This window comes from Microplitis demolitor, chromosome 9, assembly GCF_026212275.2.
Source record: "Microplitis demolitor isolate Queensland-Clemson2020A chromosome 9, iyMicDemo2.1a, whole genome shotgun sequence".
Classification (NCBI taxonomy): domain Eukaryota; kingdom Metazoa; phylum Arthropoda; class Insecta; order Hymenoptera; family Braconidae; genus Microplitis; species Microplitis demolitor.
In genome coordinates, this window is record NC_068553.1 from 2,940,895 (window position 1) to 3,012,983 (window position 72,089).

Genomic DNA, 72,089 nt, shown 5'->3' on the forward strand with positions numbered 1-72,089 from the left:
TTTCTGAGGATTTCTCGTAAAGATAGAACTGGAAATTTTTTCAGAGAAGCTAAAATCGGTTTTTGCTATCATAGAAATATTTAAAACTTTCCGTAAATAAATTCTAAGAATTCTCTTTAAATATGAATGACAAGTACAAGGAACGTTTTAATTTTCGTGAGATAGATTCCGTCCGAAATTTTCCGCGAAAAAATTTTAAGTTTTCTCCTACAGAAGACAAATTCTTCTTGCGGAAAATTAGATAAATTTTCAGATAGAGTCATTTTAAAAAAAATTGAAAAAAATGAGTCATAAAATATAACGTAGAAAAATAGTGCTAAGAATAAGAAAAAAGAATCATAAAAATTCCGTACAAATTGCTCTGAAAAAAATTTATTGAGCGTCACTTCAACTTCTTTCTATTCAGTGACATCTTGCTCATTGAACGAAAAAAAAGTTTAATCTTGTCAGCAAATTTAAATTCAATAAACCTACCAAGTGTTACAAGACAGATAAAAAGATTAATAGTTAGACTTTCAAGGTATCGAGACTTTTATCTTTTTATTATTATTCTCTATTCATTCGTCATTTTTATTTTATTTTTTTTCTCTATACACACGCTATTCAACTGGTCTTTCGACGAGATCCACCCCAGGGATTTGTTCAGCAATTGTATTGATTTAAGCGAATCTATATTTTAAAAAAAAAAAATGTTAAAAAAAATCTCGACTAAAATAAATAAAACCCGTATCGCATTTGAGAAATCTACGGATAAATTGTGAATAAATTTTTTATTTATTTTTCGGATCAAAAGGTGTTAACATATCATAATTTTCATCGTACGATAAACGACCATGTTGACATTTTACGGGTTTGATTTTTTTTATTTGAGACATAGTACGCGGTAAACCATCAATGCTTGTTCAGCGCAGGAAATTATCGGCTTTAACGTGACGCATAGAAAGGTCGCATATCCGTTTATTGGTTTTGTAACCGATACGACGTAAAGTAAAACGATGTTTCCAAAGAAAAACATAAAAATTTTGAAATTATTGCTTACATCCTTGGCCAGTTATTTGTTTATTCAATAGTTGACATTGAGGTTCCACATGGACTATTTAATACAATCACTACACCAAGACAAAAAAATGTATATTTTTAAGAAAAAAAGCTTGATTTGAGTACTTTAGATACTTAAATAATGCCGGACAGTTATTTTCTTCACTAAACCGATTTGAACGTTTTTGATAGCAAGTAAAAGGGTTCACCAAAACTTAAAATTAATTAAATTTTGGAGTTGATTGATCATGTAATTTACAAGTTATACAAACAATTAAAATTAAAAAAATATTTTTTTTTTGGTTTTTTGCGTATAACTCATAACTTGTCCGATTTGTCTGAAAATGTAATCAGTTTTAAGTCTTGGTGAGCTCAGACAAAACTTCTCTTGCCACCAAGAAAGTTCAAATCGATTGATTCGTTCCAAGGATATCGTCGGACAAAAATTATATTTTTTCAGTAAAATGTGTGTTTTGTTGGTCTAACAGTTTTTTGAACTCGAAGAGCTTAATTATTTGCAAGGTGGTTTTCGAAAATCCCAATTGAAGTCAAATAAAGCTGCAAAAAAAGTTCTACTTTTTTATAATAATTCTGAGAACAAAAGTTATTATCAACTTTTTTAGTACTGATTTTCGCTTACCTACTGTGCCCTTTGTATACAAAAATTGAACTTTTTACAGTTTAATTTTTTCCCTTTCATATTTATGTTGATATTATTGCTTCATTGATATAGCATAATTTTCATGTTTTGTAATAAAAAAAAATAATTTTTTCTTCTACACCTGTTTGGCTATAGGAAAAATTTTTTCGAAGCCAACAGGGCGTATATCTTGAGATACGCCCTTTTAGCATTAGTTATTAAAAAAAATTTTTTTCTATTGCTCTTGACGTTTTAAACAATTTAGAGTTGAATGGCAAAAATAAAAAAAAAATTTTATACGTCCTTTTGGCATAAAACTCTACCTAACTGTTGTAACACGCCCTTTTGACACTTGTCACGCAACATTTTATCTTAATGTAGCCTTGCAAAAATTTCTATATTCAGAAATTTTCCAACACATTTATTATCTGTATAAATTTTCTATAAATAATTTGTTTGGAGCAAAAAAAAATTTATCAAGCAAAAGTAATAAAATATGCTTCTCAAGTCATTAAGACACATTACCTTTTTTGCTGCAATCTATCCAATGGAGAGGATGACGCGCGAGTGTTTTCTAGCTGAAACAGAAAAAAAAATTTTATTACAGAAGTGTGCGCTCGATCATTCGACCTTTTAAAAAACTTAAAGTCAACAATACTGACATTGAAGAAAAACAAAAATAAAACGATAAACCGTAAGAAAAATAAACATCGTAGTAAAAAAAAATTTCACTAATCGGTGATAAAAGAATGAAATATCGAATCAAGATAAAAAAAATTCGTTCTTTTCCTTGCTCATAAATCCTGAAATGATAAGAATGAACTCAATCACGCACGCAGTAAATGTTATAGTAAGGGGCACACAAAATATAATCAACAAGATTGTGAGATCAAATTTTTATAAAATCCAATGCCTCGGGAGTAAATAATTCAAATATATGTTGATCTACTACTGCAAATTTATGTAGATGTCAAATTTCGGATAGATGATCTTAGATGATTTCGGCTGATCGTCAACGATTTTAAACTTACAGTGATCTTAAAAATTCTTAACTGATCTCGAATTTTCATTGATTTTAGATCTATAGTAATCTCAAAAGATCTCAACTAATTTCAGGAGATCTTCAAAGAATCACAATCACTATCACATTAATAGCGAGTTATTTAGATTTATGTAGATCGCCGCAAATGGAAAAATTATGAACATGAAATAGAACAAATTTTTGGAAAAATCAGATCTTTGTAAATTAACATAGATATAGAATTTGGAATAGATCTCAAAAGATCTTTGACGATTCCGGCGGAACGTCAATGATTTTAGACCTACGATGATCTTTGAAGACCTCCGATGATCGTGAGTCTTTGACAATTTTAGATCTATAGTAATCTTAAGAGACCAACTATTTTCACAGATCTTCGAAGATTCTCAATAATATCAAGGTAGACTTATTTAGTTTTATGCAGATCTACGCAGGTTGATAAATTGTAAAGTTTATTTTTTTTATTAGCCTTACAGAAGTCATCGGAGATTTCCGATGGTTTCCGTGAATTTTCACCAATCCCCGGAGATTTTCAAAGAAAAAAAAGCCGTGTAACTGTGAGATCTAAATTGATTTTTGTAGATCTGCTAGAAGTAACACATAACTAATTTTTGGATAAATCAGATCTGTGTAAATCAACGTGGATGTTTAATTTGAAATAAATCTCGAACGATCTTTGATGATTTCCGCAGATTGTCAATGATTTTAGGCCTATGACGATTTCAAAAGATCTCTAATGATCTTGAATCTTCTATAATTTAGATTTTTAGTGATCTCTGAAGACCTCAACTGATCTCAGCAGAGCTTAGAAAATTTCACAAAACTCGGGTAACTATAAGATTTACTTTTATCTCTGAAGATCTACTGTAGATCAACGTAGGTCTAAAGTATTTTTTCATCGACTTTAATTTCTACGCAATGTATTACCATTTACTTTTTACTAAAAAAAAAAGTCTATAGTAAATCATCGCGAAATTTATAAAGTAAAGGTTTACGTTACAATAAACCATTTTAATTTTAAACCTTGAACGGAACAACGTAGAAGACCCTTTACCATCGATTTAAATTTTTTTTTTAATGTTCCCCTTACTTGTAATTGTGTCAACTAGGGTGGCTCAAAAAACTTTTCGAATTTTCTTTTCGATCTCATTCTTTATAGAGTTTAATAACGTATTGATTTTTAAAATAAATTTCATGATAAAATCATTTATAAAAAAAATAATGAAAATTTCTGATCAAGTATTACCTGAGATCACGTGTTTACACAGCGAAAAATAATTGAAATAAAAAATAATGAATTTTTAAAGAAACAATTTATAAATTTTGATTATGACATGAGTGCTCAAGGTGTTCCATTTTCTGAACTTTTTCTTGATTAAATCTTTGCAGTGACTTTATACTATACGTAAGACTATAAGAACCTTAGGTTTCATAAAATTCACAGAAAAAATTTTATTAAATTAAATACCGTAATTGTTTAAGATTAGCTGGGATTCTGTCATTAGTCTAGCTATTTTAAAGTCACAGGGAATTTTTCCCCGTTAGACAAAAAAAAATTTCTTTAGGGTTTGGTAGAAACATTCTATAACTTTTTTTACATCTAAGTTCATCACCTTAAAGACACGAATTCGAAAACTGAACTGATTAGTTTACTTTCAATATATCAGACCCTACTTGAAGTGGAAGAGCCCTAGTAGAATGACCAACTGTACCGGTCGGGTTTTTTAAGGTTTCTGCCTTCCACATTACGATAACACCATCGAAGGCAAACTAGAATACAATCCAGTTACTCAACCCCAGCAGCGTGATTCGGTATGAGGGCTTAAGGAAGGGAAGGGAGCAAGAAATTGTGAGAAGGTATAGAGAACTAGATGAGGGCAAGTTAATGACAAAATTCCTTACGTGAGAGAATCAAGCAATTATTATTCTCATTATTATTATTAAACTTTTAATTAACAGTTCACTAACGGCTCATTAGTGAACAATAGCAATAACACTATGTGCTAATGATACCTGAGCCATTTAACACACTAACAAAACTAATGCTTTCACACATAACCATCCTTGAGCACTATTGCTTCGCAAAATTTCTTCCATTAGAATTCGTTAGAATAGAACAACGATAGGAAAGCAGCAACAGAGTCGCTTCGAGTACAGCTACACGGCCCAATTGGTGATCTTTTCGTACCCTTAGTACTTTGAGCCTGGGTCCAATTTGCTTACAGGCTAACACATTGAACTCGAATATCGTGATTCCCGTGTTAGAAATTCTTATAGGAACCCACATATTTGGAATTCTATGAAAAAATTTTATATGCATAGTAAACTATGTATAAGTCGGCATAGAACTTTAAACTAGAGTCCCATTTGGATTTGTGCATTGTTTGTATTCCTATGAGAAATCATTTTGTAAAAATCCACATAATGATCTATACTAGATTCCCATATGGATTTTGAATGGTGTGATTCCCATCAAAATCCACCAAAGAATCTACATAAAAAATCTATGCTGAATTCCTATAGGAAACCATATAGGAATTCAAACAAAAATGTTATATGGAAATTCTACAAGAAACCATTCGAAAATGCCATGTGTGAATCTAAGCTGGATTCCTATGTAGATTTTTTCATGAAGACACTTCTACGAAATATTTATCTCCTAAAAAAAACAATTAGTTTAGCCAGATCGAAGCCCGCCTCTTTTTCACGGGAAGTCGTTTTCTCACCCTTGTGAGTATTACACGTTGCAAAGTCCCTAGGTCTTCCCTAGACGCCCTTAATCGAAAAATATAATCACGTGACTAAGGGTGGATGTTAACCGGAGGAGAGTTCAAAGAACTCGCTCTATTGACGCGTGATGTCTCACCACAACCACCACGACCCCATACTTCTGTGGGCCTAACACTTCTACCATCTCAGGAAATAATGAGACTCTGGTCAAAGTAGGCTTAGAAAAGTCTTCCCGTGGCACCAGTTTTCTGTACTGGTGGACCGTTTTGAGATAAAATAGCAAAACGTGGCTTCACCTTAACCCTTCAGCACTCCAATGATTTTTAGTCTCGCTTGCACAACAACGATATTCTATAGTTTAAATAATGTCCTGTGAACAAAATGCTCATCACGGAAGTGCTGATGGGTCAACACCCTAAAAAGGGTTCTCTCCATTTTTTGACCTTCAGTTGCGAATAAATTATTATCCACTACTTCAGTCCTTGATGAATTCACTGCTCTTAGAACCTAACCTCATTACTCGCCTTTATCTTATAACAGTAAATAACTCATCAATTTATAGAAAATTGAATCATCTTTTGAATTTTTTTTGTGTTCATTGTAATTAGTGGATAATTAATTTCGCTTATCTAAAGTAAACACTCGACTGGTTGCTTGGTAGTATAGCTTGTATTGGCTGAACGTGAAACTCTAACCACTCGGCTCTCAATAATATACAATATAGATTCAACACTATAACTGTAACTAGTTATTGTATATATATGTATATGTATATATACATTGATAGATACCCGAGGCAACAGTATTTGATTGTTCTTGAGTTTGAACTTCCCTCGAGTCTCTCTAGTAACTAACAAATATAACTTTGCTACAACTCTATCGTTTATATTATTATAAATTGCAATGTTGAATGTTTCCTGAAAGGAAATCCGATTATAAGATTTCAGAATATTTAACGAAGGATCTTTATTTTTCTATTGTAATCTTGAATTTCAAGATAGTTTTCATAGTAATCGTTTTGTCAATTTTCATATCTTATCAAACCATACATAATTTGATTTTTCCCACGTGAATAAAAATAACTAAAAAAAAAAAAAAACCAGAGCAAAAAGCTACTTAATATTTATTTTAAGTCACATCTGTACATCTTGAATATTTTTTAATATAATAAATTACGAGGGTGAATGAAAAATGTAAAAGCTGGACAGAATTTAATGCCGCCGATTAGTTTCTGTGAGGGGAATAGTAAAAATAAAAAATGATTATAAAAAAATTCCTCTTAATTTCCATCCTTTTTGTGGTGAATAGAGTGGGAAGCTGATAATAATGCTCGGTGGTTTAAAATAACTACTTTCTTTACTGCAATACCTTTCTCCACCTCCAACATATATTACAGGACACAGGGGGATGGTAGGATTTCTCTGCTATCGTGGTATACACATTGCCGCGGCATTCGTGGCTTGTTGCCAAAAACCTGTCGCACATCTTTCTAAATAAAAGAGTATAGCATTATATATCTTAGAGCTTTTCTGATTTTAAAATTCTGATGTTCTCTTTGATAAAATCCTGAAAGAAAACACAAATAATCTTTATAGCAAAAATATTGCAATAATGGATAAATGAAGAACATCTTTCATATGCAAATATTTTATCTTGACAGTTCATCGATCTTAGTGTTGGTAAATATAGATATATATAGATATATTTCATAACACATTTTTCAACAGTGAGTTATAAATTATGCATTGAGTAGACTGGATGAATCATAGTGATGTACATATTAAAATTGATCAGGCTACCCTTCCTTAAATTTCAAAACTTCGGCATCTATTGGAACTTTGAATTCCGAATATTTTACAATGTTATTCATCGTATTTTCTACCCCCGATGGTAAGTAGTGGGGGGAAGTGCTATGTACACTTGCTGTAAGAGTTTCTTGTATCTTTTTTTGTCTTTCAAAAGAATTAATTTTGTCAACAGTAGTTAGACATGCGACTGAAAACAACCACTCCTGTCCAGTACAGGAATGGTGACTATGTTGAATGACAATGGAAAGCATTTATCCGGGGGAGTCTTTCGCATCATCACGTAGTGCCTATACCTATTTTATATAATAGCACACTTATTTCAAATATTGGTCTCATAGTGCTCAAGTGCTGCGGCTTGTCTCAATAAATAGTTTCAGTACTACTTCATCGTTAGTAAATTTTGAAAACCTTGCAAAAATATGAAAATTTTATAATTTACTAATTTTTTTTTAATAGATTGAAAAATATCCCTATTTTTATAAGTTACATTTATTTTGTCGATTAAATTAATTTTTATTTGCCGAAGTCATGGTTAAATGGATCTCATTTTTAAAACTGTTCAAGTACTTGGTACTCTACCTTACGTTGAACAACGATGAAACGCATTTGTCTGGGGAGTCTTTCGCATCTCTACACAGCGCCTACACCTATTTTATGTAGTAACATATCGATTACTGAAAGAAACCTGTATTATCTGATAAGTGAACGGTGACTATGAACACGATAACCAATCGTGTTTCTGACAAAATGTGTAACGTAGTAATGGTTACTGTTCTAAATCGTACTTAGTTGTAAGTCTAAACGACCCACTCCTGTTGAAACGAAAACTAGTAATATGCTTAGATCCATTCCTACATACTTTACGATCATTTTTGTATAGCACAGTAACCATTCGTATCCATTTGTTTTCGTGTGGTTAATTGAAAAATTGATTGGTCGAAAATTCAGCGTTCAAACGAAATGTCACTGATTTTTTTTCCATATTTTATCATTTTGGCATAGTATAGGTGGTGCAAAACAAATCTTTACGCGGGTGTTTTCAAAAATCGATGGGTATCATAAATAGAAAAAACTGTTCATAAAGCACCCTTAGCGCTTTCACGCTTGGGGTGTGCAAAACCTAATTAGGGTTGACATCGATACGTACCCGCTTAATATTTTCAATGTACGCTAGACTGATTCATGAAAGTCGACCATTTGTTTTTCAAAAACTATATGGAAGATGTTGTTTAAGATAATAAAAAAATATCGTTTCAGTTTGAGCTCGTAATAATAATATTAGCAATCACCTCATCACAACATACGATTTTCCGTTTAAGTAACATGGGAAAAATTTTTTCTAAAGTTTGGAATTTTATCGCTTATCAGCGAATCAGTGTATCAGAAAAATCAATTGATATTTTTATCGGAAATTAAACGTTCTATAAAAAAAAGCCTCTTATTATTTTTCCATAAATTTAATTTTTTCAGAGTTAACAACGGTCAAAGTTAAATTCATGGTTAATTTCAGTATTATTTGACTTTTTCGGCGAAAGTATCAGACATTTTAAAATGCTATAGGACAATTCTTGTAAATCATTTCATATCCTACAATTTATTTCTAAAAAAGTTTTTAAAATTCGTGAAAGCCCTTTAGTAATTTGCACTTAAATGTCAATTTGTTCCAAGAAATCATATTCTGACCGATTTCAACGAATTACTTATAAATGCAAATAAGTAAAGAATTTTCAAAAATTTCGGCAATTTCGTGATAAATAATTTGTGGGAAGTGAAATGACCTACAAAAAAACCCTATAGCTTTCTACTATAAGCCACATAGTTTCACCGGAAAAGTTAAAAAATACTAAAATTCACTAAGAAATTAACTTTGACTTTGGATAACTTTTAAAATATTAGATTTATTGAAATATAAGAGATCTTTTTTGTGGAGCGTTTAATTTTTAATAAAAATATCTATCGATTTTTCCGATACATGTATTTGCTGATGAGCAATGAAATTTCAAATTAAAAAGAAATTCTTCCTGTTTTATTTTAATAGGAAATCAAAAATCATATTTTACGCGTTCATCTTAAATTATTGTTAAACAAAAATGATTTTTAACTCATTAATTCTCGGCTGCCGGGAGTTTTAAATGAATTATTTCTGCTAATTTGTCATTTTTTTTTATTTTGTTGCTTGAAGTTTTTCGAAATGATGAATCTTTACTACTTTTTATTTTTCTTTCGAATTTTACATACTATTTGATAAAAGATGTCCTAAAAAAAGTTGTTAGACTTAAATTTATAAAATTGCTTTCTGTTTATTTGTTTACGACAATTCCGCTTTTGAAATTTCAGTCAATGAAATTCTACTAATCTAGTGTAAAACTTTACTGGTTCAATTGCTGAATATAACCACCGCTAAAACCAATTACGAAGTCAGTGAAACATATTAAAAACTTGGTAAATTTTAATGGTGATTGTGGTCACGGATTCATCAGCGTTTACACAAAAAATGAGTGTCCAATAAAAAAAATAATTGAGTTGTTATTATTATAGAAATTTATTTGTAACATATAAAATAGAATTGAGTTAAATATACTTTCCGTTTATTCGAATCCAAATATGAACCATAAATATGATTTTATTATGATAAATAGTCTGCGCGAAGAAAAATTCTAATTAAATTTACGATATTAACATAGTAAATTTCTCTATTGATCAATGAAACGGTGGACTCTAGCTTTGAAATCATAATCTTTACCGTGTAGTATTGTAAATATAATTTAAGACATAATACTACTTACAAACAACACAAAGCCCTTAGCTTTTTAGTATTAATGACGATGGTCACATCGTAGAATTTAAGAAAATACAATAAAAATTTCAAATAAATGTACAAAATAATAATCGTTCCGACGAGTGTTGGATTTGAACACGGATCATGAGTTGACCGATACTTTAAACTACTCCTCCTCAGAAAGGTTCAAAAGTATATGGAGACGAATATATACCTCCGTATCACTAGGATGGACACATACTTTCCTGCTTCACAGCATTATTCAATGTAGTTTAAAAATACTACCATAAGATGCATGGTGTGGCTCAGTGAATATAGATAAACTGAAGGGAAAACAGTAAAGGCCCGGATAACTTAATTGATAGAGTACTTGGTGCGCAACTAGACTGTCTGAGTTTGACTTATTGTGACATTATTATCAAGAGGTTTTTGCTTATTTCTCTCTGTATATTGCATAGTTCATTTGAAAACAAAAAAGCTAGAAATCGACGAAATCTATAAGAAAATTATCGTCTTACGGAAAAAACTACTAAATCGTGATTTTCATCGTTTTTTTCTGTTTTTCTAAAATATTTTCAGCTTGACCTCCAATTCCGACTTCAGATTCGTGTCCAGCGGGAAAAAATACGCTAAAATTGATAGCCTGACACCCAGCACACACCATTTTTTTTGTGGACCTGTGTTCTTAATCCAAAAAGCTTTCGATGAAATTACGATGCTAAATAATATAAAATGTAACATACATAGTTAATTTTAAAATAACATTTGAAAATTTACGGCAATGAAAATATAGTCCAGGACTACGATGTTGACATTTTAAATGTCACTGAAATATTTTTTCCGTATATAAAATTATTATTATTGCTCTTTAATCTAGAATATCGCAATACTGAAAATGTCAGAGTAGAAAAATTTAAACTAGAAAAAAAAAAAATCAATAATTGCAATGAAATTTCATTTGAAAGCTAGATTGGAATGTAAATTTCTTAAAATAAATCAAGTATCAAGTAAATTGAAACATCACATTGATTCGATCACTTCCGCCCCTAGACGAACCCCCTAGTCGAAAAAAGCAATAAAGTGACCAATAGTAGATATAACCTGGAAGTGCGTTCAAGGAAGGCTTTACTTAAAATCAAGATTATCTTGATCTTGTCTTGACTATTCGGAAAAAGATCGTGGCAATATTGTTAATATAAATAAAGAAACAAAAATACGAAAAAAAGTAACAGGACTGTTTATAGCTATCATTTCAAGACCAAATTCAAGGCGAGACAACGATTATATAAATTGTCGAGACCAATACAGTGCTAAGGTAAGATCGAGATAAGACAAGAACTGACGTGATTAAGATAAGAATATTCTTATCTTGTCTTGACTTAAGTGATGCCCTAATTAGAATATTTGCTTTGAGTAAAAGTATTTTTTTCGTCGAAAAAAGTATGGCTTGATAAGTATATTAATTTTTTTTTTTTACTAAAATTTACTTTTTATCGTAAAAAATAAAATTTATGCGTTCTTCTAGATCTCTTATTTCTTACTGCGTAAAAGTGGTTTAATTTAAATTAAATGAAAGTCATTAAAATTCTTTTTATCAGATATTTTTAAATATATATTTCTTTTTACATAATAATAATATTGATAAAGTTGTTCAATAATTATGAGATAAAAACAAATTAACCTACAGACCCAGCATGTCGAGGCTTTCAAACAAAAATATACAATATGAAATATTTTTTTTCTCTAGAATGTCGTCATTTCCTATCGTAAAGACAAAATTAACATTATGTACATTTTCATTAAAATATTCTACAAGTTGACGAACGAATATTTTTAACTGATGTTGGTGTATTAAATTTATATTATGATGATTATTATTTATTGATGCCCCGAGAGTATTAGCCCCTCCCAAGAAAAACGTAGATTAATTAATGTACACTGATAGAAGGATTTCTTAGTATTAAAAAAGATTTGTTAATATTTAACAAATTATTTCTTAACGGAGCTTTATTTAAGAAATATTTATTAATATTTAACAAATCATTTCTTAAACATCATTTTTTTGTATTTAATAAATATTTCTTAGCATCTAATAAACGATTTGTTAATATTTAATAAACGATTTCTTTCCATTTAAAAAATGATTTATTAGTATTTAATAAATCACTTTTTAACATTTAATGAATCACTTTTTAATAATTAATAAATGAATATTTTATATTTAATATATTTTTTATTATTTGAACAAATTTTTTTTTTATATTTAAGAAATTATATATTAACTTATTTATTAAAATTTAATTCATAAAATCACACAGTTCAAGAATATATATCTATATATGTTTTTGCATGCAGCTACACACATTCATTAATATTTGTATTTATAAACAAAAATAACTAAAACAACCATCGTATAAAATTTTCTGTTCTTTTAATTTCAAAATACAATTTCATAGTAATTAACACTATAACTAGAATAAACAAATTAAAATTTCTTATATTAAACTACGCTGAGAAATAACATAAAATCCGTTTGATAGTACATGTGTTTTTAATGGTTTTATATTTGATTAAAATTGAACTGAATAAAATTAACAAGGCTTCCATATTTTCATATTTATAATATGGATGACAATTTACAAAACACTTCTGATATAAATATTATTTAAGTATATGAGAGCTTCAGTTGTAGGTTACGTTTAACCAACAATGCAAGCTAGAACGGAGTAAACAATATGACGTCGCAACGACACACACATATAGCTTTTTTAATACTTGTACACCACTACAGGCTCGTGTGTAGCCCTCTACCGATAAATTCGTCTAAGAAATATTTATTAAATATTAACAAGCCTTGTTTGGTGCTAACAAATATTTCTTTTATGTTAATAAGGCTTTGTTAGCATTAAAAATATTTCTTAATAACAAAGAAGTTACTTATTTCATTATAATAAATATTGTTAATAATTACTAAATATTTGTTAAATCCAAAAAAGTCAGTTGAGAAAAATTTAATAAATCAATTTATTACTCCTAAACAAATCCTTCTATCAGTGTAATGAAGCTAAATAGTGACTCATTATTTTTAAATGCTCACGTTTTTTTACGGGTGGCCGTTTCGTCATTCGTTTAGGTATATATATGTTACATACACCACCTCCCCCTCAGATGACACCCTTAATCGAAATATATAATCGACTGACCAAGAGTGAACATCAACCGGAGGTGAGTTAAAGGAACACACTCCAGTAGCATGTGTGGATTAATCATAGCCACTACGAGTCAAAACCCCTGTGGACACAACGCTCTTTCAATCTCAGTAAATAAAAATACTTCGGACTAAGTGAGCTTGGAATAGTTCATCCGTAGCATTAACTCCTTGTACTGATGAACAAGCGGCTTCGAGATAAAATTGTCGGACGTGACTACGCCTAACTGCCTGAAAAAGGGTTATATCGCTTTCAAGTTGTGGACTGGCCATTGTCCACTTGTCCCATTTTTGAGTGATAAACTATATTTCCGGATTTTCAGGAACTTTGATTTTTTATGCCAAAATAAAGACGGTGTCCACTCGGGGAAACAAAATTGACTAAATTTGTTTCGAATCGTAGTTACAATTTCAAAATATGCTAAAATGTACTTGTTCCTCTATCTATCGATTCTTAAATCAGCCGTCAACACTAGAGTAATTTGTACAATGTATCATAATAAAAGATAGTTTCATCCTAAGTACGCCAACGCACTCATCAGTAAGGCTTTGTTGACGTAGTCTCTCCCCTATATCTTTGTTAGTGCGGACAGAGATTAAACTGTGTTGTAGGCTTTGCTACAATTTATACTAACAGAGGGAGGGACATTTCAGAAAGGAATAACAGAAGTATGACAATCTCTACATACTGTAAAGTTTTATATTATATTGTACCTATTAGATTAACTTTTTAAACCTCCGTCGTCCATCTTAAAGCCATAAATTAATTATGATTAGATTATTAAAAAATTCATTTTTGAAAATTGTAATATTTATTTCTATTTTCATCAATTTTTTACACCTAGAGTGCAATCTTCAGTTGACTATTCCGTGTTACGGACAAAACTATGATAAAAATTTTTAATCTACCGTGTGAACAAATACGTGAATAATTTTAAATTATAGATACACTTGAAATTTCGGAAAATGAGGGGACTCTTTTTATACATAATAACGAATTATTATTATTTCTGGATTTAAATCACTTTTTCATGTCTTAATAATAACGATAGTAATGTTATAGTATATTAAATAATTTATTCAAGTAGAGTTGAGTATCTCTGTGATATTTCTTTAGATATAATTTAAACATCTCTTTTCTCATTTCTTTCCTGCTTATATAGATTTTTTATTCACGAGCATCCACGAATCAATGTTGTCTTTGTATTATTTTACCTTGTTTCCGACTGTTTACTTTTTACAAGAACATAAAAAATAAAAAAAAAAGGAAGAAAGAATAAGAGTGGATGCTAAAAACAGTATTATGCATGAAACGAAGAAAGTCTTGAAATTCATAAAGAAAACAACTTTACTACGTAATGTTTAGTGGATACCACTGTTAGGACGTCGATTCTTACTGTCGACCATTTTTGGTATCATTGTGATTTTTTTATTATTTCATTTATTTTTATTTTTCTTTTTCCACTCGGTAAAATCTTGCTCACTTTCAGTAGTCCAGAATAAAGTCTGTGGGCTTTTATATTTAGAGTTTTCTCATTCGTACGTCCTCAATCTCACAGAGCTACAGCACAAGGTAGAGTAAGATAAAAAAAAATGGTTATTTGTGGTCGGGTATATTTGATAAAAAAAAATCCCTGCTCTGAGACCAGTATATACACCGGCTATCTACTCCAATGAGATTCTAAATCCTTAAATGAATACGCGAAAATTTTTTTCATTTTATTAAAATTAATTTTATATTACCATAAACATAAGTAAAGTAGATTGTATATAATTAGATGCATTATTGCATTAATGAGTCCTCACTTTTCATTAACAACAAACAAAGTATGATTTCCACCAAATACTGGATGAAATCATAAAAAGCTTGAGTACCTAAAGCTCAAGACCTCAGTTGTTGAGCATAGTATTTGACTATGTGCCCCTTTGGTCTGTGCCAACAAAGGATTATCTCATGAATTAACGAGTTATGCTGTAGAAAATAGTACAAATCACCAGCTCGACTCACTCAAAGCCAATTGACTAACAGAGAAGGAGCGAAGGATTGAGCTTATAAATGAGAGGCTTACATCAAACGGTCAGCGAGAGATAAATTCATTTCTACTGTATATGTGCATCTCTTTGCTCATATGTGTAAAAATGAAAGAAAAGCTTGTGGAACATCATTTCGAGAGACCCACTATGAGATCTTCAATGAAAGAAAATCAACTTCCAATCAGGATTTCTCATAATTAATTAATGGAACAAAGCCGGAGCTCATCCCTTTTTGGGAGTTGCTTCTCGCGTTGCGGATGTTTCTATCCTTTGCCCAGATGACAGTCCTAGTTTAAAATATAATCAAGTGAACAAGAGTGGATATTTCCCGCATGTGTGTTTAAGAACAGACCCTATTAGCATGTGAGGTTTAATTACAGCTACCACGAATCTAAACATATGCGGGCACATACTCTTTCCATGTCAGGAAATAGAGATTTTGGACGAAGAAATGGGTTTCATCATTCCTGCCTATGGCACCTGTTCTCTGTCCTGGTCAACAGACCACTTCGAAAAAATAGTAAGATGTGATCTCACTTGCATCACCAATACGATTCTATGTAATGGTTCATATACCATTCGGTTCAAATCTCTATATCATTAATCTGATACCTCTATCCGATCGTCTATCTTTTATCACTACCACGGAAGGAAACTTTGCGTAAATCAATATCATATTATTGCTGGACATAGTGTACTCAAGTTTGCCCATTCTTGATTGAAACTTCAAATTTAATAAGAAGTTTGACCTGCAGTAATTGAATTCTATAGAATCAACGACTATCTAAAAACACTTTCTTGACCTTGTAAAGTAAATAAAATAAGCACGCCTGCGCAGCAAGTTGAAATCCTCTCCGGTGCAGTGGGATTGAAGTCGCATTTTTCTATTCTAGAAAAAAAAGGTTTGAAGATGAGTATGTCTCAGTGCTACCTCAAACAATGACAACGATTCAAACTTTCCGTTACTGATGTTGTGAAAAAAAGAACTACAACGAGGGACAAAAGTATAATAGTTCATATTATCTTGCCACCTTTACCTGTGGCCCGAGTAGAGAATTATACACGAGGGCTAAGATGTCCTACTTTCATCCCCATGTTTACAATGAACTCTCGTTTATTGTATACATTAGAATAATCATACAGCACTTTAACTAACTAAGTTTCCAGTTGAATTTGAATATGCGCAGTTGGTCTTAGATTGCCTTGTTTTTACTGGGCCCAGACGTTCAAACTCGAGTCTTCGATCCAGGAAATTATAAAGAACAGTCTGTTGCCAAGAATAAAACATGAATTAAAACTTTAAGTGATGTCAGCTCTTGTCTTTAGTTCGGACAGATAACTTCACCCTCGTCTGATTTTTTTTTTTCTTTTTATTTAACGCGAATTCTACAGAGAGAATTTTTTGTTGAAATATACAGAACTAGTCCGGTAAAGCTTAAGCAACTAATAATACCAACCGGATTTTTTCACATTTCTCTCTATAAAATATCATTTCTAGTGTGCTATAGACAGTCATTTTATAGACAACGCTGAAAAACTCCGGCTGGAGACAGATGTGTCGCGACAGATTTACGGAACTGGAATTATACGTCAACAGAAAAATCTCTTCGAGTTCTCACGATTGAAATAATTTTAAATAATGTTTGCGCATGTTAAATAATTGTTAGCAGACAAAATATAAAAAACCTCCGATATTGTCCTTTCCGCCATTCAGCTTTGGACCAGGAGTCTGAAAGCTCACACTCACGTTATTTGACATTCAAGAAAAGTGCACTGCAGCAAGAATACTCTATTCGGTGCATAGCTGATATATTTACGCTTACTGGAAAATGGTTTTCTCTTTTTCGAAGCTTTGGAAGCTTAATAATATTGTATGTATATGCTTGTTCTTATCAGAATGGAATTTTCCAAAAGAAATATATGAACATCGATTTTGTTATCATTTTGAAAATATCAGTTTTAGTTCATTCATAACTAGCCTAAAAGCATCACCTTATCGAATGTACAATTAGAACGAAAATTATAGGACTCATTCTAAATATAATCATTTATAAAATATAATAATGCTTATATGGCATAAATGTGATCTTCATGTCGTTTTGTGAATATTTTTTTACATTTTTAGATCCAGTAGAATATGTCTGATAATTTTTAAAGTAATTTTTTTTTGCAAGTATGCGTGGGCGCGTAAGAGGATGTTATACAGGGCTTTCATAAATATTTTATGGTACATGGCAGAAAATATATTTCATATACATTAGGAGATATATGGAAATATATGATTCATTTATTTTCGTTATACATATTGCATACAATATAAAATTTATGAAAAATTATATATTCGCTCATATATTTATTTCAGTATCATTCATATTCCAACGTATAATAAATTTAATATTTTATATTTAATACTCATATATATTAACAAATATTCACCTATGTCTATTTACATCAGGGCGGGATTGAATCACATCCATGATTCGATCAAGTAAAATTCATGAACAAAATACATTTCGTTCAATTACCAATACTTAGATAGTTGAAGAGAATCTTTTGCAAATACCAGTCGTCTTATGATACTATGAATATTCGGCTTATTAGGATACTATCTTTTGGTTCCAATCTTGAAAAAATTCATTCTGCTGTTTTAAGTCTGTGAGTAAAAACCTTCGTGTTCAATCAGGTTAACAAAAAGGTGTGAGTGTAAGGCTGTGAATTTTATCCCCACCATATTGTAACTTGAACTGAATAAAATACTTACGTTAGGAGTTACTCAAAACAACCTTTGAATTAAACGTCTGAACGAAACTTCGTGAGTAAAACGTTTAGTTCACAGCGTTTAAATCATTTAACTGCACTAGAACATTCAATAAAATTTGCTTATGAATATTATTGAGTTAGGAGCCGCTAGTAAGATAAGCTACTCGCAAATTAAAAAATACCAATTATTACAAACTGCTCGTAAGAAAATTATTGTATAAAATTTTAGTAAAATATTATTTTACTTCAGAATAAGTAGCTGAGTATAATCTTGAAAAACATATAATAAATTTTTGAATAAAGATATAGTACATAGTGAACGAAGAATCTTTATATGTATGTAAATATATGCATAGAAAAGGGGGGTGAAATGGGATTTTTAAGGAAAAACTAAGTTTTTAAAGACCATGGTAAAAATCGTGTAAGTTTACCAAGTTTACCGGAGACTACCATTTTTGGTTTTTTTCTACGCGTAAATTCCGATATTTTTAATTTACTACAAAAATGTTAACTTTCATATCGATATATTCTGATATATTCAACTAAATATTACGGGAATGACGAAATGCCAAGTTTCTACTTCTCTTTCAAAGAAGTATCGTTTTAACGATGGCTCTAACATAGGGAAAACTACCAAGTCATAGGAATAAAAATTTTTTTTCTTTAAAATGGCCTCAAATAATGCTGTTCGAATAGTGCATGATTTGAATTGAATGTTACTATCCCTTTGAAATTGGAATCGAATAGTTCAACATACCCGTAAATTTTCGAAATGTTCGAATTCACAAATTTTCGAATCATTTATAAGTTTTCGTATTTTTTGATTTGGATTCAAACGTTTGTTCGAATATAAAACTTAACTTTAACATATGATAAATTATTCAAATTTTTTTTCAATAATCTACGAATAATTCGTATTTTTCAAGTGATTTCAAAAATGACTAATAATTAAAACTTCTGATTTATCAAAAAATGTTCATTAGTTAATTGTACATATCAAAATAAAAAAAAAAAAAAAAAAAAAAATTAAGTCTCTCTGGCGGGGAATCGAACCCCGGTCTCCCGCGTGACAGGCGGGGATACTTACCACTATACTACCAGAGATTTGACATGGTAGGTGATACATCGTAGACGTACTTGAACGAATACTGGCTTGAACGCAACAGCGGAGCTCTGTTAGCGAATCGGATAGGTAGTGGGGGCGACCCCCACTACAAAAGTTTGTCTTTATTTTCCATCATGATTATCAGCGTAAGAAAACATTTATCGTCATAACAGGTGATTTCTTATTCATAATTTGAAAAAAAAAAAAAAAAAAATAATCATTCACGTGCATTTTTATGTATTTATATAATGATTTTTTTTTTTTACTATAAATAGAATATTAAAATCATCACGTAGCTCTGACACCGATTCACGTTAATTGTTATTACTTTGCGTATTTTATTGTCAATTTGTGTGTAGCGAGTGTGATGAACGCACACAAATAAACATTTGACGTACGTAATTGATGTGGTAACAGTAGAATACATAAGCAGCTATTTACCGACAAAATAACGAGCGCTAAAATGGTATTTATACCACATAAGTAATAAATTGTTTTTTTCTTCATTATCTGCAACCCAATGCGCTCGAAATTAATCGTAAAAATACCCTTCTCGGGTTAATTAATTTAAAGTATAATTACATTTTTTTCATTAGGAGATTAAAAATCAGATCAAAGGTTCCTACCTTTAAACACAAAAGCCAAATAATTTTGTATCTCTGTTACAAAAAAAAAGTATGCAACATGTTACTAACATTAAAGCGCATTGCGTTGCTCGAAGTAATACCAGAAAAGTAAAAGTAAAAAGTGCTTAACAATTGTTTCATACGAAATTCCTAGATCGTTGAGGCTGAAAAATACATGAGCGCCTGCGGTGGATATTTTACTCATGTATATACTACACATATACCTCGGAATACAAGATATAGAGAGTTATCGGTTGGACTGAGATTATAGAAGTCAATATTCGAGAGGCGAGAAAAATATTGTCTTTACTTAAGCATAATAAAAATAAATCTGAAGAACAGTAGACCTTGCGGGACTGCCCCAAAAATTTCGGCCGTTTTCGATCTCTATGAACTCAAAAATATCAATGTGAACACATTTTCGAGCTAGAGAATATTCTCGAATACATTTGTTTTTGATTTTTTTAAGCTCGAAAAGTTATCTCTCGATTCGATTGACGAAAGTTAAAAAAAATAAAAAATTATTCGAAAAATTACGTTAATTGTTATTTTTCTACTTTTCGTTATCGATATCTTTTGAACTAATTAATAGATCTTAATGCCCAATATAGTATTCAATGCAGTTCTCCGACCTCTACTGTTTAAATATGTAAGAGTAAATTAATTCTTATGATACTCGAATAAAAAACACGGTTTAGAAATTCATTTGTCATCGATTTCTTTCTAATGAACAATCCAATTCTGTAAGTTAAGGCAGCATTCGTTGCGGATTTGAGTTTTCGACCTGAATCAATTTTGAAATTAATTCATAACGTATGATGAAAGTTATTCAAGAACAATGTTTTCTGATTTTATTTGTGGAATAACTCAAAACGAACTTTATTGATCAAACTTAATTTTTCATGGATTTTGAGATTTAAATCATGCTGCATATGTTAAAAGTGGTCTTATGAGTAGTAAATAGCATATTGTTCTGGCTCTGCAGCTAATGTTTCTATTGCAAAATAATCTTGTTAGTGCTTTGTATGCATTTCTTGCTTTTGTTATCTGTATGTCTATATGGCTTGTGCAGCGTGCTAAGTGATCTAGTTGCATTCCTAGATATTTGACTGTTTTTTTTGTTGGTATTGTTGCTGGTTCTTGAGTGTCCGGGTTAAATGTTATTATTTTAAATTCATCTATTTGCTTTCTTATTTTTGGAGCTATGTGTTTGTATGGTTGTCTGAATACTATGGTTTCACATTTGAAAGGGTTTATTCTTAAATTCCAGGTAGCATAAAATTTATTTACTTTATTTACTATTTCTTCGAGTTTATGTTGTATTTCTAGTGGTGTTTTTCCCGCCACGTAGAAGATGGTATCGTCGGCGTATGCCATTGAATATGTATCATTTCCTGTGTTCAGGTTGAACATGTTTAAAATACTGGCAGTGTATATGTTAAACAAGTCTGGTGAGTTTACCAAACCCTGTTGTAATCCTTCTTTGATCAGAAATTTTATCGTTTACATGTTCATTCCATCCCATATGATGTATTTTCTGTCGGTTATCATATTCCATATCATTTCTACCAGCATTGTTGGGAATTTTCTTCGAATCAGTATGAATATCAGGCCGAATATCCATACTGAGTCAAAGGCTTTCTCCAGGTCTATTAGGGTTGCTGCGATTATTTCTTTTTTAAGTAAATGTAGGTTAACGTCTGATAAAAGTTTGTGGATCGCGTGCACGGTGGAGTGTTGATGTCGAAAGCCAAACTGATTGTTGGGTATTATTTTCTCGTTTTTACAGTGTGCCTGTATTGAATTTCTGATGACTGCTTCGTATACCTTGCTGATGTTAGGTGTCAGACTTATCGGTCTGTAGCTTGCTGGATGGTTCAGTGGTTTTCCTTTTTTATATATCGGTATTGTTTTTGCAGTTTTCCATGATTCTGGGAAGTATTTGTTATTTAGTGCATTATTGAAAATTACTGTGTAGTCTTTGATTATTCTTGGCGTTAGATGTTTTAGTACTATAGCTGGTATATTATCCAGTCCTGTTGATGTTTTATTTGGCAGTTTCTTGAGTATCATATGTACTTCTGCTATTGAGCAGAAGTATTTTGGAGTGTCTGGTTCTGTGTTAGGTGTATAGGCTTTATTTATAGTTGAGAAGGTGGTGGTTGTTTTATTTTTCTGACGGTCTTCGTTGTATTTGGTGATGAATTCATTTACTGTTTGGTCAACTATTTCTTTCAGTCGTGTGTTTGTATTCAAGTATCTTGGTGAATTGATGGTTTCGTAGTATGCTCCAATGACGTTTAGTTTATCTTTTGTGTCTTCTATTATGTATTCATCATCCAGTTCTATTGCATGTGCTTTATTACATTGGCTTCTGTTTATTATGGTTGCGTTTGTTGTTTTGATGTGTATATTTGGCATGTCTTGCCAGCTTCTTGGTCTAAACACTTTGTTTATAATTGGGAAAAACTTATCCGAATTTCTGTAGTCTATTTTTTTTGCTATTTTTGTCCAGTGACTTTCTATGTTTTTTTTTATTTCTTCTTTTATTTTATTTTTAATTTCTGCCAGCAACTGTTTAAGATAATTTATAGGCGCTGTATCGTACTGGTGGTTAGCTTTTTTTTGCGCGTGTATTCTGGTCAGTAGAATTGACTTAAATTTGAGTAATTTTTTTATCCTGTTTGTTATGTAGTGGTTTGGGCTGTCTTGCTTTTCTAGTTTTGGTATTTTGTTTTCTATTGCGTTTAAAATGTGTTGGTTGATTTTTTTCAAGTATTCTTCTATTTCTGTTTTTGTTAGGTTTCTGTCATCCGATATTTCCAGTTGGTATTGTTCATTTAGGTGTTTAGTGAATGCTTTCCATTTTGTATTTTTGTAAAGTAATTTTGGTGGCCTCGTGTCTGTTTCGAGCGTTAGTTGTTGATGAATTTCCATGTATATTGCATTGTGATCGCTGTCGTATGTAAGGGTTTCTAGTTTTCCATTATTTAGATTATTTACTTGGATTCTGCTGTCTAATATGGCTATATCTAGTATTGATTGTGCTGGCGTGAATGTTGGTTCTTTTGGTGTATATATTTTAGTTTTGTAGTGGAGTGTATGTTCTTTCTCCCATTTGGTTAAGAATCGGCCTCTTATGTTGTTCTTACTGTCTCCGAAATCAATGTGTCTAGAGTTGTAATCCCCTGCCAGGATGTAGTACGTGTTTTCATCTTGTCGATTTAATTTTGAAAAGAGTGTGTTCAGCTCATTTATGAAATCTTGCTTTACTTCGGATTTATTTGTGGCATATATGCTGGCTATAATAAGCTTTTGCTTTCGGCTGATGCTGATTTTAATTATTGTATATTCTATAATTTTGTTTTTTTTCTGAACTTGGGTATGTTATTTTGTTATATGCTATTTCTTTTTTTATAATTATAGCTGTTCCACCACCTTTTGTTGAGTTTGGCCTGTCTGTTCTTATGATGTTATATCCGTCCATTCTGAGTTTGTGTCTATTGTTCAGTTTGGTTTCTGATACCAGTGTTATGTCCAGTTGGTTGTCTTTGATAAATTGTTCTAGATCTAGTCTTCGTTGGTACGTAATAATTGAGTTTACATTACTTTTCTCCCCATGTTTACAATGAACTCTTGTTTATTGTATACGTTAGAATAATCATACGACCCGGGTCGAAATATTTGGTCTGATTTTAGTTTAACTGCACTGCATTTATACTAATTGGTCTGTATTTGAATTAGTTGATCTGTTTTTGATCTTTTATAAAAATTTTAAGCTGTTTTTGATCTGCTGTTTTAAAAAACAATTGCGATCCAGAAGGACAAAACTAGATTAATCCTGGAACTTAGAAAAATTTTGATTCTGAAATTGTGCAAGGACAAAACTAGATTAAATCGTGGACTTATAATAATTTCATTTATGTCTAGAAAAAATTTATAAAAAGCATTCTAAGATCTAGAATGGATTTTTTTTTGTTTACTATTTACTTGGTGTCTTTTGTTTAAAAATGCCGATAGTTAATGATTATCCAACAGCTATATTTTTTAGTTGTCTTGATAGAATATTAATAATATTTAACGAAAGTAGTAAAATTGCCGTTAAAATCTCAACAAAAATTTCTTCAATTCACTGAATAAAGTCGAAAAATATTCTGACATTAAAAACCGTATCAAAATATTCCTCTGTAACATTGTAATACGAAATAGCAACATCACGTTTTAAATATCAAGAAAATTTGAATAATCCTTTATATCTAGATGTTCGCGAGTCACTTTCTATGAGCAGTAAGTTTAATTGAACTTTATTCATTCTTGTTATTTTTAATAAATCATGTGGTAACTAATTTTGTTCATAAATGGAAACATTAATTTTTTTTTTAAATTATTTTTTTGAATTCAAATTTATTGCTTTTATATAACGCTTTTAATGAAGCAAAGAATTGAAAAAAAATTTTATCACTTAATTTTATTTTTTTAAATTAAGATTACTCAGTGTCGCACAATCTTTGAGTTTCTTAGAATAATTCATTTTTTAATGGTAAGGTTTTTCACCAATTATTCTTTAAATTAAGATTCTCTCTTTCATTTTGAATATAAACTTATAATAATAAATTTCTGTATTTATAAAAATATCTAACAGATGATGATAAGGAACTAAATGAGTTGGAGGTAGAAGAAGCCAGACTAAAATAGTTGATTTTTCTCAGAATGTATGTTTAAAGAAAGTCTCAGTTACTAGGATGCACTATCAAAAGAAAAGAAGGAGGATGAAGTTAAATTTTTTTTAAGTAATGTCTATATGTTAATTGAGGCTAATTTATTTATTAAATAAATATCATTTTATATCAGTGTGTAAAAAAATATCGAACTCTCATTAATTTTTTGTTTTTATTATTTATCATTATCATTATAAAAAAAAATTTTTAATCTGTTTTTGATCGAATATAGATTAAAATCAGACTAAAAATAATAAACAGAAGAAGTCGGATTTTGATTTAGATTACAATAAAAACAGACTAAAAATAATTGACAGAAAAAGTCTGATTTTGATCTAGATAAGAATAAAAACAGACTAAAAATTATTGAAAATAACTCTGAAAATAGTCTAAATCAGGAATAGTAAGGGCAAAACTAGATTAAAATTCACATATTAATTAAATGTAAATAAAAAATAAAATTGAATAAAAATAACTTAAAATTTTTAGTTGATTAAAAACAGATCAAATTTTTCGACCCGGGGACACTTTAACTAACTAAGTTTCCAGTTGAATTTGAATATGCGCAATTGGTCTTAGATTGCCTTGTTTTTACTGGGCCCAGACGTTCAAACTCGAGTCTTCGATCCAGGAAATTATAAAGAACAGTCTGTTGCCAAGAATAAAACATGAATTAAAACTTTAAGTGATGTCAGCTCTTGTCTTTAGTTCGGACAGATAACTTCACCCTCGTCTGATTTTTTTTTCTTCTTATTTAACGCGAATTCTACAGAGAGAATTTTTTGTTGAAATATACAGAACTAGTCCGGTAAAGCTTAAGCAACTAATAATACCAACCGGATTTTTTCACATTTCTCTCTATAAAATATCATTTCTAGTGTGCTATAGACAGTCATTTTATAGACAACGCTGAAAAACTCCGGCTGGAGACAGATGTGTCGCGACAGATTTACAGAACTGGAATTATACGTCAACGGAAAAATCTCTTCGAGTTTTCACGATTAAAATAATTTTAAATAATGTTTGCGCATGTTAAATAATTGTTAGCAGACAAAATATAAAAAACCTCCGGTATTGTCCTTTCCGCCATTCAGCTTTGGACCAGGAGTCTGAAAGCTCACACTCACGTTATTTGACATTCAAGAAAAGTGCACTGCAGCAAGAATACTCTATTCGGTGCATAGCTGATATATTTACGCTTACTAGAAAATGGTTTTCTATTTTTGGAAGCTTTGGAAGCTTAATAATATTGTATGTATATGCTTGTTCTTATCAGAATGGAATTTTCCAAAAGAAATATATGAACATCGATTTTGTTATCATTTTGAAAATATCAGTTTTAGTTCATTCATAACTAGCCTAAAAGCATCACCTTATCGAATGTACAATTAGAACAAAAATTATAGGACTCATTCTAAATATAATCATTTATAAAATATAATAATGCTTATATGGCATAAATGTGATCTTCCTGTCGTTTTGTGAATATTTTTTTACATTTTTAGATCCAGTATAATATTTCTGATAATTTTTAAAGTAATTTTTTTTTGCAAGTATGCGTGGGCGCGTAAGAAGATGTTATACAGGGCTTTCATAAATATTTTATGGTACATGGCAGAAAATATATTTCATATACATTAGGAAAATATATGGAAATATATGATTCATTTATTTTCGTTATACATATTGCATACAATATAAAATTTATGAAAAATTATATATTCGCTCATATATTTATTTCAGTATCATTCATATTCCAACGTATAATAAATTTAATATTTTATATTTAATACTCATATATATTAACAAATATTCACCTATGTCTATTTACATCAGGGCGGGATTGAATCACATCCATGATTCGATCAAGTAAAATTCATGAACAAAATACATTTCGTTCAATTACCAATACTTAGATAGTTGAAGAGAATCTTTTGGAAAGACCAGTCGTCTTATGATACTATGAATATTCGGCTTATTAGGATACTATCTTTTGGTTCCAATCTTGAAAAAATTCATTCTGCTGTTTTAAGTCTGTGAGTAAAAACCTTCGTGTTCAATCAAGTTAACAAAAAGGTGTGAGTGTAAGGCTGTGAATTTTATCCCCACCATATTGTAACTTGAACTGAATAAAATACTTACGTTAGGAGTTACTCAAAACAATCTTTGAATTAAACGTCTGAACGAAACTTCGTGAGTAAAACGTTTAGTTCACAGCGTTTAAATCATTTAACTGCACTAGAACATTCAATAAAATTTGCTTATGAATATTATTGAGTTAGGAGCCGTTAGTAAGATAAGCTACTCGCAAACTTAAAAATACCAATTATTACAAACTGCTCGTAAGAAAATTATTGTATAAAATTTTAGTAAAATATTATTTTACTTCAGAATAAGTAGCTGAGTATAATCTTGAAAAACATATAATAAATTTTTGAATAAAGATATAGTACATAGTGAACTAAGAATCTTTATATGTATGTAAATATATGCATAGAAAAGGGGGGTGAAATGGGATTTTTAAGGAAAAACTAAGTTTTTGAAGACCATGGTAAAAATCGTGTAAGTTTCCCAAGTTTACCGGAGACTACCATTTTTGGTTTTTTTCTACGCGTAAATTCCGATATTTCTAATTTACTACAAAAATGTTAACTTTCATATCGATATATTCTGATATATTCAACTAAATATTACGGGAATGACGAAATGCCAAGTTTCTACTTCTCTTTCAAAGAAGTATCGCTTTAACGATGGCTCTAACATATGGAAAACTACCAAGTCATAGGAATAAAAATTTTTTTTCTTTAAAATGGCCTCAAATAATGCTGTTCGAATAGTGCATGATTTGAATTGAATGTTACTATCCCTTTGAAATTGGAATCGAATAGTTCAACATACCCGTAAATTTTCGAAATGTTCGAATTCACAAATTTTCGAATCATTCATAAGTTTTCGTATTTTTTGATTTGGATTCAAACGTTTGTTCGAATATAAAACTTAACTTTAACATATGATAAATTATTCAAATTTTTTTTCAATAATCTACGAATAATTGGTATTTTTCAAGTGATTTCAAAAATGACTAATAATTAAAACTTTTGATTTATCAAAAAATGTTCATTAGTTTATTGTACATATCAAAATAAAAAAAAAAAAAAAAAAAAAAAATTAAGTCTCTCTGGCGGGGAATCGAACCCCGGTCTCCCGCGTGACAGGCGGGGATACTTACCACTATACTACCAAAGATTTGACATGGTAGATGAACATCGTAGACATACTTAAACGAATACTGGCTTGAACGCAACAGCGGAGCTCTGTTTGGGAATCGGATTGGTAGTGGGGGCGACCCCCACTACAAAAGTTTGTCTGTATTTTCCATCATGATTATCAGCGTAAGAAAACATTTATCGTCATAACAGGTGATTTCTTATTTATAATTTGAAAAAAAAAAAATAATCATTCGCGTGCATTTTTATGTATTTATATAATGATTTTTTTTTTTACTATAAATAGAATATTAAAATCATCACGTAGCTCTGACACCGATTCACGTTAATTGTTATTACTTTGCGTATTTTATTGTCAATTTGTGTGTAGCGAGTGTGATGAACGCACACAAATAAACATTTGACGTACGTAATTGATGTGGTAACAGTAGAATACATAAGCAGCTATTTACCGACAAAATAACGAGCGCTAAAATGGTATTTATACCACATAAGTAATAAATTGTTTTTTTCTTCATTATCTGCAACCCAATGCGCTCGAAATTAATCGTAAAAATACCCTTCTCGGGTTAATTAATTTAAAGTATAATTACATTTTTTTCATTAGGAGATTAAAAATCAGATCAAAGGTTCCTACCTTTAAACACAAAAGCCAAATAATTTTGTATCTCTGTTACAAAAAAAAAGTATGCAACATGTTACTAACATTAAAGCGCATTGCGTTGCTCGAAGTAATACCAGAAAAGTAAAAGTAAAAAGTGCTTAACAATTGTTTCATACGAAATTCCTAGATCGTTGAGGCTGAAAAATACATGAGCGCCTGCGGTGGATATTTTACTCATGTATATACTACACATATACCTCGGAATACAAGATATAGAGAGTTATCGGTTGGACTGAGATTATAGAAGTCAATATTCGAGAGGCGAGAAAAATATTGTCTTTACTTAAGCATAATAAAAATAAATCTGAAGAACAGTAGACCTTGCGGGACTGCCCCAAAAATTTCGGCCGTTTTCGATCTCTATGAACTCAAAAATATCAATGTGAATACATTTTCGAGCTAGAAAATATTCTCGAATACATTTGTTTTTGATTTTTTTAAGCTCGAAAAGTTATCTCTCGATTCGATTGACGAAAGTTAAAAAAAATAAAAAATTATTCGAAAAATTACGTTAATTGTTATTTTTCTACTTTTCTTTATCGATATCTTTTGAACTGATTAATAGATCTTAATGCCCAATATAGTATTCAATGCAGTTCTCCGACCTCTACTGTTTAAATATGTAAGAGTCAATTAATTCTTATGATACTCGAATAAAAAACACGTTTTAGAAATTCATTTGTCATCGATTTCTCTCTAATGAACAATCCAATTCAGTAAGTTAAGGCAGCATTCGTTGCGGATTTGAGTTTTCGACCTGAATCAATTTTGAAATTAATTCATAACATATGATCAAAGTTATTCAAGAACAATGTTTGTTTTCTGATTTTATTTGTGGAATAACTCAAAACGAACTTTATTGATCAAACTTAATTTTTCATGGATTTTGAGATTTAAATCAGTTGATCCGTTCAAAAATTATAGAATATTAACATACACATATGAACACACTCGGACATTATGGTGGTAGTAGTCAAAATTGCTTCGTAGGACTTCAAAACATCGAGATCTGGTCCAAACTTTATTTCTAAAAGTCGGACCAAAACCAATAATTTGCCCTGTCTTTGAAAATTTTCTTAGCTCTTGCTTTTCTTTTTCTTGCTCTTTCAAATTGTCTGAGTTTTTCCATATGTGCTGCTCCCACGTTCCACCAGACTGGGGCTGCATATGTTAAAAGTGGTCTTATGAGTAGTAAATAGCATATTGTTCTGGCTCTGCAGCTAATGTTTCTATTGCAAAATAATCTTGTTAGTGCTTTGTATGCATTTCTTGCTTTTGTTATCTGTATGTCTATATGGCTTGTGCAGCGTGCTAAGTGATCTAGTTGCATTCCTAGATATTTGACTGTTTTTTTTGTTGGTATTGTTGCTGGTTCTTGAGTGTCCGGGTTAAATGTTATTATTTTAAATTCATCTATTTGCTTTCTTATTTTTGGAGCTATGTGTTTGTATGGTTGTCTGAATACTATGGTTTCACATTTGAAAGGGTTTATTCTTAAATTCCAGGTAGCATAAAATTTATTTACTTTATTTACTATTTCTTCGAGTTTATGTTGTATTTCTAGTGGTGTTTTTCCCGCCACGTAGAAGATGGTATCGTCGGCGTATGCCATTGAATATGTATCATTTCCTGTGTTCAGGTTGAACATGTTTAAAATACTGACAGTGTATATGTTAAACAAGTCTGGTGAGTTTACCAAACCCTGTTGTAATCCTTCTTTGATCAGAAATTTTATCGTTGACATGTTCATTCCATCCCATATGATGTATTTTCTGTCGGTTATCATATTCCATATCATTTCTACCAGCATTGTTGGGAATTTTCTTCGAATCAGTATGAATATCAGGCCGAATATCCATACTGAGTCAAAGGCTTTCTCCAGGTCTATTAGGGTTGCTGCGATTATTTCTTTTTTAAGTAAATGTAGGTTAACGTCTGATAAAAGTTTGTGGATCGCGTGCACGGTGGAGTGTTGATGTCGAAAGCCAAACTGATTGTTGGGTATTATTTTCTCGTTTTTACAGTGTGCCTGTATTGAATTTCTGATGACTGCTTCGTATACCTTGCTGATGTTAGGTGTCAGACTTATCGGTCTGTAGCTTGCTGGATGGTTCAGTGGTTTTCCTTTTTTATATATCGGTATTGTTTTTGCAGTTTTCCATGATTCTGGGAAGTATTTGTTATTTAGTGCATTATTGAAAATTACTGTGTAGTCTTTGATTATTCTTGGCGTTAGATGTTTTAGTACTATAGCTGGTATATTATCCAGTCCTGTTGATGTTTTATTTGGCAGTTTCTTGAGTATCATATGTACTTCTGCTATTGAGCAGAAGTATTTTGGAGTGTCTGGTTCTGTGTTAGGTGTATAGGCTTTATTTATAGTTGAGAAGGTGGTGGTTGTTTTATTTTTCTGACGGTCTTCGTTGTATTTGGTGATGAATTCATTTACTGTTTGGTCAACTATTTCTTTCAGTCGTGTGTTTGTATTCAAGTATCTTGGTGAATTGATGGTTTCGTAGTATGCTCCAATGACGTTTAGTTTATCTTTTGTGTCTTCTATTATGTATTCATCATCCAGTTCTATTGCATGTGCTATATTACATTGGCTTCTGTTTATTATGGTTGCGTTTGTTGTTTTGATGTGTATATTTGGCATGTCTTGCCAGCTTCTTGGTCTAAACACTTTGTTTATAATTGGGAAAAACTTATCCGAATTTCTGTAGTCTATTTTTTTTGCTATTTTTGTCCAGTGACTTTCTATGTTTTTTTTTATTTCTTCTTTTATTTTATTTTTAATTTCTGCCAGCAACTGTTTAAGATAATTTATAGGCGCTGTATTGTACTGGTGGTTAGCTTTTTTTGCGCGTGTATTCTGGTCAGTAGAATTGACTTAAATTTGAGTAATTTTTTTATCCTGTTTGTTATGTAGTGGGTTGGGCTGTCTTGCTTTTCTAGTTTTGGTATTTTGTTTTCTATTGCGTTTAAAATGTGTTGGTTGATTTTTTCCAAGTATTCTTCTATTTCTGTTTTTGTTAGGTTTCTGTCATCCGATATTTCCAGTTGGTATTGTTCATTTAGGTGTTTAGTGAATGCTTTCCATTTTGTATTTTTGTAAAGTAATTTTGGTGGCCTCGTGTCTGTTTCGAGCGTTAGTTGTTGATGAATTTCCATGTATATTGCATTGTGATCGCTGTCGTATGTAAGGGTTTCTAGTTTTCCATTATTTAGATTATTTACTTGGATTCTGCTGTCTAATATGGCTATATCTAGTATTGATTGTGCTGGCGTGAATGTTGGTTCTTTTGGTGTATATATTTTAGTTTTGTAGTGGAGTGTATGTTCTTTCTCCCATTTGGTTAAGAATCGGCCTCTTATGTTGTTCTTACTGTCTCCGAAATCAATGTGTCTAAAGTTGTAATCCCTTGCCAGGATGTAGTACGTGTTTTCATCTTGTAAATTTAATTTTGAAAAGAGTGTGTTCAGCTCATTTATGAAATCTTGCTTTACTTCGGATTTATTTGTGGCATATATGCTGGCTATAATAAGCTTTTGCTTTCGGCTGATGCTGATTTTAATTATTGTATATTCTATAATTTTGTTTTTTTCTGAACTTGGGTATGTTATTTTGTTATATGCTATTTCTTTTTTTATAATTATAGCTGTTCCACCACCTTTTGTTGAGTTTGGCCTGTCTGTTCTTATGATGTTATATCCGTCCATTCTGAGTTTGTGTCTATTGTTCAGTTTGGTTTCTGATACCAGTGTTATGTCCAGTTGGTTGTCTTTGATAAATTATTCTAGATCTAGTCTTCGTTGGTACGTAATAATTGAGTTTACATTACTTTTCTCCCCATGTTTACAATGAACTCTCGTTTATTGTATACATTAGAATAATCATACAGCACTTTAACTAACTAAGTTTCCAGTTGAATTTGAATATGCGCAATTGGTCTTAGATTGCCTTGTTTTTACTGGGCCCAGACGTTCAAACTCGAGTCTTCGATCCAGGAAATTATAAAGAACAGTCTGTTGCCAAGAATAAAACATGAATTAAAACTTTAAGTGATGTCAGCTCTTGTCTTTAGTTCGGACAGATAACTTCACCCTCGTCTGATTTTTTTTTCTTCTTATTTAACGCGAATTCTACAGAGAGAATTTTTTGTTGAAATATACAGAACTAGTCCGGTAAAGCTTAAGCAACTAATAATACCAACCGGATTTTTTCACATTTCTCTCTATAAAATATCATTTCTAGTGTGCTATAGACAGTCATTTTATAGACAACGCTGAAAAACTCCGGCTGGAGACAGATGTGTCGCGACAGATTTACGGAACTGGAATTATACGTCAACGGAAAAATCTCTTCGAGTTCTCACGATTGAAATAATTTTAAATAATGTTTGCGCATGTTAAATAATTGTTAGCAGACAAAATATAAAAAACCTCCGGTATTGTCCTTTCCGCCATTCAGCTTTGGACCAGGAGTCTGAAAGCTCACACTCACGTTATTTGACATTCAAGAAAAGTGCACTGCAGCAAGAATACTCTATTCGGTGCATAGCTGATATATTTACGCTTACTAGAAAATGGTTTTCTATTTTTGGAAGCTTTGGAAGCTTAATAATATTGTATGTATATGCTTGTTCTTATCAGAATGGAATTTTCCAAAAGAAATATATGAACATCGATTTTGTTATCATTTTCAAAATATCAGTTTTAGTTTATTCATAACTAGCCTAAAGGCATCACCTTATCGAATGTACAATTAGAACGAAAATTATAGGACTCATTCTAAATATAATCATTTATAAAATATAATAATGCTTATATGGCATAAATGTGATCTTCCTGTCGTTTTGTGAATATTTTTTTACATTTTTAGATCCAGTATAATATTTCTGATAATTTTTAAAGTAATTTTTTTTTGCAAGTATGCGTGGGCGCGTAAGAAGATGTTATACAGGGCTTTCATAAATATTTTATGGTACATGGCAGAAAATATATTTCATATACATTAGGAAAATATATGGAAATATATGATTCATTTATTTTCGTTATACATATTGCATACAATATAAAATTTATGAAAAATTATATATTCGCTCATATATTTATTTCAGTATCATTCATATTCCAACGTATAATAAATTTAATATTTTATATTTAATACTCATATATATTAACAAATATTCACCTATGTCTATTTACATCAGGGCGGGATTGAATCACATCCATGATTCGATCAAGTAAAATTCATGAACAAAATACATTTCGTTCAATTACCAATACTTAGATAGTTGAAGAGAATCTTTTGGAAAGACCAGTCGTCTTATGATACTATGAATATTCGGCTTATTAGGATACTATCTTTTGGTTCCAATCTTGAAAAAATTCATTCTGCTGTTTTAAGTCTGTGAGTAAAAACCTTCGTGTTCAATCAAGTTAACAAAAAGGTGTGAGTGTAAGGCTGTGAATTTTATCCCCACCATATTGTAACTTGAACTGAATAAAATACTTACGTTAGGAGTTACTCAAAACAATCTTTGAATTAAACGTCTGAACGAAACTTCGTGAGTAAAACGTTTAGTTCACAGCGTTTAAATCATTTAACTGCACTAGAACATTCAATAAAATTTGCTTATGAATATTATTGAGTTAGGAGCCGTTAGTAAGATAAGCTACTCGCAAACTTAAAAATACCAATTATTACAAACTGCTCGTAAGAAAATTATTGTATAAAATTTTAGTAAAATATTATTTTACTTCAGAATAAGTAGCTGAGTATAATCTTGAAAAACATATAATAAATTTTTGAATAAAGATATAGTACATAGTGAACTAAGAATCTTTATATGTATGTAAATATATGCATAGAAAAGGGGGGTGAAATGGGATTTTTAAGGAAAAACTAAGTTTTTGAAGACCATGGTAAAAATCGTGTAAGTTTCCCAAGTTTACCGGAGACTACCATTTTTGGTTTTTTTCTACGCGTAAATTCCGATATTTCTAATTTACTACAAAAATGTTAACTTTCATATCGATATATTCTGATATATTCAACTAAATATTACGGGAATGACGAAATGCCAAGTTTCTACTTCTCTTTCAAAGAAGTATCGCTTTAACGATGGCTCTAACATATGGAAAACTACCAAGTCATAGGAATAAAAATTTTTTTTCTTTAAAATGGCCTCAAATAATGCTGTTCGAATAGTGCATGATTTGAATTGAATGTTACTATCCCTTTGAAATTGGAATCGAATAGTTCAACATACCCGTAAATTTTCGAAATGTTCGAATTCACAAATTTTCGAATCATTCATAAGTTTTCGTATTTTTTGATTTGGATTCAAACGTTTGTTCGAATATAAAACTTAACTTTAACATATGATAAATTATTCAAATTTTTTTTCAATAATCTACGAATAATTCGTATTTTTCAAGTGATTTCAAAAATGACTAATAATTAAAACTTTTGATTTATCAAAAAATGTTCATTAGTTTATTGTACATATCAAAATAAAAAAAAAAAAAAAAAAAAAAATTAAGTCTCTCTGGCGGGGAATCGAACCCCGGTCTCCCGCGTGACAGGCGGGGATACTTACCACTATACTACCAAAGATTTGACATGGTAGATGAACATCGTAGACATACTTAAACGAATACTGGCTTGAACGCAACAGCGGAGCTCTGTTTGGGAATCGGATTGGTAGTGGGGGCGACCCCCACTACAAAAGTTTGTCTGTATTTTCCATCATGATTATCAGCGTAAGAAAACATTTATCGTCATAACAGGTGATTTCTTATTTATAATTTGAAAAAAAAAAAATAATCATTCGCGTGCATTTTTATGTATTTATATAATGATTTTTTTTTTTACTATAAATAGAATATTAAAATCATCACGTAGCTCTGACACCGATTCACGTTAATTGTTATTACTTTGCGTATTTTATTGTCAATTTGTGTGTAGCGAGTGTGATGAACGCACACAAATAAACATTTGACGTACGTAATTGATGTGGTAACAGTAGAATACATAAGCAGCTATTTACCGACAAAATAACGAGCGCTAAAATGGTATTTATACCACATAAGTAATAAATTGTTTTTTTCTTCATTATCTGCAACCCAATGCGCTCGAAATTAATCGTAAAAATACCCTTCTCGGGTTAATTAATTTAAAGTATAATTACATTTTTTTCATTAGGAGATTAAAAATCAGATCAAAGGTTCCTACCTTTAAACACAAAAGCCAAATAATTTTGTATCTCTGTTACAAAAAAAAAGTATGCAACATGTTACTAACATTAAAGCGCATTGCGTTGCTCGAAGTAATACCAGAAAAGTAAAAGTAAAAAGTGCTTAACAATTGTTTCATACGAAATTCCTAGATCGTTGAGGCTGAAAAATACATGAGCGCCTGCGGTGGATATTTTACTCATGTATATACTACACATATACCTCGGAATACAAGATATAGAGAGTTATCGGTTGGACTGAGATTATAGAAGTCAATATTCGAGAGGCGAGAAAAATATTGTCTTTACTTAAGCATAATAAAAATAAATCTGAAGAACAGTAGACCTTGCGGGACTGCCCCAAAAATTTCGGCCGTTTTCGATCTCTATGAACTCAAAAATATCAATGTGAATACATTTTCGAGCTAGAAAATATTCTCGAATACATTTGTTTTTGATTTTTTTAAGCTCGAAAAGTTATCTCTCGATTCGATTGACGAAAGTTAAAAAAAATAAAAAATTATTCGAAAAATTACGTTAATTGTTATTTTTCTACTTTTCTTTATCGATATCTTTTGAACTGATTAATAGATCTTAATGCCCAATATAGTATTCAATGCAGTTCTCCGACCTCTACTGTTTAAATATGTAAGAGTCAATTAATTCTTATGATACTCGAATAAAAAACACGTTTTAGAAATTCATTTGTCATCGATTTCTCTCTAATGAACAATCCAATTCAGTAAGTTAAGGCAGCATTCGTTGCGGATTTGAGTTTTCGACCTGAATCAATTTTGAAATTAATTCATAACATATGATCAAAGTTATTCAAGAACAATGTTTGTTTTCTGATTTTATTTGTGGAATAACTCAAAACGAACTTTATTGATCAAACTTAATTTTTCATGGATTTTGAGATTTAAATCAGTTGATCCGTTCAAAAATTATAGAATATTAACATACACATATGAACACACTCGGACATTATGGTGGTAGTAGTCAAAATTGCTTCGTAGGACTTCAAAACATCGAGATCTGGTCCAAACTTTATTTCTAAAAGTCGGACCAAAACCAATAATTTGCCCTGTCTTTGAAAATTTTCTTAGCTCTTGCTTTTCTTTTTCTTGCTCTTTCAAATTGTCTGAGTTTTTCCATATGTGCTGCTCCCACGTTCCACCAGACTGGGGCTGCATATGTTAAAAGTGGTCTTATGAGTAGTAAATAGCATATTGTTCTGGCTCTGCAGCTAATGTTTCTATTGCAAAATAATCTTGTTAGTGCTTTGTATGCATTTCTTGCTTTTGTTATCTGTATGTCTATATGGCTTGTGCAGCGTGCTAAGTGATCTAGTTGCATTCCTAGATATTTGACTGTTTTTTTTGTTGGTATTGTTGCTGGTTCTTGAGTGTCCGGGTTAAATGTTATTATTTTAAATTCATCTATTTGCTTTCTTATTTTTGGAGCTATGTGTTTGTATGGTTGTCTGAATACTATGGTTTCACATTTGAAAGGGTTTATTCTTAAATTCCAGGTAGCATAAAATTTATTTACTTTATTTACTATTTCTTCGAGTTTATGTTGTATTTCTAGTGGTGTTTTTCCCGCCACGTAGAAGATGGTATCGTCGGCGTATGCCATTGAATATGTATCATTTCCTGTGTTCAGGTTGAACATGTTTAAAATACTGACAGTGTATATGTTAAACAAGTCTGGTGAGTTTACCAAACCCTGTTGTAATCCTTCTTTGATCAGAAATTTTATCGTTGACATGTTCATTCCATCCCATATGATGTATTTTCTGTCGGTTATCATATTCCATATCATTTCTACCAGCATTGTTGGGAATTTTCTTCGAATCAGTATGAATATCAGGCCGAATATCCATACTGAGTCAAAGGCTTTCTCCAGGTCTATTAGGGTTGCTGCGATTATTTCTTTTTTAAGTAAATGTAGGTTAACGTCTGATAAAAGTTTGTGGATCGCGTGCACGGTGGAGTGTTGATGTCGAAAGCCAAACTGATTGTTGGGTATTATTTTCTCGTTTTTACAGTGTGCCTGTATTGAATTTCTGATGACTGCTTCGTATACCTTGCTGATGTTAGGTGTCAGACTTATCGGTCTGTAGCTTGCTGGATGGTTCAGTGGTTTTCCTTTTTTATATATCGGTATTGTTTTTGCAGTTTTCCATGATTCTGGGAAGTATTTGTTATTTAGTGCATTATTGAAAATTACTGTGTAGTCTTTGATTATTCTTGGCGTTAGATGTTTTAGTACTATAGCTGGTATATTATCCAGTCCTGTTGATGTTTTATTTGGCAGTTTCTTGAGTATCATATGTACTTCTGCTATTGAGCAGAAGTATTTTGGAGTGTCTGGTTCTGTGTTAGGTGTATTGGCTTTATTTATAGTTGAGAAGGTGGTGGTTGTTTTATTTTTCTGACGGTCTTCGTTGTATTTGGTGATGAATTCATTTACTGTTTGGTCAACTATTTCTTTCAGTCGTGTGTTTGTATTCAAGTATCTTGGTGAATTGATGGTTTCGTAGTATGCTCCAATGACGTTTAGTTTATCTTTTGTGTCTTCTATTATGTATTCATCATCCAGTTCTATTGCATGTGCTATATTACATTGGCTTCTGTTTATTATGGTTGCGTTTGTTGTTTTGATGTGTATATTTGGCATGTCTTGCCAGCTTCTTGGTCTAAACACTTTGTTTATAATTGGGAAAAACTTATCCGAATTTCTGTAGTCTATTTTTTTTGCTATTTTTGTCCAGTGACTTTCTATGTTTTTTTTTATTTCTTCTTTTATTTTATTTTTAATTTCTGCCAGCAACTGTTTAAGATAATTTATAGGCGCTGTATTGTACTGGTGGTTAGCTTTTTTTGCGCGTGTATTCTGGTCAGTAGAATTGACTTAAATTTGAGTAATTTTTTTATCCTGTTTGTTATGTAGTGGTTTGGGCTGTCTTGCTTTTCTAGTTTTGGTATTTTGTTTTCTATTGCGTTTAAAATGTGTTGGTTGATTTTTTCCAAGTATTCTTCTATTTCTGTTTTTGTTAGGTTTCTGTCATCCGATATTTCCAGTTGGTATTGTTCATTTAGGTGTTTAGTGAATGCTTTCCATTTTGTATTTTTGTAAAGTAATTTTGGTGGCCTCGTGTCTGTTTCGAGCGTTAGTTGTTGATGAATTTCCATGTATATTGCATTGTGATCGCTGTCGTATGTAAGGGTTTCTAGTTTTCCATTATTTAGATTATTTACTTGGATTCTGCTGTCTAATATGGCTATATCTAGTATTGATTGTGCTGGCGTGAATGTTGGTTCTTTTGGTGTATATATTTTAGTTTTGTAGTGGAGTGTATGTTCTTTCTCCCATTTGGTTAAGAATCGGCCTCTTATGTTGTTCTTACTGTCTCCGAAATCAATGTGTCTAAAGTTGTAATCCCTTGCCAGGATGTAGTACGTGTTTTCATCTTGTAAATTTAATTTTGAAAAGAGTGTGTTCAGCTCATTTATGAAATCTTGCTTTACTTCGGATTTATTTGTGGCATATATGCTGGCTATAATAAGCTTTTGCTTTCGGCTGATGCTGATTTTAATTATTGTATATTCTATAATTTTGTTTTTTTCTGAACTTGGGTATGTTATTTTGTTATATGCTATTTCTTTTTTTATAATTATAGCTGTTCCACCACCTTTTGTTGAGTTTGGCCTGTCTGTTCTTATGATGTTATATCCGTCCATTCTGAGTTTGTGTCTATTGTTCAGTTTGGTTTCTGATACCAGTGTTATGTCCAGTTGGTTGTCTTTGATAAATTATTCTAGATCTAGTCTTCGTTGGTACGTAATAATTGAGTTTACATTACTTTTCTCCCCATGTTTACAATGAACTCTCGTTTATTGTATACATTAGAATAATCATACAGCACTTTAACTAACTAAGTTTCCAGTTGAATTTGAATATGCGCAATTGGTCTTAGATTGCCTTGTTTTTACTGGGCCCAGACGTTCAAACTCGAGTCTTCGATCCAGGAAATTATAAAGAACAGTCTGTTGCCAAGAATAAAACATGAATTAAAACTTTAAGTGATGTCAGCTCTTGTCTTTAGTTCGGACAGATAACTTCACCCTCGTCTGATTTTTTTTTCTTCTTATTTAACGCGAATTCTACAGAGAGAATTTTTTGTTGAAATATACAGAACTAGTCCGGTAAAGCTTAAGCAACTAATAATACCAACCGGATTTTTTCACATTTCTCTCTATAAAATATCATTTCTAGTGTGCTATAGACAGTCATTTTATAGACAACGCTGAAAAACTCCGGCTGGAGACAGATGTGTCGCGACAGATTTACGGAACTGGAATTATACGTCAACGGAAAAATCTCTTCGAGTTCTCACGATTGAAATAATTTTAAATAATGTTTGCGCATGTTAAATAATTGTTAGCAGACAAAATATAAAAAACCTCCGGTATTGTCCTTTCCGCCATTCAGCTTTGGACCAGGAGTCTGAAAGCTCACACTCACGTTATTTGACATTCAAGAAAAGTGCACTGCAGCAAGAATACTCTATTCGGTGCATAGCTGATATATTTACGCTTACTAGAAAATGGTTTTCTATTTTTGGAAGCTTTGGAAGCTTAATAATATTGTATGTATATGCTTGTTCTTATCAGAATGGAATTTTCCAAAAGAAATATATGAACATCGATTTTGTTATCATTTTCAAAATATCAGTTTTAGTTTATTCATAACTAGCCTAAAGGCATCACCTTATCGAATGTACAATTAGAACGAAAATTATAGGACTCATTCTAAATATAATCATTTATAAAATATAATAATGCTTATATGGCATAAATGTGATCTTCCTGTCGTTTTGTGAATATTTTTTTACATTTTTAGATCCAGTATAATATTTCTGATAATTTTTAAAGTAATTTTTTTTTGCAAGTATGCGTGGGCGCGTAAGAAGATGTTATACAGGGCTTTCATAAATATTTTATGGTACATGGCAGAAAATATATTTCATATACATTAGGAAAATATATGGAAATATATGATTCATTTATTTTCGTTATACATATTGCATACAATATAAAATTTATGAAAAATTATATATTCGCTCATATATTTATTTCAGTATCATTCATATTCCAACGTATAATAAATTTAATATTTTATATTTAATACTCATATATATTAACAAATATTCACCTATGTCTATTTACATCAGGGCGGGATTGAATCACATCCATGATTCGATCAAGTAAAATTCATGAACAAAATACATTTCGTTCAATTACCAATACTTAGATAGTTGAAGAGAATCTTTTGCAAAGACCAGTCGTCTTATGATACTATGAATATTCGGCTTATTAGGATACTATCTTTTGGTTCCAATCTTGAAAAAATTCATTCTGCTGTTTTAAGTCTGTGAGTAAAAACCTTCGTGTTCAATCAAGTTAACAAAAAGGTGTGAGTGTAAGGCTGTGAATTTTATCCCCACCATATTGTAACTTGAACTGAATAAAATACTTACGTTAGGAGTTACTCAAAACAATCTTTGAATTAAACGTCTGAACGAAACTTCGTGAGTAAAACGTTTAGTTCACAGCGTTTAAATCATTCAACTGCACTAGAACATTCAATAAAATTTGCTTATGAATATTATTGAGTTAGGAGCCGTTAGTAAGATAAGCTACTCGCAAACTTAAAAATACCAATTATTACAAACTGCTCGTAAGAAAATTATTGTATAAAATTTTAGTAAAATATTATTTTACTTCAGAATAAGTAGCTGAGTATAATCTTGAAAAACATATAATAAATTTTTGAATAAAGATATAGTACATAGTGAACTAAGAATCTTTATATGTATATAAATATATGCATAGAAAAGGGGGGTGAAATGGGATTTTTAAGGAAAAACTAAGTTTTTGAAGACCATGGTAAAAATCGTGTAAGTTTACCAAGTTTACCGGAGACTACCATTTTTGGTTTTTTTCTACGCGTAAATTCCGATATTTCTAATTTACTACAAAAATGTTAACTTTCATATCGATATATTCTGATATATTCAACTAAATATTACGGGAATGACGAAATGCCAAGTTTCTACTTCTCTTTCAAAGAAGTATCGCTTTAACGATGGCTCTAACATATGGAAAACTACCAAGTCATAGGAATAAAAATTTTTTTTCTTTAAAATGGCCTCAAATAATGCTGTTCGAATAGTGCATGATTTGAATTGAATGTTACTATCCCTTTGAAATTGGAATCGAATAGTTCAACATACCCGTAAATTTTCGAAATGTTCGAATTCACAAATTTTCGAATCATTCATAAGTTTTCGTATTTTTTGATTTGGATTCAAACGTTTGTTCGAATATAAAACTTAACTTTAACATATGATAAATTATTCAAATTTTTTTTCAATAATCTACGAATAATTCGTATTTTTCAAGTGATTTCAAAAATGACTAATAATTAAAACTTTTGATTTATCAAAAAATGTTCATTAGTTTATTGTACATATCAAAATAAAAAAAAAAAAAAAAAAAAAAATTAAGTCTCTCTGGCGGGGAATCGAACCCCGGTCTCCCGCGTGACAGGCGGGGATACTTACCACTATACTACCAAAGATTTGACATGGTAGGTGATACATCGTAGACATACTTAAACGAATACTGGCTTGAACGCAACAGCGGAGCTCTGTTAGGGAATCGGATAGGTAGTGGGGGCGACCCCCACTACAAAAGTTTGTCTTTATTTTCCATCATGATTATCAGCGTAAGAAAACATTTATCGTCATAACAGGTGATTTCTTATTCATAATTTGAAAAAAAAAAAAAAAAAAATAATCATTCACGTGCATTTTTATGTATTTATATAATGATTTTTTTTTTTTACTATAAATAGAATATTAAAATCATCACGTAGCTCTGACACCGATTCACGTTAATTGTTATTACTTTGCGTATTTTATTGTCAATTTGTGTGTAGCGAGTGTGATGAACGCACACAAATAAACATTTGACGTACGTAATTGATGTGGTAACAGTAGAATACATAAGCAGCTATTTACCGACAAAATAACGAGCGCTAAAATGGTATTTATACCACATAAGTAATAAATTGTTTTTTTCTTCATTATCTGCAACCCAATGCGCTCGAAATTAATCGTAAAAATACCCTTCTCGGGTTAATTAATTTAAAGTATAATTACATTTTTTTCATTAGGAGATTAAAAATCAGATCAAAGGTTCCTACCTTTAAACACAAAAGCCAAATAATTTTGTATCTCTGTTACAAAAAAAAAGTATGCAACATGTTACTAACATTAAAGCGCATTGCGTTGCTCGAAGTAATACCAGAAAAGTAAAAGTAAAAAGTGCTTAACAATTGTTTCATACGAAATTCCTAGATCGTTGAGGCTGAAAAATACATGAGCGCCTGCGGTGGATATTTTACTCATGTATATACTACACATATACCTCGGAATACAAGATATAGAGAGTTATCGGTTGGACTGAGATTATAGAAGTCAATATTCGAGAGGCGAGAAAAATATTGTCTTTACTTAAGCATAATAAAAATAAATCTGAAGAACAGTAGACCTTGCGGGACTGCCCCAAAAATTTCGGCCGTTTTCGATCTCTATGAACTCAAAAATATCAATGTGAATACATTTTCGAGCTAGAAAATATTCTCGAATACATTTGTTTTTGATTTTTTTAAGCTCGAAAAGTTATCTCTCGATTCGATTGACGAAAGTTAAAAAAAATAAAAAATTATTCGAAAAATTACGTTAATTGTTATTTTTCTACTTTTCTTTATCGATATCTTTTGAACTGATTAATAGATCTTAATGCCCAATATAGTATTCAATGCAGTTCTCCGACCTCTACTGTTTAAATATGTAAGAGTCAATTAATTCTTATGATACTCGAATAAAAAACACGTTTTAGAAATTCATTTGTCATCGATTTCTCTCTAATGAACAATCCAATTCAGTAAGTTAAGGCAGCATTCGTTGCGGATTTGAGTTTTCGACCTGAATCAATTTTGAAATTAATTCATAACGTATGATCAAAGTTATTCAAGAACAATGTTTGTTTTCTGATTTTATTTGTGGAATAACTCAAAACGAACTTTATTGATCAAACTTAATTTTTCATGGATTTTGAGATTTAAATCAGTTGATCCGTTCAAAAATTATAGAATATTAACATACACATATGAACACACTCGGACATTATGGTGGTAGTAGTCAGAATTGCTTCGTAGGACTTCAAAACATCGAGATCTGGTCCAAACTTTATTTCTAAAAGTCGGACCAAAACCAATCATTTGCCCTGTCTTTGAAAATTTTCTTAGCGGGAAGTTTAAAATATTATCCCTGCATATTTTTTATTTAACAACAGGTTCATCCAAACTTAAGTATTAGTTTTCACACTGAGATAGTTCACATAATCGACATGTCATAGCTATAGGTAAAACAAGCTTACAAACTTTAAGTACGTGCTACGAAACTTTAACTACAACTTCTTACTCCAGTCAATTCTCTCTTGTGCTCATCCTAATTTTCATTCTTAACCCTCATACATGCAGTAATATAACCGCTTATCGATCAAATTTATAATGTAAATCGAAATACGTTTCTTCGAAATGTTATTTTCACATATACGTGCCCTCATTTACGAACGATAAATTTAACCAAACTAATATATTACCCAATGATATCATTAATCTTATGAAATGAGTTTTGTTCAAACAAAAGAAAGTAACATTTTTTATATAACAAAACTAATTTGTTTTAATGATTAAAAACAAAATAAAAAACTTATTTAGAAAAGCTACTTTATATGTACGAAGGACTTTTTCTCGTTTACAAGAGATGTTTGTTCGGATATAATTTGTAGAATGTCGTAAAAACTAGTGAACCGATTGATCTTCAATCAGAAAGTTATTTATGACTCTATTTCACGATAATAGAGAAGTATTTTAAAAATTTATAGTCTACTGAGGTTGCGTTCCAAGGAGTAGTTATATATTGAAGCCATTGTCCCTCGTTTCCGGTTTAATTTGAATCTTAAGTTACCCCAATTTTCTATACATTTAGTTTTGTGTATAGTTATCTCGTTATAAGTTTTGTTTCCGCTTCAGTAGAGAAGGATATTGTCTTTAAAATTTATAACGGAGGTTTGGCAACAATTCATAAACGAACGCACACATGCATAACAGATGCTCAAGAATTACAAGAGTAGGGACGTTGATAAATTTCCTCTACACCCTATTCTCTGAACTTGTAACCGACATCAGCGTTTATTGTGCGGTGAAAGATAAAACAAGACGATTTCAGATGAACTGATGTTTTGGAATCATAGGTAAAGGGTCTGTGGTGTTATTAGTACGCGAGTATAAACGAATCGTTGATGCGTGTATCCCGACAAGTTCAAAATTACCAATGTAATTAAGAGTATGCTCAAGTTTGAAGAGTTCGTTTACCAGAATTTTTTATCCATAAATTTTTTGGACGACCCTAACCAAAAATCCATTAAGAAATTCAGTACAGGTTCCCATATGGAGACCCATAAGACATTCTTGGATGGATTCCCATATAGTTTCCTATAGAAATCCAGCATAGATTCTTATTGAAGCTCTTACGTGGTTTCCTATGAGAAGCTATGTCACACTATATCAAATCTTTTTGAAAATCTATCCTTATACGCATCGCTGCTCTTATAAAGCTTCAAGTAGTTCAACGCATATTGTGATAGAATCCTATATCGTACTGGCCACGATACTTTTTTTTTGTGTATCGATTTATTAAATGGGAATCCAGATATCCAAGTTCCTATATGTATTTTGTGTGTACATAGTTTTTTATGTGGATTGTCTATGTGGGGACTCAGGTCTCTATGGCTATTTATATAAATTTTCTACATGGGAACCCAGGTATTCATAGTTTACAATGGAGATTCCCTACACAGGGATCCAGGTATCCAGAGTTTTCCCTATGAGTTTTCTATATGGGAATTGAGGTATTCAGAGCTTCCAATGGGAATTTCCTACGCGGGAATCCCGGTATCCATAGTTCCCCATATAGATTTCCTGTATGAAAATCCAGATATCCATAGTTTCTGACGGGAATTACTTAGATAGGAATCTAGGTATCCATAGTTTCTAACAGGAATACCCTCCACGGGAATCTAGAGATCCAAGTTTCTACATAAATTTCTTGTATGGGAGTTTAGGTACCTCTAGTTTCTTATGTGGATTTTCTATAGGGGAGACCGGGGCAAGACGGCCCCCTGGGGCAAGAAGGTCCACCTCAAAAATTAACCAAAATTTTTTTTTCTTGTTTTCTTATGATTATCACAAATTCAGATTATTTACTCATTTTTAGCCCTACACGTGAAACTAGGGGCAAAATGAACCACTGCAAAATTCTAAGAAAAATGTATTTCATATTATTATAACCTAGTCATGATTAATTTAATAGAAATATCATTTTTTGGTTAATTCTATGGATTTCGAGTAAAATAGAGCATTTGAAAAAGTTAAAAATACGAATAATCAAATTTTTATTCAATAGAAAAATAATTATTAATCAATTAAGTTATTTTCTATTGAATAACTTTTAATTTTTTGATATAATTTGTCGTAGAATCCAACAGAACAATTATAATTATTATATGTAACATTATGAATAATATATTTATAAAATTAACAACATTAACTATTAAAATGTAACAAAAATACTTTTTTAGATATTAAATTTAATTTAAGTGTATTATAAATTAATCTTCACAATATTCACAAATGTACATATCGGAAAAATATTCGTCAACTCCTGCACAGGAATCATGAGCCCATTCTTTATATTTTTGACACTGAATCCATGATTCTTTTGATTCCGAATACAGTCCATGACAGGAGAGACAGTAACAATCGTTTGGAAAAAAATTAAAACACTCAATTTTTTTCTATAGAAGTGAACAAATTACTCGTATTATATCAAAAAAGGTTATTTCGAGTAATATAAAAGTAAATACAGGAGTTAAAGAAAAAAATATAAACATTCATAACGCGGTAAATTTTTTTACAATTAAAAAAAAAAAAATTTTTTTTTCATTTTTTTTCGGAGGGGGCCGTCTTGCCCCAAACAAAAAAAAAATTTTTTCAGGAGCTTCACCAAAATTTTGGTGAATTGAGTTAAAGTTGGACGAGAGTAAATCGACTTGATGGTTAAAAGCCACAAAGAATAATAATCAGCTTAGATGGGCCGTTTTGCCCCGGTCTCCCCTATGGGAATACAGGAAGCCATACTTTCTGACATGATATCCTATATAAATCCATACTTCCTCACATTGATTCCCATCATTTTTTATGTCAATGCATACTGTCCTATATGGATCCCTATGGACTCCCATATAATCTCACATCAAATTTTTCGAAACTGCAGCACTAATTTTGAAAATGTTTCCGACACTAACCTCGATCTAAGTTATACCATTGACCTATCGTGTATTAATGAACCGTTCATTAAGCATTCTATGCTTTTAACTAAAATAGTTTATTATGTGAATAAGAAATACAAGAGGACCTTTGTATTCACTACCCTTCAGATAATAAATTCTAAAAAATTTTCAGCACGTAATTATTTTCATTCGACTAGTAGACTTTATCATGAATATAAATTTATAAAAACCAATTAAAATGTGTCAAGAAACAGTTCTCTGTCTCTCTTAGATTAGTGCTAGAAAATTTGCATCTAACAGGAGCTTGGCCTGACTCACGTTCCTCGGCGATTACCCTTCTGCTCCTTCATTCCACTCGAGATTTGCATCTCAGCGATGGTTTTCTATCCCGGAAGTAGCAGCAGTATTAGCACAAGCTATATCACTTAGTTTTTCTAAGAAAATATATAAAGCCTTTTACTCCTTTTCCGTCAGAGAACTTAATTCGCTTTTTACAGCAATTCCGTCATCGTGGCTTTTAATTAGCCACCCCTCATAATAACATTGACGAACACTACGTTCAATTGAAGCTTTTAATCAATATATACGTATATATTTTATGTGGTCTAGATAATTTGTCAAATAAATTACAGCAATTTATATAAATGTCAAAAAAAAAATTCTATCATAAAACGCCTCATTAATTATCAGATATTACTTTTTTTTCCTTATCATGAAATGCTTAATTTATTGAGTGTTCTCTTTCATGATATGCATTATTATTGTCCCTTGTACAGCAAATTAAATTATAATAGTTGTTGAGAGATTCAACTAAATAATGATTCGTTCATTAAATAATAGCACCGCGGCGTGTCTGTCGTTTCTAAATGAAAATTATTTCACTGAATATTAAAGCACTGGAACGTCACGCTCTCACGCGTTGATTTCGCTTTGGGGTTGGATTATAAATCATACAGAATAAAAAAAGATACGTATATTTAAAATTTTATCCGGGTGATAGTCTGACATACTTTCAAGCCGGGGTACTTTTTTATGAATAATTTTAAAAAACAATAGCATGAAGTATTAGTAAATTTAAGTGGATTTAAAAGGGAAAAACTGTTGGACATTTTTTGTGGTAAAAATAACTCTTGTATATTTAAAAATTTACGAAGCATGTATAGTTTTATGACGTGATGAATGGTAGCTTAAAATGGATACATATTGTTCAGTCATAAGTCAAATCACTCAGGTGGATTTTACAGTACATCAGTATATTCCACTGTACTATATGTGTTTTATAGCAATTAATCGGTGAATAGACTCGTTTCGACTCAATGATTTTATCATGTTATTGGCTTTTTTTTTGTTTTGCTAGAATACTCTGAAATGCTACACAATTGGTCCTGTACACACATTGTCAACGACGCCTCATTAAATTTCCAGTACAAGTATTCAATTCAATGATTACTATTTTAGTTTTTCCAGCAGGTAAATACTCCGTAAATTTTTTTTTTTTTTTTTTTTTTTTTTTTTTTTTTTTTTTTTTTTCAAAGTATGAGTTGCATTTGATTGCATTTGTATGCTAATTTGTGACATGACGTGACGTTATAACGCCGTTTTTAATTTTCCGCTATGAAAGTTGACAATTCGAAAAGAAAAAGGAAATCATTGGTTTTGTTCCGATTTTCGAAAATCAAGTTTTAAAAGAATTTCAACGTTTTGAGACTCCGGTATGAAAAAAACCATACAAGATAACAATATATATAGAGTATCAGACATTTTTTGTAGCGAATTTAAATATATTTTTAAATATACACTGTAAAAAATTTTACACCGAGACATTTACACTTCACCGGGTCCAAAAAATTTTTTACATCGTATGATTTTCCAAATTTTGAACTTTATGTTTTTTCAACATATATCTAAAGATAAATAGGTAAATAAATATATTTTAATATATACAAATATTAAATATTAAATTATGCATATTAAAATTCATATGATACTGATATAGTGTTCCACGTATATAGCAAATACATAATTTTTCTTAAATTTTACATTATATGTATTTATTATAACGAAAATATGTATAAATCATTATATGCTTCCATATATTTTTCTAATGTTTACATAATGTATTTTCTGCTATATATCATAAATATGTATGAAAACTCTCCATAGCTTCCTCTTATGCCCCCACACATGGTTGCAAAAAAATGACTATCGAAATTATCAGAAATACTTTACTGAATGTAAAAATATAAAAAAATATCTATAAAACAAAATGACGCATATATTTATATCTTACAAAAATTAATATATAATATAATTTAGAAAAATGTATGAGTTCATATAAGTATGAACATTTATTATTATATATTAAAAATGACCCAAATATCTATGTGGGAAAATACAAAGTATTATATATTTTTTCATATATTATCATGTTGTAAAAATATATTACACCATATATTCTTCCCATACATTTTTTATCCATACAGACCTATAAAGCCATTCTGACTAAATTTAAAACGAAGTTCTATTGTATGCCTGTATTTATCTCAGTCTATATGTTTGCATATGACTATTCTATCATTTTCGACTAGACTTGAAAACATTGACTGTTAGGGTCAACCGTTTTCCAGATTTTTTTTATTTATTATTCATCTGATAAAAAATTAAACGTAATTACAATTAAAACCCAATTGTCAATTAATTTACATTCAGTATAGAATTCAACTGGTAAAAAATACACAAATCCATAAAAGTAATAAAACAACTTGACTCTAAAATGTTAGCACAACTTTTTGGTTGGAGTTCACAAAGTCAACTTGAAAAGGTTGTTACGTTTTGACCGAGATTCGTAGTTAGATACGTCTTTTCTCGGTGCTACTGCTCGCGATTTATGTACTATATATACTTATTTACTCCACCGCAGATGAATGTTTGCTAACCAAGTTGTTTGTGAGTTTTATTAGTTCTAGTAACTCTATTCATGCGTGTATTCTTAAAACATTACTGTCGCATCACTAATTTGTTTTATTTTAAATACTAAACTGCTAAAGTTAAATGTTTATATCTATATGAGTCAAGGCACCATATGGTTCTACAACAGATTCGTGGTGTAACGGGTGTGAGTAGTCATTTGCTTGTATGGAGGTGGTTGGTGTCCTGTCAAATGAAAATTTTATCAGCTTCGTGTTATAAATGACGACAACTAACCACTATGCAACAACCATCTTCACATTATTCAAGATTAATGGTTTCTTGGCTTGGATTCAACGTCATGATAATAACGAGCACAGCCTTGGCTGAAGCTGACCACAAACTTGGATCGTTGTCCCCACGTAAATTACTCGACTAAATTTCTCATTCCAAAAACGTGTAGTAATTTCGCAGGTCAACTAACTCAATATTTCATTCTGCACACCTCAAATGTCAAGTGTCAACGTTTTGCTATTTTCGACAAATCATTTTTATCGATTCTTCTAGTTCGAAAATTAGAACTCATCCATGTACTAAATTAATGTCATTTTTAATATATGTGAATAGAGTTCACAAAATAATTAATAGACATCAACTAAATCTAGTTTTTTATTTAAGAAATTTCGAATGTTCATAATTTCTGAACAGTTGGCTGAATACCAGTAGGTATTTTAATACAGCGTCCTAAGTAAAACAGTTTTCTAGAAAATCCGTCGGCTTAAGAATTACGGCTTCATATTAATGCGTCACATGCGTAACGCACTTATATAGACCACGTGCTGAGAAGGAAGATGAAGAGGAAGACTAAATCTCGGGGGACTTTTTTTAAGAAATTTTTCCCCTACAATTAGTGATGATGTCTTCTAACGAGCTTGGACTGTATTTGAGAGAATTAAAACGCACAAGCTGAATCGATTGAAGTTCTAAGAAAAGTTCCCCTATGTCGCCTAGACCAGTAATATGACAGGTAGTTAGCTGTACAATGTGTTAGCATCCTTACGGAAAAATACCAATGAACAATATTTGAAAACACTAATGAAAAACTGATGGTCTAGTATTTTTGAGTAATGTGCACTACGTCTTTAGTGTAATTAGTCCATTTAGTTTTCTTAGTTAGTGTTCTCAGGATGTTGAGTGTCATAGGTGTACTGTACTTATTCCTGAGTATCGATGGTGTAATCCGATAAGAAAAAATTGGATCCAATCATGCATACTGATGATTACTATTTGTACTGATAAATTCATTTTTATTAATGAAAAATTACTCGTAATTACTAGGGCTCGAACCTGGATCCTTTTGCAAATCAGTTGAAGATCTATATGTTCATGATAGAAATCTCAATAATCTAAACAATTCAAATTTCTATTAATAACGTGATTAATACTTATCACTTCCAATCGTTCTTTAGATTGACTAATTGAACTGATAATGATCACTAATGAATACTTATCAATACTGATGCATTTTCAATAATGTTCATTAGTTTCTTTTCTTTAAGAGCACTACTCGTCGTTACTTCAACGACGCTTGAACTTCCTCGTTCAGAATTTGATATTTAATTGGCAAGTTTCACTATCTTTACAATTTGAAAACACGTTTTATGTGGCTTGTAAATTACATTAAAATTATGAGTTCCAATGCATGTTTGGCTAGCCCAAAGAAACCAACTTCAGACCGATGCAAATTAGCAAGTTTAAACTAATCAGCTTTTTCCTTAGGGACAAAACTATCTTGTTTCCACCCATTGTGTTAATTTCTGACTTCACCCCAGCCTTGTCACTATGGTTTTTATTTATCAGAAGTTTGAGAATAATTTTATGTTATTATCATTATCGTTAACTGAGTCGACAGCTGATAGGTGCATGTGCGATCGAACTTAAATTGTCTCGCTTCGTCTGACTCCAGACAAGGCAACTATAAGTTAGTACACAAGTAATTATAGAATAATGAGAATACAGTGTGTGGAAAATGAGAAAACACAATTTCAATCCATATCTTCAAGTCGGGCAGTCAACCTTACCCTCGTTTGAAATCATCTCATTCTATCCCTCGTCATCTGCCAGACTATTATCAAGCCGTTCTCAAGGTATCGATTATTTTTTAAATGCCTAGCGTAGCTTTGCGAAAAAACTACAGAATTGAAAGCATTTTTACTGTAGAATTTTTTCCATACTTCTTAGAAAGTATTTGAAAAATCGTCCAACACGTTTTTCATTAAAATTGTTTTAAAATATTGCGTTTCGTGACAGTATTTTTTTTACTGCTATTTTCCTATGAGTACCATTATAAGTACTTGGAAAAAAAGTAAGCAAAAATTAATCTATGAGAAATAAGCCGAAACTACCAATAGGATCCAATAGCTTTTACTTTTGACAAAAGTAAAAATTATTATTCCATAAGTAAAATATGCTATCATAAATAAAAAATTTGAAAAAATTAAATAATAAATTTTGAGATCAGATTTTTTCCGTGGATAAGGTTTTTTTTCATGAAGAAACAATTCAAATTATTCAATAAATAAAAAATCGAACAATTGACATATTGTTATTTTATTCTACTTTCCGGCGGATTAATGAAAAAAACAATATTAATATAATTTTTTTATAAATCCACTGAAGAGTAGAACAAATTGAAAATATAAATAGCGAAAATTTCTAGTTTCCGATTTTTCATATAACTACTCTACTTATTATCGCTACAAAAATTGAAGTAATTATATACTGCTCCGAGTGAATTAACAAAGTATTTGACGACTGATGATAACAATTAGATATAATCACTTGCTTTCTAGTTTAGAGGTATAAACTTTTCTGCTCATATATACAGATTATTCAGTATTTGTACTTGTTGTTTAAATGTATTTCATTGCAAGAAGACGATAAATAAACATTATCAACTAATATAAATAATTCATTGCGTGCTGGTGGAGTTTTTCTCCTAGATATAGAACTACTTTTTTTTTCTTCGTTTTTCTACCTGATATAGGTAGAACTAAGTACTTATACTGTTTCTCGTAGAATACCTTAGTATGAAAAAACCACAAAAAATTACTGTTAAGTGTGTAAAATATTTATTCAATTCTTTTGAAATTTTTCTTCTCAATAGTTAGAGCTGATTGCTTTTGTTTAAACTCTGTTTGCTCTTAGGATCTGTGGCTTTATGTATAGATGAACAAAACCATATTTACCAACTTAACTATAAGTAAGTAATGCTTGATATTTTTTTCATTTCATTTTATCATTAGTTCTTTTAACTTCCCGCTAGGAAAATTAACGATTTTTGAAAAATTCGGGAAGTCATTGTTTTAACCCCGATTTACGAAAATTTAAATTTCATCATATGTCGACGTTTTGAGATCCTAGGAAGTTATTTTGGCTATTTTCAGAATGATATCCGAATGCCTGTGTGTGTGTGTGTGTGTGTGTGTGTGTGTGTGTGTGTGTGTGTGTGTGTGTGTGTGTGTGTGTGTGTGTGTGTGTGTGTGTGTGTGTGTTTTAATGAATTAACCAATTTAGATGGTTCTAGCAGCAATCGAAAAATATTATTAGCCCTCCACTTTCCTGAAAATTTTATCATTCGATCGAATATACACTGAGAAAATTAAACAATACGGAAAAAAAAAATTTCAAAGTCCTTTAATTTTCTCAAAAACGATCAAATGAATCGATTCCAAAATCTAATCGGCTCTAAAACTTGATAAAAAGCGTCGATTGCCCCCTCAATCATCTCAACCGGTAAATGCGTTCGAGATATCGTTGGAGAAAGAAATGGTAAAAAGGAGGTTTTCCAAATATCTTCGAAACGGCTGAACCAATAGATTTTAAATTTTAATCAGCTCTAGAATTTAATAAAAAGCACCTATTGCTACCTCAAATTTCGAAATTGGTTAATGAGTTCAAAAGATATCGCCGTTGAAAAGTTAAGAAAAATAACATTTCATGTTATTTTTTCCGGATAAATCATAATATAAAGTACTAAAATGTTTCTGAACTTATACCAACTCTTCCTCTTTATAGTCTTCTTATATTTCATATATTTATTATTGCTCTGATCTGAGTCAAAACTCATTCAAATCTTGATTTTGATCACTGGCTTTGATTTCATCTTGAAAATATTTATTTCAATGAACATAATCGGAAATATAAATTTAAAAACCGCTCGTTCATTAATGATTTCCGATTCTTAAATTTTCAAACTTTAACATAAATTGTAACTTGTTAAAGTTAGAAAAGCTAATAAAAAAACAATTTTATGGAGAAGCATTTTCGAGTTCAAGGAGCTTGAAAACAGAGGGAAGTTTCGTGAACCGACGCCCAGATTTTTTTTTTTTTTTGATGATATCGAAAATAAAATTTTCTCAGATTTTTAAACGTTTGTTCTTTTATGGTTAAACAATATTCGAAGGTACCCTTACTAATTTTCAAGAAACAATGATTGTTCTCATTCGCTTTCACTCTTTTACTTTAAACGATACGAATTAATAAGTAAATATCATTTATTTCAGCTATTCATTTAGAGGCTTAAACTATTCTATCGCTTATATTACTTTATATAGACGTTCGGCTGAAAAAATAGATCCGTATACATTTTAATATCTAAGGATTTTCTCAACGGCTTATGGCGTATTTCGTGCCAAAGATCATGGATATTCAATCCATTTTATGCAGAAGTGGTGCAAACGATTGTTATTAACAATTAAATTGTTCAAATCGATATTAATCCCAAACCGTCAGTTTGATGGGGAAGTTTATTAAAAAAAAAAAATATTTAGAATGAAAAAATATACAAAAAAAATGCTAAAGTCTTTTTCCTATCTCGAATATTTCGCGAGACATAGCAAAAAAACAAGCCGGGTACTCGGATCTCTTCCTCTCGCTCAACTAGTTGCCTTGTGCGCGCTCTCTCTCCGCTTCAATGTATCCGACGGTAGATAGACCGAGATATATTTTACATTAAAATTAATGCAAATTAAAAACAAATCGATGTAATGTCTATATTACCAATATACTAGATTTTTCGCGAAACTAATTTCTGTCGTCAAATGGTCATTTTTTTCCGTTAACTAATTCTTCAAACAAATAAGTTTTTTCAAGTCCGTTATCGATCAGAAGAATCGATAAAGTAACGATACTACCAATAGAGTGAATTTTTTATGAAACGAATGTATGACCCACTGTCCAATAGATATTTTTATTTTTTATTTTTGTTAACTAATTTTATGAACAAATGGATTTTATTGAAGTTCGTTTTTAATCGGAAAGTCATATTTATGTAGTCATATAAATTATATTTAATCAGATATAATAATATAGAGTTATACTCAATCTTACACGGTTATAAAAAATAATTTCTAATTTGCTTCTATACGCAGAGAAATTCTTAGTGAAAATTTTCCAAAAAATTTAATACAGTACTACCTCAGTAAGTTACGACAATTTGGGACCGTCGTAATAGTTTAAGGGGCAATAAAAGTATTAGTCTCGATTGACCTGGAGCTAGGAAGGGTATGTAGGTATGAGGGATCGTTAGTGTCTGTAAGTGCAGGCAAAAAAATTTATCAGTAACATTTAATTTTTCATTTCTCGAAATCAATATAAATAATTATTATTTAATTTTACTTGCAATAATGAATCAAATAAATTTTTTCTTAAATAAATAAATTCTTAACGATTGTTTTATTGGAAAAAAAATAATGATTAAGTAAATAATATTAGAAATTTTAAATATTCATTTGTTTTATGATTAATATTAAATCTGATATTAATTTAAAACTTAAATAACGGCTGGATGGGTTATCTTAAAGTCTAATAAACTAAATTAACTCAAAATTTATCGATTGTATATTTTTTACAATTTTTGCATGTCCACATTACCCCTCAAAATCTCATGAAATGATCAGCTACTTTATAAAATACAATAAACATACTCTCACACACAAACTATGAAACTGAAATGTAATATGAGGTTCTCAGGTAGTTCGAAAATTTTTTTTGGTGGTTTATCGTTAAGCACAGGTTGTAAAAAAAAGAAAATTCGTAATAGTGTAAGGTCGTAACTTACTAAGGTAGTACTGTACTGAGACATGTGGTAAATATCAAAATTTTCCCCATTTAAAATATGGCACTGAAAAAAAAAATTGCAATAACAAATATAAAAACAAAAATCAAGATTACACAGCTATTTGTTTTAATAGCAAAACTATCTTGGTTAACGCAACGAAGTGACATTTGTTGTGGTAAGTAAAGTGAAGTTGCTGTTGTAACAAATGATAGGTTTTGAGAAAAAATTTTTTGATTACGCATAGAATTTTGTGGTTTAATTAGATGAACAGTATCATTAAGAATTCATCATGAGTTTTGGATTTTGGACATAAATTGTGTTTGTAAATAATGGCTAAAATATTAAACGCTATTTATTTTGAAAAGTATACCAATTTGTCGAAGTATAGTTAAAAGCGGGTGCCTTGAAGAAGTGGTTTTCTTGACTCTAGAGAATATATCGCAACGTGATAGTATCTTAGGTGAAGTGAAATTTTCTTGGGTCAAGAAATCTTTATAAAACTTAATTTAATATTTAGCTCAACGCATGCCGTTTGTTATAACGGCAACTTCACTTTACTTACCATTACAAATGTTACTTCGTCGTGTTGACCAAGATGGATTTGTTAACTTAACAATTAACTGCGTAATCTTGACTTTTGTTAAGATATCAAATTTTTCTTTTCAATGTCGATGTCCGTATAGTACCAAACTTTGTGGGCAATTTTTACTCAAAAATTCTCTGCGTGCAGTGTCATATCTGATTATGAATAATTAGTAGGGATGTAGGAATCATTCATATTGAATCGCTTCGAACTATTCGATTAGAACTTCGAATCCAATAAATTTAACTTTAAATGACTTAAAATAATAATATTTTATCCAATAATTCAAATTCTTATCCGATGTAACTAGAGCTCAAACACGAATCTACGAAACAAATGTTTTTGGTTACTTTAAAACCTTAGCACTCCTTTAAATTAAAACTGTATATTTGAAGATCAGAATTTTCTGGATTCGAATAGAGTAATTTGAAAAATTACGAATAATTCGAAAAGTTACGAATAATTCAAAAATTTTTGAATTATTTGTAAATTCGAATTTTGAATCGAATACAGTACTACCTTAGTAACGATCTTACACTATTACGAATTTTCTCATTTTTACAACCTGTGCTTAACGATAAACCACCAAAAAAAATTTTCGAACTACCTGAGACCCTCATATTACATTTCAGTTTCATAATGTGTGTGTGAGAGTATGTTTATTGTATTTTATAAAGTAGCTGATAATTTCATGAGATTTTGAGGGATAATGTGGACATGCAAAAATTGTAAAAAATATACAATCGATAAATTTTGAGTTAATTTAGTTTATTAGACTTTAAGATAACCCATCCAGCCGTTATTTAAGTTTTAAATTAATATCAGATTTAATATTAATCATAAAACAAATGAATATTTAAAATTTCTAATATTATTTACTTAATCATTATTTTTTTTCCAATAAAACAATCGTTAAGAATTTATTTATTTAAGAAAAAATTTATTTGATTCATTATTGCAAGTAAAATTAAATAATAATTATTTATATTGATTTCGAGAAATGAAAAATTAAATGTTACTGATAAATTTTTTTGCCTGCACTTACAGACACTAACGATCCCTCACACCTACATACCCTTCCTAGCTCCAGGTCAATCGAGACTAATACTTTTATTGCCCCTTAAACTATTACGACGGTCCCAAATTGTCGTAACTTACTGAGGTAGTACTGTAGTTATATTCGATTGGATTTGTTTTGCATACTTCTAATAATTGGATATGATTGTATATAACTGGGCATAATTATGTATAATTGTATATAATTATATAAAAATTTTGATATAATTATACATAACTCAATCTAGTTATATCCAATTATATAAAGTTAGATATTATCATTTTTTCCCGAGCTATCAAGATGTTTTTTTTAATCCACTTTCTTTCTCTCTTCCTCATCAATTTTCTTCACTTATTATTTTCTTCTGAGATTTATCTTTTCCTGAAATTAATTACAGAAGTTAACTATTCTTTATATGTGAATCACGAAATCATTTAATAAGTCACCTTAGTATGCTGTACTGTCACTCTTAACCTTAGAACTTCAGATCACATCCCAAGTAATATTTATGTCGATAGCCCAGCAACTATTTCGAAGCAGAAAGTTTAATAATTAAACTTTGATTATCGTTCAAATTCTGTATGGAAATTCTCTAGCGAGGACTTATACATTAAGTTTCGTTACTCGTCTACGCAACATCATCTTGTGAGAATTACCCTTGATTTCGGAGTTCTTCACCCCATGAAGTTGTTCGTTATAGTCTTCTTCATAATGAATAGTGACTAGATAAGTGAAGGAAACGTTGAGGTGTTGGTATCGAATTCAGAGGACGTAATAGAGGTGGTTCTACGTTACTTCGCGTTAATGGTCATGCATATATGAAAAAACTTGACTAAAAACGGACTTCTGGCAAAGTATATTATTTTTATTATATTTTTCGTCGGATATTTCAACTGTACTTTGCAATTCCAGCTTCGATTGAATTTTCGTTTCTAAATGATGCATGATGCAATTATTTTTTGTGGTATTCCCTATTTCTCTAATAGCATTAACATCAGTTATCTTTATTCGTCTCTATAATCTAATAAAGAAAACCGATAATATGACTATTCTTGGCGACAAATCTCGAGCATTAATCTAACAGATGGTGATAATTTCTACAGTATATTCAACTATGCTAGCGAAAATGATAATCAAAATATAAGTAATTGAACAACTTTCAACTATCAACTACTTTAATTATTAATTGAAATATTTTCGAATGGTTGATTGAAATATCGCGTTACTAAAACCATAAGGGCGTATCTCAAAATATACGCCCTTTTGGTTCTGCAGAACCAAAAGGGCGTATAAAAAAACTTTTTTGCTTCAATCAATGTAAAAATGTTGACAACATTAGAATCTATTGAAAAAACGAAAGAAATTTTTTTTTTGTTTTACGCCTTTTTGGTTTTAAGAAAAAATTTTTTTAAAATCATAAGGGCGTATCCTGTTTTTTCGATTTATTATCAATTATAGGTGTCACGGCTGCTACATTCAAAAATTTTTAATTTTTTTTCTCTCTCTTCCAAAATAAGTACACACTAAAACCTCCTGTATGTAAACCTTTTTATGTATAACGCCAACTTACTGACGCCAGAAGTCGTACCGGACAAATATACCTACCTGAGCGTTGTCAACGCTTTACAATTAAGTCGTATTGTACTAATGGACCACGCGTATTATATATTTCTCTTTCTGGAAATTTCATCATTTTTACTTAACGTACTTTTAAAATTTATGTATCCGTTCCCATTTAACTAATCTAAGCATAGAAGCGGTAGTCTTCTTTGATTTTTCATCTTAAACCTATAAACCACCCAACTCATGCGCACCTGCATGTGATTCTTGGAAATTAGAGAAAGCTAATGGAAATCTCCAAATTTATGGTTTCCTACACGAGCATGCTCAGCGACAGAGTGGCGCCAGGTCATCAGCCTACTTTAATAGTCAAAATCTGTTTCCCAGGGATCACACGTGTGCATGGGCCTAGAACTTTCGGGCGAGTCCGAGTCCTCTCGTATGGGAAACTGGTTACCACCACTTTTCATATGCGAGGATCATATAAAAAGACCATGGACTTTAGCTCATCAGTTCTTTTGGGCATCAAACTCTGAACCTTACCGAACTCCGGACACTTGACGGTGTTCGTGGCTAGAGGATTGATATCCCGATTGAGCATTCGGTCACGTGAGCCCAGATCATTGGATCGGTCCTTGATCGTCGTAAGCACTCGTATAATCGGTATATTATTTTCTACTAGCTTCAGAAGCATAATCAACGCGATATTAGCGTATAGCATCCGATCACGTGAGCCCAGATCGTACGATTGGTCCTTGATCGTTGTAAGTCGTGAACTAATATCAACCGTTTAGCACCGGTACAGCATTGATTATCTTCATCTTATTATAAACCATTTAATTTCATTCATTTTATTATTTTTATATTGAAATATACCACGAGAAACGTGGAGAATCAAAGAATATTTTACCGCGATAAATGCGAAGATTTTAAAGAATATTTTACCGCGATAAATGCGAAGATTTTAAAGAATATTTTACCGCGATAAATGCGAAGATTTTAAAGAATATTTTACCGCGATAAATGCGAAGATTTTAAAGAATATTTTACCGCGAAAAGGCGAAGATTTTGAATAATATTTAGAAATGTTTTTTTTTTTCCGCGAAAAATACGCGAAGATTGTATAAATTTATATTACCGCGAAGACGCGAAGAATTTGAATACATTGAAATTATTTTACCGCGAAAAGCGCGAAGACTTTCATTTTAATTTAACCTACTGAGATTTAAAAACGCATAACCATTGAAGCTTCTACAACAAGGTAGACTAAATAAATAAATAATTCGATAAATTTAAAATCACATCAATTGACCGCGAGAACGCGTCGTGAATAAGTGTCCTGTGTAACTGCTGACAGTCTTGACACCTCACCAAAACCTGTTTAGGGTAAGTTTTTGAATATTGTAACCATTGTTTGGTATTTTTATTTTTATATACTCTGAAATAATTGTAACCCATATGCATGAAACATTTGCTTTTATATTTACTATTCTTAATATTGCCATTTGTAACCCCTTTTGGATTTTGAGAATATTGAGTCATTTAATAAATAAATACTCGTTAACATAAAACATTTGAAAAACATTATTTATCAGACAATTTTACTTTAACAACGAGATAATAGCTTCACGAGGCTTTTCGGCAACCCACCTTCCTTTATCCCTTATTTTACTACCTGTCTAGCCGCTCAGACCGATAGTTCACAGTAGGGGGTACACAATCTTACGTTTACCGCTCGACGTTTGATTGTGAAATTAGATCAGTCACATAATAAATTGGAAATCGTTTTGGGTTTTATCAATATTGTCTTCAACAATATTGTGTGGGCGCGAATTAAATATAAAATAGAATAAACTGAGCATTTGGTCACGTGAGCCCAGGTCATAGGATCGGTCCTTGATCAATGTAAGTACCTTTTTATTCACTATACTTTATACGAATATCGTACCTACGCCCATCACGATCTCTAATCGTGACAATTTTGGTGTCAGAAGTGGGATCCCGCTGATCATTTTATTGTTAAATTCAAAATTGTCTTATATTTGAAAAAAAAATATATAAATATTTTGAGAAAAACTTTTTCATACAAGATAATTATCTTTTGAAAAAGATTTATACAATTATAACTTCGAAATTTTATAGAAGACTTAAATTTTCTTATATTTTAATAAAGATCAAATCACTACAATTTGAAAAAAAAAAATTATAAATAAATAAATAAAAATAAATCAACAAATCAAATACTTTCAAATATGAATTTGACATAAATTGTTTTAGAAAAAAAAGGGGGAAAAGAAAAAAATAAAGATCATTTGAAATGGCTGAGGAAATCCGTAACCTCACCATTCATCAGAATATAACTGATGCAATTTTAATTACTATGGGAGAAACAATGCTGCTACATCGGGCATTGCTTCAGGTACCTCCCTTCGATGGCAAAAATATGCCACTAAAATCATTTTTAGAAGACGTCCAAAACGGTCTAGACGTCATACCTGCAGAGCTTTCAGCCTCTTTTCTTAAAAAGGTCATCTCTAAACTTAAAAATTTAGCACGTGATGCTGTATCAGATAAAATTATAAATACTTTTGAAGAATTAAAAACCATTTTAACAGAATATTTTTCTTGTCAGAAATCATATCCACAATATTGCGCTGACATACAATCTGTTAGATTACGTCAGGGAGAATCAGTTCTTAGTTATTATAATAGAATTAAAGTTCTTGTAGCAAACGCCTCATCAATTTTAGAGGATTATTTCAATGATCCTGCTGAAGTTACCGGTATGAAAAAATTATTAAACGGGTTAGCTCTAGAGTCATTCAAACGCGGGCTACCGAACAAGTTAATCTACGGGGTTTCTGTTGAAGACCCTCAAACATTAGAAGACGCGTATAGGATAGCGTTACGAATAGAAGAAGATTTAAAATGCAGTACTGCTCGAAATTTTAACTACCTGAGGCTCACTCAAGCCGAAGGAAAAGAACAGAGCATACCTGCTCGCACATCTCGTATTTTTAGCTCTCAATATGAGGAGCAAAGAAGGACAGTACCTTTTAAGATCAACAAGGACGCAATGTCGCAACCAATTTTTAATGACAGAAATAAATTTAATCCTAATGGAAATCACTATAGATATCGTGATAGATCAAACCATTATAATAAAAACAATCATGATAAAAATAATTACGATAAAAGCTATTATGACAGAAATAATTATTATAAAAATAACTATGATAGAAATAATTATAACAGACACGATTATGGTAGGAACAGTTCTCCGGGAAGGTATTATCCACAGTATCCTCCACAACCAATGCCTTATTTCTATTATCCTCCGGGATACTTTCCACCACATTTTTCTAACTTCTATCATAATATTTACATCCATGACGATCTACCTGATTCAAATTATGATTCATACTCTAGTTTTACTAATGAAAGAGATTATTATGAGTTTCAGGATAACATCCAGCCTAATGTAACTTCAAGTTATACGGATAATCAAAAGTCGTACCCTCGTATTGAAAAATTTTCACGACTCACTACAGTTCAAGGAAACCATCCTATCGTTACTTTTCATGCACCTGAATTTAAGAACGGAAGTGCTCGGTTCATTATCGATACCGGTACCGATGTAAATTTAATAAAACGATCGGCACTAAAATCTAATTGCATAATAGCTGCGCATGAAGCTATAATACTAACTGAAATAACATTTAATAAATTAATTACTGAAGGATCTACGAATATCTCTCTCTTTTCAAATCGTGAACAATTTCAAGTCCTCAACAACGATAAATTGCGTATAACAACTGACGGAGTCATCGGAATGGATTTCTTCCAAAATAAAATCGCGAAAATTTCTTTTAAAGACTACAAATTAACTATTGGTTCACAATCGTTTGACTTTGAAAATTTCCATGATAATTCGGAAAAACCTATCGAACAAACAACCCAAAATACTGACAATCAAAACGAATTTTCAAATACTAATTCAGAAGTTCAAAATCCAGCCAGTCAAATTACGGGTTTGCATGAAACTAACTTTTTAACAAACGACACACATCATAAAACAAACAAAAATATCAACACAGAAAATACGAAAACCTACTCTACACTACATAACGAATTAGAAGCTAAGATATTATCAGTCGCTTCACACTCAATACCGAGAGACAAAGAAATAAACCTTAAAGGAACCAACATTCAAGTATTACACCAGCCACGGGTTAACACTAAGAACCCCGCCGTTAGGAGTACTGTAAAAATATCTGCATTACAACCTTCGGTTAGACTAAAAGAAGATAATGTACCATTAAGTCAACCTCTACCTGAGTCAAGGAAACAACTCAAGGAAGCTCAAATAAACACACCTACTAGTTCAGTACTCTATACCAACAAGGATGAATTCAACGTAGCTCTTAATTTAAATATTTTAATTGTCCAAACCACAAGTAAGCCAAGAACAATATCTAATATGTTACAACCTCAATCGATAAAGGAAGACTTCAATTACAAATTGATAAAATCAATTACGGAGAAGAAACACCCAACGATACACTCATTTAAGCTGTTTAAAGAAAACCAAAAATTTGACAATTATCCTGTTCAAGATTTTGCAAAACTTTATCGTACACTCGAACGATACCTCAATCTACAATACCATTCTCGTGATTTTGATTTCAAGATCATTGTAAATCTTTCAATGTTTAAATTACAACCAGGCACCATATTGCCTTCTCTACTTAATGCTAAAAAGAAGCCATCGTATTGTTTACACCTCAAGACCATTATACAAAGTCCAGAACCACCCCATAACGTATCGTCACTTACTGAGGGAAAAATTTTACTTTCGAAGACCGATTCATTACCTTTAGAAGCCAGACCACTACCTGCAGTGAGTTTACCACCAAAAGAGATGTTTACCTCAGGTGAAGAGGCCCTCGGCTTGTCTACTGTTTTAAAATCGTCATGGGACAACCGGGAAGCATCTTCCATGCTTCCTATCATACCATCTTCAAACCAAGAGACAGGATCCTTAAACTCAAATATCCAAGCTGGGAATCTACACAACAATGTTGGACGTAACTATCAACTACTTACGCTCATCTTACTCAACATACTCCATCTACAAGGAACAATAAATCTATTAGCTTTATATAATTATCCATCATCGAACTCAGGAGATTATAAAATTAAAAACCACGATATACCATTCATGGAACTACGTAATAGTCCGATAATACAATGTCTAGCTTGAGATACTAGATTTCTGAGTGTTAAAAATTGTAAACGCAAACGTTTCGTTAAAATTTTCATTCATCAACTTTTCCTTGTTTTTATCCTTTTATTTTTGTTATTAACCCTCAGAAATACTAGTAAATTATTAAATATGTTGGAGGAACACAAAATTACCTTTAAGAGGAAAAAGAGAAGATACAAATTTTGTTTTGCTCCAACATATATTTTGTTTTTGAGTGAATTAGGAATAAAAAAAAAAAAAAAAATTGAAACTGTTTATTCAAAATAACTCATCGAAATAATATTTGTGATGACTTACAAGTTTTGCAATTATCTCGAAAAAAATTTCAGTCTTAAGAATTAAACAAGAATACTAGAGTACAGGTAAATTTAACACCTAAGTTCGTTGACCCCTAGAAATTTTTACCTACCTTATCTACCTACACCCCATCCTATCTCCTCCAAGGTACATAAGAAAAAAAACAAAAAAAAAAACACTTATAAAGAAAATTTGAAATAGAAGAAAATATATACTAACATCAATTTAGTTGTCTCTAGAAACTAAATAAAACCACTATTTGAAGACCATCTACATGAAAATGATGAATAACATCAGCGATAAATCATCTATCTACAAAAACCAAAACGAATCAGAAACAGTACGAGCATCGAGAACGTTGATTGTTGCATAGAATAATAACCATCAAACTGTACTACCAATTTACCAGATGTCCACGATCTTTCACTGAAGACTTCATTTGGAGACTCAGAACAACACAATTTGTGACGTACAAAATGGAATCATCAATAAAGTTCTTCAACCACCGACGTCTGTTCACCAACATAATAACGTTACCAATCATCTTGAGTACGAGTACATCAACGAATTACGATGCATAATAGTTGCAACATTTGAGAATCCACCATACCAAAATTATTGTGAAGAGACATCACGACAATTTGAGATGAGTAAATTTTAAGCGATGTTCTTTACTATCCTCTTATCCAGACCTTTTCATAAATACGAACGTAAAATAACAAAAAAAAAAAAATTTTTTTGAATTAAGCTTGATTTAAGTCACTATTTAAGCAAATAATTGCATAAATTGTAAATCATCGGGACGATGATTATTTTTAGGTGGGGAGGTGTCACGGCTGCTACATTCAAAAATTTTTAATTTTTTTTCTCTCTCTTCCAAAATAAGTACACACTAAAACCTCCTGTATGTAAACCTTTTTATGTATAACGCCAACTTACTGACGCCAGAAGTCGTACCGGACAAATATACCTACCTGAGCGTTGTCAACGCTTTACAATTAAGTCGTATTGTACTAATGGACCACGCGTATTATATATTTCTCTTTCTGGAAATTTCATCATTTTTACTTAACGTACTTTTAAAATTTATGTATCCGTTCCCATTTAACTAATCTAAGCATAGAAGCGGTAGTCTTCTTTGATTTTTCATCTTAAACCTATAAACCACCCAACTCATGCGCACCTGCATGTGATTCTTGGAAATTAGAGAAAGCTAATGGAAATCTCCAAATTTATGGTTTCCTACACGAGCATGCTCAGCGACAGAGTGGCGCCAGGTCATCAGCCTACTTTAATAGTCAAAATCTGTTTCCCAGGGATCACACGTGTGCATGGGCCTAGAACTTTCGGGCGAGTCCGAGTCCTCTCGTATGGGAAACTGGTTACCACCACTTTTCATATGCGAGGATCATATAAAAAGACCATGGACTTTAGCTCATCAGTTCTTTTGGGCATCAAACTCTGAACCTTACCGAACTCCGGACACTTGACGGTGTTCGTGGCTAGAGGATTGATATCCCGATTGAGCATTCGGTCACGTGAGCCCAGATCATTGGATCGGTCCTTGATCGTCGTAAGCACTCGTATAATCGGTATATTATTTTCTACTAGCTTCAGAAGCATAATCAACGCGATATTAGCGTATAGCATCCGATCACGTGAGCCCAGATCGTACGATTGGTCCTTGATCGTTGTAAGTCGTGAACTAATATCAACCGTTTAGCACCGGTACAGCATTGATTATCTTCATCTTATTATAAACCATTTAATTTCATTCATTTTATTATTTTTATATTGAAATATACCACGAGAAACGTGGAGAATCAAAGAATATTTTACCGCGATAAATGCGAAGATTTTAAAGAATATTTTACCGCGATAAATGCGAAGATTTTAAAGAATATTTTACCGCGATAAATGCGAAGATTTTAAAGAATATTTTACCGCGATAAATGCGAAGATTTTAAAGAATATTTTACCGCGAAAAGGCGAAGATTTTGAATAATATTTAGAAATGTTTTTTTTTTTCCGCGAAAAATACGCGAAGATTGTATAAATTTATATTACCGCGAAGACGCGAAGAATTTGAATACATTGAAATTATTTTACCGCGAAAAGCGCGAAGACTTTCATTTTAATTTAACCTACTGAGATTTAAAAACGCATAACCATTGAAGCTTCTACAACAAGGTAGACTAAATAAATAAATAATTCGATAAATTTAAAATCACATCAATTGACCGCGAGAACGCGTCGTGAATAAGTGTCCTGTGTAACTGCTGACAGTCTTGACACCTCACCAAAACCTGTTTAGGGTAAGTTTTTGAATATTGTAACCATTGTTTGGTATTTTTATTTTTATATACTCTGAAATAATTGTAACCCATATGCATGAAACATTTGCTTTTATATTTACTATTCTTAATATTGCCATTTGTAACCCCTTTTGGATTTTGAGAATATTGAGTCATTTAATAAATAAATACTCGTTAACATAAAACATTTGAAAAACATTATTTATCAGACAATTTTACTTTAACAACGAGATAATAGCTTCACGAGGCTTTTCGGCAACCCACCTTCCTTTATCCCTTATTTTACTACCTGTCTAGCCGCTCAGACCGATAGTTCACAGTAGGGGGTACACAATCTTACGTTTACCGCTCGACGTTTGATTGTGAAATTAGATCAGTCACATAATAAATTGGAAATCGTTTTGGGTTTTATCAATATTGTCTTCAACAATATTGTGTGGGCGCGAATTAAATATAAAATAGAATAAACTGAGCATTTGGTCACGTGAGCCCAGGTCATAGGATCGGTCCTTGATCAATGTAAGTACCTTTTTATTCACTATACTTTATACGAATATCGTACCTACGCCCATCACGATCTCTAATCGTGACATAGGTAAGAGTAAGAAAAAAAATTGCCAGCGTAATAAAAATTATCACTCCACAATTTAATTTATATGAACAAATATTTATTTAAGTGAAAAAACAAATAAAAAATAGAGAAAAAATAAATTCATCAGGGTATTAGTCCTATACCATCTCCATCGTCAGAATCATCTGTAGCTAAGAGTATGAAAAAAATTTTTTTAATTTTTTTTAGAACATAACTTGACAATAATAAAAAAATTTATAAACTATTACCATCGCTGAAAATTAATCTTTAATAATATTGATAATATTTTTGTGGGACGGTGCCTGATGCACAAAAATGATTTAGGTCATTAAACTTGCTTTGATATATTGGTATTCTAGAGCCATAACAATTCTCAAGAACAACGGTAATTGATTTTTGAAAATAGAAAGAAAAAAAAAACAGGAAACAGAAAATGAAACTTTGATTGAAAAATGAAAAAATGCACCTTTGAAAAATTGAACAATCTAAATGTGCATTTTTTTAATTTGATTAAATTAAATTTCACAGCACTCATAGAATTTAGAATTTTTTCGTTCCCGAATTATACATATTTTTTACATTAATTGTTGAATTAAAAAAATTGTGACAAACTTAAGATTCGATCAAAATTAAATAAAGAAATTTGGTTTTTTATTCAAATAAATATTTGTTCAGATAAATCAAGTTGTGGAGTGATAATTCTTATTACCCTTGCAATTTTTTTTCTTACTCTGACCTATAATTAATAATAAACCGAAAAAATAGGATACGCCCTTATGACTTTAAAAAAATTTTTGCTTAAAACCAAAAGGGCGTAAAACAAAAAAATTTTTTTTTTCGTTTTTTCCATAGATTTTAATGTTTTCAATATTTTTACATTGATTGGAGCAAAAAAAAAAAATTTTATACGCCCTTTTGGTTCTGCAGAACCAAAAGGGCGTATATTTTGAGATACGCCCTTTTGGTTTTAGTAACGCGATATATTATTAGTCGGAGTATAATTTAATCACTCATTCACATCAATAATTCACTCTATTGCTTCAAAACTTTTAATTGAGAACAGGAAATTCAAATCATATTAGTGAATTTGAGTGTAAGGTAGTAAATAATGCGCTTCTACTGAACTTTTCATTTTATCATTCATTTATTATTGGACTTAATCAATTTATGAAAGTTCAAGTATCTGAATATTCTTTATAATTATTTGTCATTCAGTTAATGGTTAAAAAATATTTAAATCAATCATTAGTCATTAGAAATGATTGCATAGTCGGAACATGCTTAGAAAAAATCGTATTGAATTATTAGTGGTTACAGTATACATTCTTTGCAGAAATTCTTTACCCATTTGATGGTTCGTTGATCTGCCTACTTTGTATGACTGTCTTCTTTGTTATCTTCTTCTACATAGAAGAAGGGAGAAAATTGCTTTTCGATAAAATCTGTTTTTATTTACTGCTTTTAAATCCTGAACCTGGTACTCCATTTCATGGCTGTAACCGACTTATTCTACACTGTATCACTGTGATTTTCTCATTTGTTAAAAACCGATGGGAAAATCATAGAAACCCCCGAAGCTCGAAAGATAGATTATGTCCTAAAGACCAAGCATACGACTGCTTCTCTTATTATTCGGAATGTAATGGGTTGCACTAGAGCCAACAGAACCTTTTTTAGGAAGTAAGGTGGTCACGTTTTATCATTTTCTTGAAGTGACCAAGTATAAGGAACTGGTGCAATCGGAGGACCTTCTAAGCCTTTTCCGACCAGAGACGCTCTGTTTCCTGAGATAGTCAGGGTCATAGTTCAAAGGTTTGTACTCGTGGCTGTAGTGAAGTCTCACACGCAAATAAGGTGTATTCTTTGAACACATCTCTAAAAAATACCCATCTCTGATCACACGATTATATTTGACGAGAGGTATCGTCTGAGGGTTAGGACACCCCCAATGAGTCTTCAATATCGACGTCGAAATTGCTCTACAAGGAGTGAGCATTGAACGAAACCGTCTTCAAAACCGGCTGGCGTGTATCCTTAGAAGGGTGACGAAACGACCCCTCAAAACCGGCTCCTCAGTTACATTGGCCCACTAATTCTTTTTGCTTATGAGTAAGCTCAATCCCAGTTCTCCTGGGTAAGAGTCTTTATTTCTACTTCTAGCCTCCCACATACAGATTATCGAAAAATAATGATGAAAATATAACTAATGATTCGAAAATGTTTGAATGATTAAATAATGTTTGTTAATTCAATGATGATTTATTTGCCATAAATGATTGATTACTTTCTAATCTGGTTAAAATTTATTTCGGTTATACTTGTATAAGCTTGAATTATTACACGTATTAGATGTCATAGATATTGCTTGCTATTTATTATCGACAAATAGTATTTTTGTTTCGATTTTTTTTTGTAACATTATCTCTTCAATGAATTTCTCCTCCTGCATTTTTCTCACGATATTTTTTTTTTGCTATTTTTAGCAAGGGTAAAATATATATTTGAGATATATCCACCCAATGTATGTTAGAGTTTTTTTTTTTCGTCGTTTTCTATTAATCGATAATTATTTGTTTTTTTGCCAAATAAATTCAGAGGTTCAATTTAAAGAAATTACTTCTTGTATTGTAACAAAAAAAGAATGATAATAATAAAATAGAAGTGCGATTGAATGAAAATGTACGCCAAAACTTCGTGTTCCGAAGTTTTAATGAGAATCACTTCCGCGCATAGTAAACATGGAGTTTTTTATAAGAGAAGAGATTCCAAACTACACAAATATGTTGAGCGTTTGTAAATTTAAAATCAACACAAGTTTTGTTTTTGCATTTTCTAAAATAAATATTTTTTTCGCGCGCTACTATAATTTTAAAAAAATGACAACAGAGTAACGCGCGTAACTATTAAAAATGGCTTCGCGCATATCAATTTCATAGTCAGATGGTTTATTCGTTGATAGTTTATCTAGAAGTGTTTGTTCTGTTCAAATTGTAAACATTCAATAATATAAAACAAATATTAGTTGTCACAAAGGAAAAATTCTATCGAGCAGCATGAGCTATTATTATCATTCATTTTAATATTTGCTATGGAAATTAAACGGGCTGCAATGTCAGGGTAAAAATTATAATTACAGTATTCCAATAACTCAAATAATGCGTTATTGATCAATGTTTTAAATAACTAATGCTATTGAACAAAATATTCGATCCTATCAAAAAATCCATGTAGGATAATATAGGAACCCATAGAAATCTATATAGGAAATGACATATTTACATACGAATCCATGGGGATTAACATAGGAAAGTACAGACTTTAAACCACATAGGAGTCTAAACAAGATTCTTGTTCAGATGTTTGCATGTTGTGATTCTCTATAGAAAACAACGTAAGAATCTATATAGGAATCTATGTCGTTTTCCTGTAGAAAACCATGTGAAGATCTATCCGAAAACGTCATGTGGGAGTCTACTTTGGAATCTATGCTAGATTCTCACATAAATTTTTTTGATAGGTGAGTTCGAAGCTTGGGAATACGAGCACCAACGGAAATCAGACAGGAATCAATAACTTCCCTTTCATCAAAAATCTTTTATTTTCGTAGCGGAAAGTTGAAAAGTTAGCGCTGCGAGGTATCAAGACGGACATATTTATCAGAGACTGTAAGTGATAGAGAGTGAGAAAGTGTGCAATAGTAAACAGCTTAAAAAATACAGCTGCCGTATAAAGTTCTAAGCGAGAGATTTTATATGCAAATGTCAATATTTTAACAGCTTCCTCTTGACATAAATTTTTAGCTCAGACTACCAGTGAACAACTACTTCAATGTCGATATGAGTCATAGGCAGCTCGATTACTAAAAAAGGAGATTATATTTCTTTCATCTTGTTGCTAAACAATATGATTATTGATAAACTGTGACATGACCTCGTTAGATTTATTAATAATATAAATAAAACTTCTCCAAAGTGGAATTAACTCCAAAAGGAATTAATAAATAAAAAAAAATATTATCTACTTTAAATTCAGTCAGCGTTTACTCTCCAAACTTTGTACAATTTATCGATTAGTTTAATCGCATACTACAAATTGTTCAGTTGCTTTTACTTTATAATAATGAATCAGTTAATTAAAACTGACGTTAAAATAGTTATAATCTATTACCATTAATAAACATTTTATGTATTATTAGTATCATCTTTCATCTTACTCGAACTATGGTGCAAGTAGCGAAAGTATAGTAGATTCTCTATTTTCTTCCGCTTTGATTTTCTTTCATTTG

General features: G+C 31.0%; 1 protein-coding gene and 4 non-coding genes across 5 annotated transcripts; all 5 read right to left on the reverse strand.

Moving 5' to 3' along the window:
• Positions 1 to 19,068: 19,068 nt before the first annotated feature.
• Trnad-guc (transfer RNA aspartic acid (anticodon GUC)) lies at positions 19,069 to 19,140 on the reverse strand. The gene has a single exon. It is a non-coding gene; the product is annotated as a tRNA-Asp (tRNA).
• Positions 19,141 to 21,270: 2,130 nt separating this feature from the next.
• Positions 21,271 to 22,704, reverse strand: LOC128668658 (uncharacterized). The gene has a single exon (XM_053742024.1). It carries the CDS (start codon positions 22,702 to 22,704, stop codon positions 21,271 to 21,273), a length of 1,434 nt encoding a protein of 477 aa, XP_053597999.1.
• A 4,955-nt stretch (positions 22,705 to 27,659) lies between these two features.
• Trnad-guc (transfer RNA aspartic acid (anticodon GUC)) lies at positions 27,660 to 27,731 on the reverse strand. Its single transcript has one exon. It is a non-coding gene; the product is annotated as a tRNA-Asp (tRNA).
• A 7,195-nt stretch (positions 27,732 to 34,926) lies between these two features.
• Positions 34,927 to 34,998, reverse strand: Trnad-guc (transfer RNA aspartic acid (anticodon GUC)). The gene has a single exon. It is a non-coding gene; the product is annotated as a tRNA-Asp (tRNA).
• Positions 34,999 to 42,193: 7,195 nt separating this feature from the next.
• On the reverse strand, positions 42,194 to 42,265 carry Trnad-guc (transfer RNA aspartic acid (anticodon GUC)). The gene has a single exon. It is a non-coding gene; the product is annotated as a tRNA-Asp (tRNA).
• Between the last annotated feature and the right edge of the window lie 29,824 nt (positions 42,266 to 72,089).

What these genes read in the sequence shown, in the direction of transcription:
- LOC128668658 (XM_053742024.1), bottom strand. Translation starts at nt 22,704, where the DNA reads ATGGAAATTCATCAACAACTAACGCTCGAAACAGACACGAGGCCACCA.